The sequence below is a fragment of the Chiloscyllium punctatum genome, chromosome 8 (genome assembly GCF_047496795.1).
Source record: "Chiloscyllium punctatum isolate Juve2018m chromosome 8, sChiPun1.3, whole genome shotgun sequence".
Classification (NCBI taxonomy): Eukaryota; Metazoa; Chordata; class Chondrichthyes; order Orectolobiformes; family Hemiscylliidae; genus Chiloscyllium; species Chiloscyllium punctatum.
This window is the reverse complement of record NC_092746.1, coordinates 30,677,436-30,749,524: the sequence shown is the minus strand read 5'-3', so window position 1 is coordinate 30,749,524 and position 72,089 is coordinate 30,677,436. Positions and strand designations below refer to the sequence as shown.

The 72,089-nt window shown below is 40.9% G+C and overlaps 1 long non-coding RNA gene across 1 annotated transcript; it reads left to right on the top strand.

The window, feature by feature from the left end:
* The first annotated feature begins 14,649 nt into the window (after window positions 1-14,649).
* LOC140480452 (uncharacterized) lies at window positions 14,650-45,362 on the top strand. The gene is made up of 3 exons (XR_011961296.1): window positions 14,650-14,748; window positions 41,504-41,662; window positions 43,451-45,362. It is a non-coding gene; the product is annotated as an uncharacterized lncRNA (long non-coding RNA).
* The last annotated feature ends 26,727 nt before the right edge of the window (window positions 45,363-72,089 follow it).

The window sequence follows — 72,089 nt, the reverse complement described above, 5'->3', positions numbered from 1 at the left end:
ATAGACAGAGTCATACAAAAGATCTAAATAAGAATGAAGAAGGTGGACAAGTCAGTATTTTGTAACTATGAATTGACTGCTTTCCACTGATTGTCATGGCTGAGTGATTAAGGCGATGGATTAGGAAAACTCTAGCTCGGCATGCAGAATTCTGCTAACTATGTTTGTCTGCACTTCCACTGAGTTAAATCGAGTCTTGAGGTGATGTGGTAGTGTCCCTACCTCTAGGCTTGGAGGCCCGCGCTCAAGTCCCACCTGCCCTGAAGGTAAGTCATAACATTTCTGAACAGTTTGGTTAAAATAACCATAGGTTGACTACTGAAATACCATATTTGTAGAACAAATATGGACATTCAGGAGAGTAGGAACTTCCCCTTGGATGTTTGTATCAAATAAAGATTACAGTTGGTTCTGCTATAATGCACGTATCTTCAACGTGAATTGGCTGTAACATGATTGTATTTGTAGAATGTGGAACTTTCCTTACCTGTATTGGCTATAACATGATTCCAGCCCCATTGTTTTAAATGGTGTTGCTATTACATGATTTTCTTATAATGCGGGATCATATGGGAACAAAACTATTATGTTATATCAGAACAAACTGGATTCATGTTGAACAAAATCATCAGTACTGGGCAAGACTTCCTACGTATATACACCACTCTCACCTCAGTGTCACCCACCTGCTCTTCCTTTCTTATTGTGTTTCATGAATCTCATTTTCATTCTCTACCTTCCAGTTGCTTTTCTGTTTTTGAATTTATTCTGACTCTGTTTGGGACAAAACTAAACTAGATGCATACAGGAACAAACAGCAGAATCTGGAGCTGAGCGTGAATGAGTAAAGTCTGAGGTAAAGCAAATGATCTGGAGAATTGAATTCAGTCAAGAGGAAGACTGACCATGTGATTTTTGAGGTAACACCAGTCAAGTGTAAAATGGAAGTGGAAACTTTGCACAAAAGAATGGGTAGGGTGAAGGTCACATTGATGGCAAGAATGCAAGAACATTGTAGTACATTGTAAGCCAGCTCCAGTGCACCCACATTCAGGTTTAACAGAGGTGTGCTTTCATGTCAGTGAGTAACCTATTCACTTGTCTCAGTGCCACAATTGGCATAGGTGAGTTGACAATTAACACAGCATTTACACAATATGATAATTAGATTAGATTAGATTAGATTACTTACAGTGTGGAAACAGGCCCTTCGGCCCAACAAGTCCACACCGCCCCGCCGAAGCGCAACCCACCCATACCCCTACATCTACCCCTTACCTCACACTACGGGCAATTTAGCATGGCCAATTCACCTGGCCTGCACATCTTTGGACTGTGGGAGGAAACCGGAGCACCCGGAGGAAACCCACGCAGACACGGGGAGAACGTGCAAACTCCACACAGTCAGTCGCCTGAGGCGGAAATTGAACCCGGGTCTCTGGCGCTGTGAGGCAGCAGTGCTAACCACTGTGCCACCGTGCCGCCCAAATGGTGACCCTGCTGCCAGTGTCTTTTGGTGTAGAAAGGAGATGGATTTTCAATTCCTTTAATCATGCCTTCATATTTCTTGGTTCTGGCAAATCCTTTCTAGCATTTGGAAAGCTTGCCAGTGATAGAAAAACAATCTCAGATGCATTATATGGTATCCTTTAAACTTCAGTTTGCCGAAACTGGGTGTTCATGGCTGCTTTGTCAGGTCCCTCTGGCAAACATTTCACGGAGACCTCTTCTCAGCTTAGAAACCTCCTGAGAAGTTCAGAACATATCAAGTGTACACCAACAGCATGGTAAAAGATTCACCAAAACTCCTTGTTTTCTCATTGCTACCTGCTAGGTGTGCCTGCCACTCATCAGCAGTGGCTGTGAAAGTTCCCACTGCCATCAATCTGTTCTCCTTGCAGTGCACTACGAGAACTGGACTGAGAGTTTGACCTGGCATTTCAGAGATGCTCTCAGAGCTGGGAAGTTCGTTTGCAGTACTTTGCCATCATCATGTAATAAAGTTTTCACCAGCTATGACACTGCCACCTACCTCCACCCCTTTCGTTAAAACGTCCTTCAACCACACATCCGTGCGCGATATGTCCACCTGCCTATCAGGTGTCAACATTCAGCATTACCCACAGCACTCGATAATATGCAAAACCTGGAAGCATTACCAATCAATACATTTTCCATAGAGTTGGAAGGAAAGAGAACTGAAAATCACAACTCTTTGTCAAACACACATGCAATATCCTTGGTGAATTAAAATTTCTTTCACTTATCACTCTACATGGCTTCAGCTGAGCGATAGACAAGCAGCTCACATCCCTACTCTGACTGCTCACATATTCTTATCTCTGACCACGGGCATTTAGAGTCCATGAGGGTTTCACTAAAGACTGACTTACCCAAACATATACAGGGCAGATCTGGTCATTGGTCGGCATCCAGCTCACTGCTTGATGTAATAGAGAGCTGGTACAAAGTGGGGAGCATTCAGTGGAGTTCCTAACTCCATGTTTCCTTATTTGGCCCAGCATCACATTAGAGTGGATTACATTACAGCGTGGAAACAGGCCCTTCGGCCCAACAAGTCCACACCGACCCGCCGAAGCGCAACCCACCCATGCCCCTACATTTACCCCTTACCTAACACTACAGACAATTTAGCATGGCCAATTCACCTGACCTGCACATCTTTGGACTGTGGGAGGAAACCGGAGCACCTGGAGGAAACCCACGCAGACACGGGGAGAATGTGTAAACTCCACACAGTCAGTCGCCTGAGGCGGGAATTGAACCAGGGTCTCAGGCGCTGTGAGGCAGCAGTGCTAACCACTGTGTCACCATGCCACCCACATCACGCCTACTGTTCTGATGCACACCAGCTCGATGCAGACCAGTGGTATGCTGTTACTCTACAAATAAAGCACCCTAACCTGTTTAAAACAACTAAAGTTTGACATGTAAAGCCAGGGCCAAAATGGAATCGTTTGAGGGCCATATGCGAAGCACCACGCAGACAGGCACAGCCTGAATTGCAGACATTCTCACAATTATCTCCACCACGAAGCACTGGTGTTGCAGTTAGATTCCTCCGTCCTCTCTTTGCGAGCCATATGCATGGTACATGTGCCATTTCATTGCAAAGCTTCAAATGCATTTCTCACGTATTCCTCTGCAATGATTCCCAGAATTCAGCATTTGCTTCTGTATGTGCTGAGCCAATAGAGGATTTTACAACACAAACCCTGCCCTGCTGACCCTGCTGCCAGTGTCTTTTGGTGCTTATCCATAAGGTGTGACTCACCATTTAAAAACCATTTAACTGTCTGACTGAGCCCACTGATGTGGAAGTAGCTAGCCTGGTGTGTGCATGCCTGTAATAGGACAGCCTCAAAAGCAAACCTGCTCATGAACATATAGCAACACTGGTCATATATAAGAAATAGGAGCAGGAGTAGGCTGTTTAGCCTCCCCAGCCTGGTCTGCCACTCAATAGAATCATCATTGATCTGATATTCCTCACGTCCACTTTCCTGCACTTTGCCCATAACACTTGATTCTCCTACTGTTCAAGGATCTATCTTATCTTAAATATGTACAAGGTCTTTATTTCCATAGCTCGCTATGACAAGGAATTCCAAAGACTCACGATCCTCTTAGAGAAGAAAGTCTTCCTCATCTCAGTCTTAAAATGTATTCTGAGACTCGGCCCTCTGGTCCTAAACTCTCCCATGAGGGGGAACGTCCTTTCAGCATTTACATTATCAATCCCGATAAGAATCCTATATCTTTCAGTGATATCACCTCTCATTCTTCTAAACTCCAGTGAGGAGAGTCCCAATCTGTTTAACTTTTGCTCATAATTACAATCCTTCTGTACCAGGGATCTTCCTAGTGAACCTTCTCTGAACAGCCTCCATTGAAAGTATAATAGGGACCAAGATTGGTCATGGTACTCCAGATATGGTCTCACAATCTACAGTTGCAGTAATATTTCCCTTCTCTAATACTCTTACCTCTTTGAAATAGGGGCTAATATTCTATTAGCCTTCCTGATTACCTGCTGTAACTGTGTGCTAGCTTTCAGTGTTTCACACACAAAGAATCACAATGTTGTTCTGTTGCAGCTTTCTGCAATGTTTAACCATTTAAATATCCTTTCTGTTCTTTTCTTCTTCTTTCCAAATGCATATTTTCCACATAATACTCCAATTGTCCAGTTACTTATGGATATCTCTCTGTAAACTGCAGGAATGCCTCTCACAACTTACCTTACATCTGAAGAATGGTGCAAGACAGTTTGTGGATGGGTGTTCGTACATTAAAATGTGCCTCTTTTCCTGAGTTAATCAGGCTATTACATTGCTTCCTGAACTTTATCCAAGAATGGATAACAAGGGATTATGAGCAGCTCCAGGCTAAATTAAGAGGCGGGCCCACAAGAGTAATAATCTCCAGGTTACCATCTGAGCCAGATGCAAATTGATGTCGGTAAAAAGGATTAGAGAGGTAATTGTGTGAGTGAAGGATTGGTGTGGGAGAAAAGGGTTTCAATTCATAGTTCACTGGCACTAGCGCTGGAAAAAGAAATCACTTCTCTGTTGGGATAGGCTTCATTTGAACCATGCTGCTGGCATCATTGTCTTGTGGCATTATATAACTAGAACTGTAGAAAGGGCTTTAATCTCATTAGTTGCAATTGAAGGGAATCTTAAAAAATCAAAATGAAACAAAGGAGCAGAGATGTAAGTTGGAGAAGGGGGGAATGATACTCAAAGTGTGACAGGAAAGACAGAAGATATAAGTCAGAAGAGTGCTGCAGAAATTCAAACCAGAATAAGTAATAATGGCAAAAGGTCAAAGCTTAAGGCTATTTATCTTAATGTATGCAGCACTTGTAACAAGACAGATGAGCTGATGGCACAAATAGGAATAAATGAATATGGTTTGATAACTATTATGAAGATATGGTTGCAAAGTGACCAAGTTTGGGAACTTTCCTTTCAAGGGTATTTACCATTCCAGAAGACCAAGCAAAAGAAAAAGAAGGTGGGGTAGTTTTGTTAATAAAGGAAGATATCATGGCAGAAATAAGTTAGTATGCATATGCATTAGATCATGAAGTAGAATCAGCTCAGGTAGAAATAAGAAATAACAAGAGAAATAAGTCACTGATGGAAGTCATCTATAGGCCCCTGTGAGAACAAAGTATAAATTAAGAAACAAGAAGTTATATGAAAATAAACACTACAATTGTCATGGGTAATTTTAATCTGCACATTAACTAGAGAAATCAGGTGGGCAAGGATTACATGGAAGGTGAATTTCCAGAGACCATTAGGGCTTCTTTCTCTGAGTAGTATGTTTCAGAACCTATCCATGAACAGGTAGTGTTAGATCTAGTCATGTGAAATGAGCCAGCAATAACAAGAGATCTTATTGTAAAGGATCCTCTAGGGTAATTATCACTACAAAGTAGAGTTTCAAATTCAGTTTGAGAGAGAGCAACTTAGGTCTCAAGCCAGTGTCCTCAATATAAATAAGGGCAATTGCAGAGTATTAAGAAAGAATTGACTAAAGTGGGCTGGGAAAATTGACTAAGAAGGTCAGTGGATGACTGGTGGCAGACATTTGAGCAGATATTTTGTCATGCTTAGCAAAAAGATATACTGGTCAAAGATTTGATGAGAAGGATAAATGACCAATGATTAATAAAGGCAGTCAAGGAGAGTTTCCAATCAAAAACTAAGGCATGCAAAGTGGAGAGAACTTGAGGTAGGCCAGAAGATTGGGCATTTTTTTTAGAAGCTAGCTATGGATGACAAGCTAATAAGGAGGGAGGAAATTGATAATGAAAGTAAATTGGCAATAAATATAAAAACAAACAGCAAGAACTTCTATGGACATCTACGAAGGAAAAGAGTAACTAGAGGAAGTGTGGGGCCTATGGAGGATACACCTGGGGAACTGATTAATCAGAAAGAGGGAAGTGGCAGATATTAAACCAATATTTTGCATTGGTCTTCAGAGTGGAGGACACAATAACATTCCAAAGAAAACAGAAAAACAAGGTACTAAAGGGAGGAAAGATCTTGTAATAGTCTTTAACACAATGAACAAAGTAATTGACAAACTTATGTCAATAAAGGCATACATGTTCCCAGGATATGATACAAAATGGAGAGAACTACAGATGCTAGAAATCAGCAACAGGTCACCCAAAACGTTAACTCTGTTGACTCTCCACAGATGCTGCCAGACCTGCTGAGTTTTTATAGCAATTTCCATTTTTGCCATAAGATATGATGTTCTGCATCCAAAGGTCTTAAAGGTAGTGGATGCAGAAAAAGTGGAGGTATTTGGTCAAAATAGTCCAGAACTCATTGGATTCCTAATGCTAATGTAACACTCTTGTTCAAGAAGGGAGGGAGACAGGAAGCAGGGAACAATTAAGCAGCTAGTCTAACATCTGTCACTGGGAAAATGCTAAAGTCTATTATTAAGGAAGAAATTTTAAAAAGCTTAATGCAATCAAACAAAGTAAGCATGATTTTGTGAAAGGGAAAACATGTTTGCCAAAATTTCTGGAGTTCATTGAGGATGTAACTAGCAGAGTTGATTAAGGACAGCAGTAGTCATAGTGTATTTGGATTTTCAGAAGGTACTCAATAAGGTGCCAGGTAAGAAGGTTATCCCACTAAAGAGGAGCTCAAGGCATTGGAGACAATGTATCACCATGGATTCAAAATTGGTAAACACACACAAGATAGAGTCGGGATTAATGTAACGTTTCAGATTGGAAAGTGGAAGGCCATAAGGATCAGTCCTAGGGCCTCAATCATTTACTATCTAAATTAATGACTTGGAGGAGGGAACTGAGTGTTTCTTATTCAAATTTACTGACTACATAAAAATAAGAGGCAGTGCATCTTGTGACAAGTATATAAGGAATCTACAAGGTGATATGTACAATCAAGTGAGTGGGCAAAACTTGGCAGATGGACTTTAATGTAGGATGTGTAGAGTCAGGCACTTTTGTAGGAAGAATCAAAAGGCAGACTAATATTTAAATGGAGAAAACACCAAAAAAAGTGTAACATAGAATGATCTGGATGTTCTTGTGAATGAAATACAAAAGGTTAGCAAGCAGGTACGGCAAATAATTAAGAAAGCAAATATAATTTCAGCATTTATTGCTGGGGGAAGGGCTTGATCTTAAAATGGGTACATTTTGTTACAAATGTACCTGATGTTGGTGAGTACTATTGGTCCGCCTATTTAAAAAGAGGATATGCTGTTATTGAGATGGTTCAAAAAAGATTCACTAGGCTGATTCCTGGGATGAAAGAGTTGTCTTATCAAGAACAGCTAAACATAGTCAGGTTTGGGGTTTGGAAGAAAGAGGTGTGATCTAATTGAAACATAGATGATTCAGAGGAGGTTTGACAAGGTAGGTGTTGAGAAGATTTTTCCATCAGTGAAAGCATCTCGAACTAGGAGACATAGTTACAGAATAAGGGGATAGCTCATTTAAAACTGAGGAACAAAGGAATTACTGATCCCAGACGGTAGCAAATATTTGAAATTCTCTACTTCATAGAGTTGTGGAGGATGAATCATTGAAAGGATTTAAAGAAGAAGTAGATAAATCTTTGCAACATCAGAGAGTTGAGGAATATGGTGAGCTGGCTGGAAATAGGAGTTGAGGCCTAGTGCAGATCAGACATGATCTTGTTAAATAGTGGGGCAGGCAAGAGGCACTGAATGGCCTGAATCTATTTTTTATGTTTTTATGGTGCTTACCTCTTTAGCTACCACCACTAACCAAAACAGCTGGTTCAGAGCAGCAAGCTGCTTCCTCACATTGTCCTTTGTGTCTGTGCATCCATCCTAATGTCTCCTCGTTTCCCCATAATCCATTTCTGCATTGGCCCTTTAAATAGTGGACTTCGAATTGCACCATGTGAGTGTGTAAGCTGAAGATCCAAAGACATGGATGCTGGACAGATACACTTATAGCTTCAATCAAGCTGAAATTAGTGAACCTGACTGAATTTCCAGATTTCATTAATGTAATTCCTTCATCCAACTTTGAACCCAACTTTATATTAAGAAGTGGGATGGCTCTTGTAGCACTGTAGTAGTGGCCCTATCTCTGGCCGGGTAGGTCTGGGTTCAAGTACCACCTGCAGCAGAGGTATGCTATAACATGTCCAAACAAGTCGATTAAGTTTGTTAAGGGCAGAGGCAGGATGTTGGGGTTGGGGGACAGGGGATTGGGGATCGGGTGCAGGGGTGTGGGCATGGTACCAGACTGGGTGAGGCCTTACAGTGTCAGATGAATGTTGAGGAGGAGGACCATTGGATGGTTGTGGTACAAGGTAAAAAAAGGAAATGCAGAAGCAGCCATACCAAGCATGTCAAACAGGCTGTGAAAAATGACAACAAGGACCATTGAGTTCACACATGCTTCAAATAACAAAAGAGCCTGAGGGTTTGACAGAGCGGCTTGTGTGAACAAAAAGATCATTCAAGTTTTTTTGAAATATAGAATGTGGACAGACAAGGCTCTGACTTTATTTTTCCCCAGAATTGTATGAAATTGTTAATGTGCTTTGTCGCAACATATTTTTAGTGCGAGAGCAAAGCAAAACTCCCTTGGCTGCCCAAGCAGCCTGAAGAAACATACTTCCCATGATTGGGAGTTTGTTTCAAGGTGGAATTTACCTGTGAGATGCTGAAATGCGTGGTGTGCATATTCAAGTGATTGGTTGCTTTGTTAATGTTTAAGTTAATGAGCACCTGTCCAGTCCAGATTCCAGAAACAAAGCTTCCAATGAAATTTGGCCCAGAGCTTCCCATTTGAGATGGAAATGCAATTTCTAACTCTGATTAGATAAAAATGAACACCTATATTTTCACCAGTTCTGTTCCTGGAATTTCTCGGGTAGGATGTTTTGTTCTGAACCAGCAAAATAAAAATCACCGAATGCTTGCAGCCAGCAGCAGATTGGAATCAATGTGGATTGCATCACCTTTGTATCAGTATGTGTAGCATATTCTGTGCTAAGTGTCCCACAGCCATTTTGCCATCCACCAGAAAAGGTAGGTTCATAAGCTAAATGTGATGGCTCTTGTAGCACGAAAGTAATGCCTATACCTCTGGGCCAGGACGTCGGGTTTCAAATACCACCTATAGCAGAAATGTGCTATAACATGTCCAAACAGGTTGATTAAAGGTTGCTCACGGTGAGGGTGGGTGACACATGGGACCAGACTGGGTGAGGGGTTAAAGTGTCAGATGAAAGTTGAGGAGGGGGGCCATTAGATAACAAGTCATAGAGTCATAGAGACATAGAGATGTACAGCATGGAAACAGACCCTTTATCCAACCCGTTTATGCCGACCAGATATCCCAACCCAATCTAGTCCCAGTTGCCAGCACCCGGCCCATATCCCTCCAAACCCTTCCTATTCATATACCCATCCAAATGCCTTTTAAATGTTGCAATTGTACCAGCCTCCACCACTTCCTCTGGAAGCTCATTCCATACACGTACCACCCTCTGCGTGAAAAGGTTGCCTCTTGGGTCTTTTTATATCTTTCCCCTCTCACCCTAAACCTATGCCCCCTAGTTCTGGACTCCCCGATCCCAGGGAAAAGACTCTGTCTATTTATCCTATCCATGCCCCTCATAATTTTGTAAACCTCTATAAGGTCACTCCTCAGCCTCTGACGCTCCAGGGAAAATAGCCCCAGCCTGTTCAGCCTCTCCCTGTAGCTCAAATCCTCCAACACTGGCAACATCCTTGTAAATCTTTTCTGAACCCTTTCAAGTTTCACAACATCTTTCCGATAGGAAGGAGACCAGAATTGCACACAATATTCCAACAGTGGCCTAACCAATGTCCTGTACAGCCGCAACATGACCTCCCAACTCCTGTACTCAATATTCTGACCAATAAAGGAAAGCATACCAAACACCTTCTTCACTATTCTACCTACCTTCAACTCCACTTTCAAGGAGCTATGAATCTGCACTCCAAGGTCTCTTTGTTCAGCAACACTCCCTAGGATCTCACTATTAAGTGTATAAGGTCTTTAGGGTGTAAGTTTGCTCACTGAGCTGTAAGTTTGATATCCAGACGTTTCATTACCTGGCTAGGTAACATCATCAGTGGCGACCTCCAAGTGAAGCGAAGCTGTTGTCTCCTGCTTTCTATTTATATGTTTGTCCTGGATGGGGTTCCTGGGGTTTGTGGTGATGTCATTTCCTGTTCATTTTCTGAGGGGTTGATAGATGGTATCTAGATCTATGTGTTTGTTTATGGCGGTGTGGTTGGAGTGCCAGGCCTCTAGGAATTCTCTGACATGTCTTTGCTTAGCCTGTCCCAGGATAGATGTGTTGTCCCAGTCGAAATGGTGTTTTTTTATCCATGTGTAGGGCTACAAGGGAGAGAGGGTCATGTCTTTTTGTGGCTAGCTGGTGTTCATGTATCCTGGCGGCTAACTTTCTTCCTGTTTGTCCTACACAGTGTTTGTGGCAGTCCTTGCATGGAATTTTGTAGATGATGTTGGTTTTGTCCATAGGTTGTACTGTGTCTTTTAAGTTTGTTAGCTTTTGCTTGAGAGAGTTGGTGGGTTTGTGTGCTACTAGGATTCCGAGGGGTCTTAGTAGTCTGGCTGTCATTTCTGAAACTTCTTTGATGTATGGTAAGGTGGTTAGGGTTTCTGGCTGTGTTTGGTCTGCTTGTCGTGGTTTGTTCTTGAGGAATCTGCGGACTGTATTTTTTGAGTATCCATTCTTGTTAAATACGTTGTATAGGTGGTTCTCCTCTGTTTTCCGAAGTTCGCCTGTGCTGCAGTGTGTGGTGGCTTGTTAGAATAGTGTTCTGATACAGCTTTGTTTGTGTGTGTTGGGATGGTTGCTGGTGTAGTTAAGTATTTGGTCAGTGTTTGTCGGTTTTCTGTATACGCAGGTTTGTAGTTCTCTGTTGTCCTTTCTTTCGACTGTGACGTCCAGGAATGCGAGTTTGTTGTCGGTTTCTTCCTCCTTGGTGAACTTTATGCCTGTGAGGGTGTTGTTGATGACGTTAAATGTCTTTTCTATCTTGGTTCGTTTTGTGATGACAAAAGTGTCAACTACGTAGCGGATCCAGATAAGTTATGCTAAGATTTGCTTTCCCAAAATGCAGCACCTTGCATTTATCTGAATTAAACTCCATCTGCCACTTCTCAGCCCATTGGCCCATCTAGTCAAGATCCTGTTGTAATTTGAGGTAACCCTCTTCGCTGTCCACTACACCTCCAATTTTGGTGTCATCTGCAAACTTACTAACTGTACCTCTTATGCTTGCATCCAAATCATTTATGTAAATGACAAAAAGTAGAGGACCCAGCACTGATCCTTGTGACACTCCACTGGTCACAGGCCTCCAGTCTGAAAAACAACCCTCCATCACCACCCTCTGTCTTCTACCTTTGTGCCAGTTCTGAATCCAAATGGCTAGTTCTCCCTTTGTTCCATGAGATCTAACCTTGCTAATCAGTCTCCCATGGGGAACCTTGTCGAACGCCTTACTGAAGTCCATATAGATTACATCTACTGCTCTGCACTCATCAATCTTCTTTGTTACTTCTCAAAAATTCAATCAAGTTTGTGAGACATGATTTCTCACGCGCAAAGCCATGTTGACTATCCCTAATCAGTCCTTGCCTTTCCAAATACATTTACATCCTGTCCCTCAGGATTGCCTTCAACAACCTGCCCACCACTGAGATCAGGCTCACCAGTCTATAGTTCCCTGGCTTGTCCTTACCACCCTTCTTAAACAGTGGCACCACGGGTTTGCCAACCTCCAGTCGTCCGGCACCTCACCTGTGACTATCGATGATACAAATATCTCAGCTAGAGGCCCAGCAATCACTTCTCTAGTTTCCCACAGAGTTCTCTGGTACACTTGATCAGGTCCTGGGAATTTATCCACCTTTAACCATTTCAAGACATCCAGCACTTCCTCCTCTGTAATCTGGACATTTTGCAAGATGTCACCATCTATTTCCCTACAGTCTATATCTTCCATATCCTTTTCCACAGTAAATACTGATGCAAAATATTCATTTAGTATCTCCCCCATTTTCTGTGGCTCCACACAAAGGCCGCCTTGCTGATCTTTGAGGGGTCCTATTCTCTCCCTAGTTACCCTTTTGTCCTTAATATATTTGTAAAAACCCTTTTGATTCTCCTTAATTCTATTTGCCAAAGCTATCTCATGTCCTGATTTCCTTTTTAAGTATACTCCGACTTCCTTTATACTCTTCTAAGGATTCACTCGATCCATCCTGTCCATACCTGACATATGCTTCCTTCTTTTTCTTAACCAAACCCTCAATTTCTTTAGTCATCCAGCATTCCCTATACCTACCAGCCTTCCCTTTCACACTGACAGTGAATAAACAGGATAGAATGTCAAGTAAATGGAAGAATACTTAGGGTAGAAGTGGTTGGGGGATGTTGTCATCAAATCTAGGGCGACATGAGCCACAGAGGGAGGAATAGTCAAGCGATGAGTCAGGGTCTCAGTTTAATGGTTACCAAGGAGTTAGAGTAGGTTTTTTTAAAGATAGAAATCTCTGACTGTTATTTTGAGTTGGAGATCTTTTCAGAGGGTTCCAGATACTTGTAATTGTTTCGAGGAATTTTCAATTTCCCAATGAGTTCTTGTGGAGGTCAGCTAATCAGGACTTCCAAATGGACCTGGCACACAATTTCAATCTACCCTACAACAGCAACTCTCTGACCATCGGAACGTATGAGTCATTGATTAAATCAATATGAAACATTATAAGAATATATCTACTAAATCTTGTTAATGTTATTAAAATAAATGGAAACATTACATTCCTGAATACACCTCACTCACCTGGGATGAGTACAGCTCCAATATTCAAGAAGCTCAATTATATGCAGGACAAACTAACTCACGTAGTTGGTACCCCATTCACACAATAGTTTACTCTCTCCACCACTGACAGCAGATTGTATCATCTACAGGACACACAGCAGCATTTAAGCAAGGCCCCTTCAACATCATCTTTTAGGCTTGTGACTTCTGCCATTTAGAAAAACCCGTGTAACAAGCGAAAGGGACTACCAAGTCCTCTCTAAGGCACACGTTTTGACTTGGACCATATCGCCATTACTTCATTGGTGTTGGGTTAAAATCTTGGAATTCTCTACCAAACAGCTCTAATGGTATCCATGCAAACTGCAGCAATTCAAGAAGTGGTTAATCATCAGTTCCCAAGTGCAGTCAGGGTTGGGTAAAATTGCTGGCCATGGCCATGCCATGGTTACCCATATACCATGCAACAAATATGTAAAAACAAGAGACTCTATACAGGCGGAACACGGACCATCCTGGGTGTACCTGAATTAGATTACGCAGATCAGTAAAGGCTGCAGCTGTGGCTTCTTGGGTTAGATTTCTTTGATTAAGTTTCTATCTGCAGAAGTGCCTGATGTTGTTTCAGCAGTGTAGGGTTTTCACAGGATGTATTGAAATTGGGGGAACCATTTAAATTCCTGCCATGTGGTTTACTATGGCAACTGAAAGGAGGCAGGAGCTGCTGGCTCAAAAACGTGTGTCTTTTCCAGCATTCCTTGTGGGCTAAGAGGGGAAGGAGAGATACCTCTAGCCCTCAAAGAAGTCTTCAGTATCTCCATTATGAGTGCTGCCTTTTCTCTTGCCATGGCACAATTGCAGTTTAACCCCACGCTGAAGGTTGACTTTGATACATCACAACAATCCTGTAACAAAGTCCACAATCTACCTGTAATCTGTTGCTCTCATCCTCCATCCTGTCATTGGGACACTTCCTAAGGGAATCTGTCTATGGCCTGCCATTGCTGATTGCCACAAAACGTTTTTTCTAAAAGCTGTTCCTTTTCTCAAGGATACTGTGTCCTTGATTTTTTTCAGAGCGGTCATAATCAGCTCCCAGCTCCGAGGTGACTAGTTTGGTGCAGAGATGAAAAGGATTTTGAGAGGCCTTTTGTTTAATTGTAAACAGATGAGACTTCAGGCCAAAGTGGTTATGTTTTAGAAGTGACCTGTGTAATGAAAGAGGAGTGGTCAGCTCTCTAGCTGAGCACTTCAGTCCAGAACTAGTTGGGAGTTCAACAGTGAGCTGTGTGGAAATAGGTTCTCTTGCCCCGTCTGCCCTTCTAAATTCAACATGTAAGCATTTGTTCCATTTTTACTCTTTTTAAGGGGGTTTGCTTATTTGGACTGTTGTGTATATTCAGGACAGGATAATTAAATCTACTTTGCATAGACTAAGTTCTGTAGGTGTTCTTTATTCTGTTCTTTGTGTTTCATTGTCTAATTTTGTGAATAGATTTTTGTCTGTTTTAAAACCTGGTAGTCAACCTAGCTAACTTACTCCAGGTAATTTTCACTGTACACTTACCGAAACAAAGTACAAAGTTATCGTCTGGGTTGCCTGCTTAAGAATGTTTTGAGTGGTCTGGCATAGTCCATTAAATGGTTAAACTGGTGCACAATATTTAATTTGTTTCATTTATACATTTATAGAAAAACAAATTATACTGTTTTTGATTCTGTTTAGGGAACTTGATGGGCTGCTTGGATAGCCTGATGACAGAGATTCCAGGTTGGAAATCCAATGCCAGAGATGATATTCTCCACAGAGAGATTTTTAGATCACTCAGTGCAAATTATTCATGATCAATGGTGAGCAAACTTTGGCATTGGTTGCAAACTCCAGGTAATAGTATCATGCTGTAATAAATGCAAAATGCTGTGTATGTTGGATATCTGAAACAAACACAAAGAATGCTGGGGAAACTCAGCAGGTCTGGCAGTATTTGTGGAGAGAAACAAAATTCACATTTTGAGTCTTGTATGATTCTTTTAATGAAAAGGATCAAGAGAGATTCACTGGACAGTCTGTATCAGAATCTTGAGTAACAGATCACGTAGTGTTCTAGGCTTCAGGAAGTTATATAGGACACAAGTTAGACCTCAATAGAATAACATATACAATATTTACAGAGGATCTGAATGCATTGGAAAGAGTGCAGAAAAACTTTCCAAGAATGGTTCCAGGTATTTTAGTTATAAAGAATAATTGGAGAATTTGGAACTGATTTCATTTGAAGAGGAGAAGGCTAAAAGGAGATCTGATAGAAGTGTTCAAAGAGAGTGTGGACAGAATACAGGTTGTTCATCCAAAACCAATAGTTGCATTCCTGTGTAACCCTGCGGTTACAAAAACTGTGCAATATAAACAGCACTTAAAGATTTGGTGATCTAATTGTGTCGTAGCTAACGCACACTTTAGATGTTTGTACTTTGAAAACCATTCACCCTATTCACCCAATCGCATTACAGTCAATTCGCATTAATGAAAGACGAAGTATAGCAGAACCCTAGAAACTGTTTCCACTTTAAAGAGATTTTGAATTATACAGTGCCAATTTTCCCAAAAATGTAAATGCAAGATAAGGAAAGACACTTTTACACTGCAAGTGATTAGGGTCTGGAATACACTGCCAGAAGGGTGGGGGAGGCAAGTTCAATTCTGGCATTCAAGTGGGCATAGGATGTTTAGTTAAATACAAATGTGTAGGGTAATGGGCTGAAGTCAGAAGATTGGGATTAAAGCAAAATGTTCAGAGAATTGTTGCAGACAGGATGGGCTGAATGGCCTCTTGTTGTACCATAACAACTCTGTGATTCTATATTGAAAACATCCTCACAGCCAAGATATGAAGTTAAAATGAGCTAATTACTAGGGATATTGAAGACTGATGGGGTGATACAAATGTTTGAACATACCTTACCTCTTATAGCTGAAAAGTGGTCTCAAGTAGATTTTAATGTTCACATATTCATGTTAGTGTAGATAGTGAATATAAAAGCTTAATTTCTACAGGATGACATTTTTGAAAGTGAAATGTTACTGAAACTGTCTAACGGGTCAATAGAACTAGGGAAACTAAACAAATGTGTCTATGGTCTGGATTAAATGTAGTGACAATTTTCAGTGGGATTGATTTTTGTTGACAATATGTTCTATTCAATTAAAAGAGAATCCTTAAATGTTTTCTTCATATCAAAAATGAAAAATTTCAGTCATCTTGGTTTCTTATGAGATAGTACTTAGAAACTGAGAAATGTGCTATTAGTAAAATTAATGCTATAGTTAAAATTAGAAGTCAGGCTTCTGGTGCTGGTAAATTATGTTAGTTTAGATTAAGTTTTTATATTAAGCAGAGTAGCAGAATAACTTTAAACCAAGAAGTGTATTTAGGGTGAGTATCTCTCAGCCCAAATAATTGTGCTTTGTCCTCACAGAAAATTTATGTTATTTTTGAGGAAGAGACAAAGCAATTACAAAGCTTGATTATTGAGTTCAACTGCTTGGACTCTCAGACTAGAGCAGTGACTAGTTTTGACATGATTGAATTGAGGATTACGATGAAAGTGCACAAGAAGTTTCAGAATGTTTCAAAGGCAAATGAAATGTTTTAAATTTAAAATCTGAAGATGAACAAAATCCATAGTTGACCAAGAGAAGCTAGACACTTATAGTAATGCTTCAGAAATTAATCTTCCTGATGGTTATTGCAATGCACATATTCTCATGATATTTCTTGTGAGCAAAAATGGGAAATATTGGTTCTCCGCTTGGGAAGCTAAGAAAATAAATGTTGCCAGTAGTATTTTGGCTCCTGCAACATTGAGACTTATGAAAGCAGTGAATGTAGGATTCTATTTGTTGACTATTTGAAATGAGAAGCGAGTGTGAGCAGCATGTGGAATACAATACACCCAATAAATGTTATGTCGATTATCATTCACTGGTAGGTTAATGTTTATTTTACAAAATGTATGAGTGAAAAAGGTTACAGATTATCCTTGATGGCTTAAAACAAATGCTGTGGAGAAGGTAAATCCTGAAAATGAAATGAATGAATACAAATCATCAATAGTCTGATTATTTTCCAAAAGATTAGATTAGATTACATTACAGTGTGGAAACAGGCCCTTCGGCCCAACAAGTCCACACCGACCCGCCGAAGTGCAACCAACCCATGCCCCTACATTTACCCCTTATCTGACACTATGGGCAATTTAGCATGGCCAATTCACCTGGCCTGCGGGAGGAAACCGGAGCAGCCGGAGGCAACCCACGCAGACACGGGGAGAACGTGCAAACTCCACACAGTTATTCGCCTGAGGCGGGAATTGAACCTGGGTCTCAGGCACTGTAAGGCAGCAGTGCTAACCACTGTGCCACCGTGCTGCCCACAAGAAATGCATGTAGAAATGTTTAGGGGTCTTAGAAGTGGGTCATCTTCCAGTGTAATGCTTTGTACAGAGTATTTCAATTCTGATTTAATTCTATTTTGAAATTTGGATTGTGTCTATTAATTCAAAATTTATTTGAAGAGAAAATAATGTGCTATTATCATATAATTGGGTTTAACTGTAGAAGGATGGTAGTCCTGAACAGGGATCCACTTATTCCCCTGTAAATAAATATGTTCATACCGCGATTGTGATTGTTGGGTCAGTAGTTACTTGCATATTATCTGTCACGGCATAAACACATGCTTATGAAAGTGTACAAAGATTGGTGTCTGCTATGTACTTCATGAACTGGCTGTTTAGAATATAACATGTTGGGCTTTAAACTAATGCGTTAGATACATACATTTGATTGAGAGCAGAGATATATTAGTATGATAGAGGGGAGTGTGAGATTGAAGGCACGGGATTGTTAGAAAAGAAGTTTACCATTTAGTCTGAGTGCCTTCTCCCATGTCCTTAGCCCAATTCCCACACACCAGACCTTGTCATCACATGGGCTGCAACCATACATAACCCATTTTCAGCTGCTAATAGTCTGCATTAGTAGCTATTCATTCTCCCTGGCTGACCTTTACCCACTGTTTTGTCTGTCCAAGTGTATTTTTCTCTCTTTGGTCTCTATCTCCACCTATCATTTGCTCCCACGTGCAACCCCACTCCACCCAACCCCTCCCCTACCCCCAATCTTCTTTAAGTTTTTCCTATTTACAGTCAGTTCTGAGGAAGGATCACTATATTGAAAAGAATACAAGGCTAGTCAATGTAATCTGTCCTCACAATTATATTAATGCAATGGAGGGCAATGATTCACTAGGACAGTGGGAAATGGTGCTATACCAGTAAAGTGGAGAGCATCTTAATACTGTCTTCCTTTTTTTCTCACTTAAATAGCTATCTCTTATCTACTCTTCATAACAGCAATCAATGTTATTTATTCATTTAATTTAGAATAGAGCACTACAACTTTATTGATTAAAGGATCTTAACCTTTTAATCTCATCACGTTTTCAAAGAACTGTAAAAGTTTAATGTAATTGGAAGTGTGACTGAAGATCTTTGATACCATTACTTACCCAGTAAGTTTCAAAATCATTACAAATTTTAAAACAAAGAGGACACCAGGGAAATCAGCAAGAAAAAAATTGTTGCTGCCTGCAAAACACATTTGTGCCACTCAGATGTGAAAATCCTTTCCTTGACCATGTAGCAGCTCCCTTCCAATCATAAGTATGTCATTAACCGTAGACCATCTCTGTACAAATCAACTCATACAGTTCAATTCATCAAAACTACTACCACACCTTGCTAAAAAGCACAATAGATATGTAAGCTTCAAATACACAATAATGAATATGCAGACACAGTGCCTTGATTTCATGCTCCATTGATTGCAAAATTGGGTAATGTAAAAATAGGCTATTGGGTAATTAAAAATAGGCTGTCATTTTGCTACCTTCTGTTTTGAGCTTCAGTTGAAGACCAAATTGCCTTTCTTATTTGCATGTACAATTCTCATTTTCTTTGCAAGTCTTCATCCACTGTGTCGACTTCGAACCACTTTTTTCCAGTTTTGGCAATGTGACATTGAACTCTTAACACCAGCGAGGTGCTGTGACCTAAATACTACAATATCCAAATTGCTGTGTTTCAATTGAAGCTTTCTGGGACCGAATGGTCCTCCTGGTACTGCAATTTAGTTCCAAACATCAGGATCCTAACTGATGGTTGGAGTGAAATCTGAGTTGAAAGACCCTTTTTTCCTTTCGTTTTATTCACTGTGATATAGGTACACGTGGCTGCATATTTTCTATAACAGGAGAAAGTTTTTTTGCCTAAAAGAGAAATACAGTAACAAACCAAAGCAATTATAGATAGAAACCAGTTAGAATTATCTTAAAAATACAGCAAATCAAAGTTTCAACCTATTTCCTGACACTATCTTTACAGACACAATCCAGGAAAATTAGCTCAAGTGAGGGAAGAGATTATGTTTATCATGTACAATGGCATTAGTGAACTGAATCATAGTAGCGACCTATTGTGATGGTGCCAAGACCAAATGGGTCAGAAATGTTTTGTATTGATGATACAAAAGTCAATACACTAATAAAAGTGGACTCATGCCCTCTTCCAAGATTGGAAGATGGCATTGAACACAAATGATTTGTCAGTAAAATTGGCTTGTGAAAAGGATATTGGTAAGATCAAGCCAAAGAAGTACCAGCTCATGTAAGTTCAGATTAACTTTATCAATGCAAAGTCATGCCATTTTGAACAATGAATGCACTAGCAACTGTTTAACAATTAACTAATAAAGTCATTGAAGGACCATGCAATTGCCTTGTCTACATCAACAATTTGGTTGTGTTCAGCCAAACCTGAGAAGTACATTTACATCACTTGACTAAATTGTTTGATTGGTCACAAATAGCTAAGTTAGCTAAAAATCTAACTCAAAGTGTAGTTGACAATTTAAAAAGACCACACCATGGAACAAGACCGAGTAGCGGCTAGAGAAATGAAAATAAGGGTTATGTTGGATTTTCACATATCATACAACTCCTTAGAAACAGAAACAGTCTATGTCCAAATGGAGCAAGACCTGGACAATATTAAGGTTTGGGCTGATAAGTGGCAGCTAATATTTGCACCACAAAAGCACCAGGCAATGACTGTCTCAAACAAAAGAAAATATAACCATTGCCTCTTGACATTCAATGGCATGACCAGATCTGAATTTTATCGATGAATAGAAGTCAGCAAGTTATTAGAACTGATAAAATGTAGGCTCTCAGATTCTGAAAAGTTCATGTCAGCAGAGTTAGGAAGGATTCATTAAATTGTTTCCAAAGTCCATGAGAAAAAAAATTGTAAGGAGTTAACCAAGCAGGAAGTAAAGTAGTTAAAGTAGGGCTGTAATTTCTTCCAACTTGAGTCTCTGTAGCAGATAGTGTTGGGAAACACGTTGCCACTGGGTGTGCATTTTAATTTCATTCTTACTGTCTTCTATATTTAGATAGCTCGTGATTTTTAAAACTCTTTGTGTAAAAAACCTCTGTTCTGTTGTTAACAAAAGCTGCTACCTCACGGGAGTATAACATTATATCACCAAGCTAAACAAAAAAACAATCAATCAAGCCAGGCTTTATTTTGGGATCCTATTTGTCCAGCCATCAGCTGGGGTCAAACACTACACCTCTTGAGCTATTGCATATGCAGCTTCTCGGCAAGAAATCTGAGGGACCGATTAGGAAGGCGCACATACACAGCTGTCTTGAAGTAGAATATGAGCTCATTCCAGTCATATCACCAGCACTAGGGTGTTGTTTCTTTGCATTATCAAGGCTGACAATCCTTCTGATGAGACATTAAGCCAAAGCCCCACTTTCTCAGACAAATGTGAAAAATTTCATGGCTCTATTTTAAAGAAAAGTATCGAAACTATCCCCGGTACCCTGGCAAATATTTATCCCACAATCAACATCACAAAAACTGATCTTTATCAATTACTGTTTGTGGGAATTCGCTGTGTGTGCATTGGCTGTCACATTTCCTACAGCAGTGACTCAAAAACTACTTCAATGACTAGAAAGCGCCTTGAGACATCTGGTGGTCATAAAAGGCACTTTGTACAAGCAAGTCTTTCTTTCTTTTTCTTTTATTGTCAATGAATTGCAGGAAGAAAGACTTGATGGTACATATGATAGGGCCAGGATGTCAACTTGTGGTATCAAACAAGAGCTGTGTTGAGGCCTCAACTATTCCCAAGCTTTATTAAGGACTCAAATGATGGGCTGGAAAGCCAGGTAAATAGAATTGAGGTGGACATCAATAGTGATCTATTTGAGTGGCAGACCATACTTGAATGGCATCGTCCTGCTCCTGGATTTTCTTTCTAACCCGATATAATTAGAGGTGGAATAAGATGGCAAGTATGAGCAATTTTGTGATGTTATTGCAACTGATATCCATTCCCTACACCCTTGTAATGACTACCTCAGAACAAATTTCAGTGATTTCTTCTTGTATGGAGCAGCAGGGCTATATTTTAGGGATCTGCCCATTGTCACCAATTTCTTTCTCAAATTTTAAGTCTTAGAATCATAGAATCCTGACAGTTTGAAAAGAGGCCACTTAGCCCATCAAGTCTGTACTGACTCTCTTGAGAGCATCCCACCCAAACCTATCCTATCCCTGTACTTCCACATTCCCCATGACAATCGCATAAAGCCTGCACATCCCTGGACACGATGGGGTAACTTAGCATGGCCAATCCACCTAACCTGCACATCTTTGGACTGTGGGAGGAAACCAGAGCACCCAATGGAAACTGGGGGAACATATAAACTTCACACAGTCACCCAGGACTGGAAATCAACCCAGGTACCTGACGCTGTGAGGCAACAGTACTAACCACTGTGCCACCATGTTGCCCCTTCCTCTTTAATGCGACTTCATGCAATAAGAATAACTCCTAGTGGCATGGGATGCAGGCAAATTAGATAGTCCATGCTGAGGATGATAAAGATATATGCACAATGTAATTGGTCACCACATGAGGTACCTGGAAGATGCATTCATGGATGAACATAAGTGAAGGATTGCTGCTAAATAAAACCTTCAACCAAGTTAACTGAGTAAGTTGGCAGGGAAGTTCAGTACAGCACATTCTTGATGTGAGGTTTGGTCTCTCATACCTGACCTGGAAAAACCTTTATTTATTTTGCAACTCAAAGATGTTGTGTGCAGGACAATGGAGTTGACGTAACTGCATACTTTATCTCCATCTGAGCCACTTCGTTCCAATCAGGGTTTTAGCCATTGTTTCATTTTACTGAATTTACTTTGGTAAAGCAAAAGGTTCTATGCCTTCCTTTTGAACTAAGAAATGTTTCTTTTCTCCTCAAAGTTCTTAATGTCAGTTACCAAGCCAATATTCATCTGCTTAGCTCTTTAAGTTGCTGCATTCAATTAAATCCTGCTGGAGCACTTTATTTCCCAAACTGTGTGTTGCCAATGAAAGTGATTTACAACATCTCAAGCCCCCCCTCAGTGTTATAATTAACACAAAATGTACAATGGTAGAGGGGAGACAGAGCTGGTATAGCCAGGCAGACAGGCATACAGTTCTGCATGCTGCCAGGGTTTGTTGCACATCAGAAAAGTTTGGGTTAAATTTACAAAAAGTAAAGATTGGAGTTCAAACTGTTTCCCTTAAGTTGTCAGCTGTTTATTTAAGTGAGCCATTTTCAGTCAATTCTCAACCCAGCATACATAACATTGTTGTTTCCTGCCCATTTATCACTGTTTTTATCAGTGTTGTTGCATCTTTTCCTGCGATGATGCAACGGTTATTCAATAACTTTAATGAATAATTCAAACAAAGGGACATTGAATATTTAGTTTCTAAATTTGAAATGAAATCTCCAGTGGATGCATCTTGAAGAAAGATAGATAGTGAACTTGCCGATAGCAAATAACTTTCACCAACCTGTCATTACAGAACCCTCTTCCTTACAGCACAACTCCTGTTTACCACCATTCTGTCATAACAATGCCTTAAGGAGAAAAGCCATCCTCCCATCTTGTGATAACATCTGAAAGTTACTGTTTACCAAGCAGTGGAAGCTCCTTTTATCTAATCAAATGTTAGTTTTACCTCATTCTTTTTAATATGAACAGAACAAAGTTCTACAACAGGAAAGCTAAGTGGAGCTTTCATCAGAAGGTAGGCCATAAAATGGGTTGTGGTGGCATTATCGAACATCATAAACCTCACTCATTTTCCTTTCCAGTAACTACTACTGCCGACTTCATACACTCACCAGATTCGAAGCTTTGTTCAGTATTTACACCTATTCTAATTACGAGGAAAGTCTTGCTTTAAGGCGAAGCTGTATTTTCCAACTCAGCCTTCTCAATTCTGACCAATCTGAATTATCCATATGTTAGAATAATTCAGCTTTTCTGGTATAAATCACCTCTCCTGGGAGTGCTGTTTACCCTCATGAACTTCAAATCAATAAATAAGCTCTACTTTCCTATTTCCCCTGCCAGATGTCTTTTTCCCCCTGCTGTCAGACAGTTTCAAGGTTTTGTGAGTATTTGGGTTCAAGCACATGAGAGAAATATTCAATGGGAGGGCAACAGATGAATCCTGTGCCCTTCCTCCTAACTCTTCAGCAGACAGGTGTCTAGGGTTTATCACCCAGTCAGTGCTTATATGAATGTCTAAGGATGACTTAGCAAGCTGTTCAATATAACCAGTTCAGATTATAGTCATAAAGCATAGAAACAGGCCTCTCAGCCTAACATGTCTATGCCAACCAACAAACACCAAACTGCACTAATTCCATTTAACCTGCACTTGGTCCATAGCCTATTATACCCTGGCATTTTAAGTACTCATCCAGATGCTTCTTAAATGTTGCAAGGGTATCTGCCCACAATCCTCTCAGGCAGCATGTTTCATATTTTTACCAGCATCTAGGTAAAAACATTCTTTCTCAGCTCCCCTCTAAACCATTTGCTCCTCACCTTAAATTTTGCCCTCTGGTCTTAGATACATCTGCCATGTCTATGTCTGTCAGAATTTTCTTTACCTCAGTCGGACTCCCCCCGCCCCCCCCCACACCACACCATCTCCCAGCCTTCTCTGCTCCAAGGAAAACAATCCCAGCCTGTCCAGTCTCTCCTCATGACTGAGATTTTCCATGCTGGGGAATCTCCTCTGCACCCTCTCCAGAGCAATCACGTCCTACCGAAAGTGTGGCGACTAAAACTGTGCACAGTATTCCATTTGATGCCTAACCAATGCTTCATCAAGTTGTAACAAGACTTCCTTGCACCTATATTCTATGTCCCAGCTAATGAAGGCAAGCATCCCAATGCCTTCTTCACCACTGTGTCTAACTATGCTGACACCTTCAGGGATTTATTTATTTATACGCCAAGATCTCTTTGTTCCTCAGTATTCCTGAGGGATCTATCGTTCATACTGCATATCTTTCCCTTGCAATATCTCCCAAAATGCATGACCTTGCATTTATCAGGGTTAAATTCCATCTGCCATTGTTCTGTTCAATTTACCAGCTGATAATATCAGACTGTAATCTGAGACCATCCTCCTCAGTTTTAACAACACCCCCAATTTTCATGTTAGCTACAACCTTACTAATCATACCTTCTACGTTCACATCCGAGTCATTAATGTAAATAACAAACAGCAAGGATCCCAGTACCAATCCTTCTGATACACCATTGGTCACAGGCTTCCAATTTTAAAAAAAGTCCATTATCACTCTTTACCTCTAATTTAGAAGCTAATATTGAATCAAACTTGTCCAATGTGCCTTGAATCCCATGGACCCTTACCTTTTGGACCAGTCTGTCATGTGGAACCTTGTCAAAGGCCTTATTGAAGTCCACGTAAACCACATCAACTGCACTATCCTCATCAATATATTTAGTCACCTTCTCAAAACACTCAAAACACTCACCTTCTCAACAGTCAGACAGGCTCTCCCACTAATAAATTGTGCTGACTATCTCTGATCAATCCCTGCCTTTTGATTTTGATTCATCCTGTCCTTCAGAACTTTTTCCAATAATTTCCCTATCACTGATGTCAGACTCAGTGGTCTGTAATTACCTGGCCTATCCCTGCTGCCCTTCTTGAACAAAGAAACCATATTAACTAACCTTCAATCATCTGGCACTTCACCTGTGGCCAGCAAAGTATTAAATATCTCAAGTAGAGCCCCAATAATCTCTTCCTTCACCTTCCAGAGTAACCTAGGATACATCTCATCAAGCCTTTGGGATTTGTGCACCTTTATGCTCACTAAAACATCTAATACCTCCTCCTTATTAACGTTAATGTATTCTAGCGCCTCACCATCCCAATTCAAATCCCCAGCTACGTCTTCCTTCTCTGTGAATATAGATGAGAAGTATTCACTTAAGGCATCACCCACATTCACTGGCTCTATACACAGGTTACCCGTTTGGTCTCTGATAGGTCCATTCTTTCCCTGATAATCCTCTTACTCTTAATATACTTAAAGAATGCCTTGGGGTTTCCCTTGATCCCACCTGGCCCCTCATTACCTCCTAATTTCCTTTCTAAGCAACTTCCTACACTTTATTTTCCTTTGAAGGGCCACCCTTGTTTTTAATGCACTGCACCTGACATATACTTCTTTCTTTTTCTCTACCAATCTCTCAATGTACCTTGACATCCAGGCTTCCCTAGACTGGCTGCCTATGCCCTTCATTCCGAGAGAAACATGCTGGCCCTGAGTTCTCACTGTGCTACTTTTAAAAGACTCTCACTTTTTAAGTCTTGGCTTGCCTGCAAGGAGCTGCTTCTGCTCTATATTTGCCAGATTCTGTTTAATAACAGTGAAATCAGCTTTTTCTTACTTAAACATTTCATTTCTGCACTATCTTTGTCCCTTTCCATAGCGACTTTGAAACATACAGAGTTATGGTCACTATCCCCAAAATGTTCGCTTATTGAAACTTCAACCACCTGACCAACTTCATTTGTTAAGAATAGGGCTAGTACTGCCCCATCTCCAGTAAGACCATCTGCGTACTGGCGCAAACAGCTGTCTTAGATGCACTTTAAAAATTCCATCCCGTCTGATCCTTTCACACTAAGATGATGCCAGTTAATGTTAGCCAAGATGAAATCCCCTTCAACTATAACCCCTATTTTTGTCACACCCTTCTGTGATTTGCCTACATATCTGCTCCACCATCTCCCTCTGATTACTGGGAGACCTGTAGTGTAATCCCAGAAGAGTGATTTGCCCCTTTTTTATTTCCAAAATCTACCCCAATGCCTCATTTGAAGATCCGTCTAGGATGTCCTCCCTTATTGCTGCAGTAATGATTTCCTTTATCAATAATGCAATGTGGAGAAAATGAGGACTGCAGATGCTGAAGATCAGAGTTGAGGGTGTGTTGATGGAAAAGCACAACAGGTCAGGCAGCATCCGAGGAGCAGGAGAATCAACGTCTTGAGCATAAGCCCGCCTGATGAAGGGCTTATGCCCAAAACGTCGATTCTCCTGCTCCTTGGATGCTGCCTGACCTGCTATGCTTTTCCAGCACCACACTCTCAACAGTAATGCAATGTCCCCACCTCTCCACTTCCCCCACTATCCTATCCTTCCATCAACCATGTCTCAGTGGTCGCAACAATATTATATTCCCACATGCTGCTCAAATGTTTTAAGTTCATGTACCTTCCCAGTCAAATGCCTTGCATTAAAATAGATCAAACTTAGCTTTCCAGACCTCCCATGCTCTGAATACTGCTTGTCTTCTCCACCTTCTGTTCTAGTATTCCTTCTACATCTGATTGGGCCTTGCTCTTGTCTTTACATCTGCTGTCTACCCCAGCCCCCTGCAACTATATTTGTGACTACACTAACAGCCTCCCATGAGGATCTCAACAAGTCACAGAAGTAACGAGCCTTTGTTGTCAGTTGCTGAGAAAGCCATGCAATCGAGTGGTGAGCTAACAATTGTTCACTAAAGATAGCAGGGAGACTTGCTCAGGGGATTGTCTGCTTTCTCTCAGAAGTTGTACATCCAAGAGACAGAGGGACTAAGATTTCTCTGTAAATTTGGCCAAAGTTGTAGTGGTGAAGGGGATGCATTTCAGAAGAAATCCACAGCTTATTGCTAAATGTCTGTTTCTAGCTGTCATAGTTAGGCGGATTTTGTAACCCCTCTCCATCTCTGTTGCAGCAACATGTTCAGATTTTACAAAAATATCTTCCTACAAACAAAGTACTCCTATACTTCCTTTAATATATTAATTTAAAATATTAAAGAATTACTAAAATAGCTAGACCAAACTAAAAATTGAGAACTGAAGATTGCGTTGTGGACTGAATTTTCATGTCAAGTACACTCTCTTATCTATTCCAAATTTCCACGAATCTCCTCAAATCTATTGACCAATCTGAGTGGTGTATGTGAAGGGTTTCAACCTTTCTGGTATAAATTTCTGCTCACCAGCTTGGTATTACCCTTAATGACCTCCAAAACAACCGAACATTTCCTCTCAGATTGCTTTCTTCTATTATTGTGCCTTCTTTTATTTCTCCCCTCTCAGGTATTCTGAGATTCCTACCACAACTCCTCAATACCCCTCACCCTTCCACTGTCATTCTACTTTCCCAGATTCAACTTCCTCTTAGATTGGAGTGCAGCTTCCATCTGTGACACATATGACATCCTGCACATGGCCTGTCGGGCAGTCAGTGCTAACTCATATAGAGCAGCAACCTCACATAACTAACCACTCTTCCCCTGTTGCCAAACCTCCCACCCAGCACCCTCCCAAGGTCTCTAGCATGCCTCCTATGAGCTAATCCTACCAACCCCTTCCTGTCCAACCTGACTCTTCTCCTGAGTCTCTGCCAATACATCAGCCCTCACTGCCCAATCTTCCTGCCTAATTAACCAGGTTCTTGGAATTGTGTATTGCAGGCTGGTGAGAGAGCAACTTCAGACAAAAATTCATCCTGCCATTTTACCAATATGATCACAACTCCGTCTTGCTATCTTGGAGTAGGCTTCTGTCTTAAAGTGACAACATGCAGGTAGTGTCAGGAAGCCAATTTAACTTGTTCAATGTGCAATTAGCAGCCAATTTCAAAGGGTGATGCCATTTTGATGTGTTATGCAGTGTTGTATCAGAACCTTCTCTACCAAGGAAATGCAACTGTACAGCAGAAAGTTGAAGTGACAATCTGACTATTTAATGGTACAAAGGACAAGTCTGAGGACATCTTCACACAGAGGTTTGGCATTGCATTAGAAACTGTTGGAGACTACTCTGTCAGAGCACAGGGATAACTGTCACTTTCCTCAGCCTTTACTTTACTCATTCTTGATGTGTTTTCTTCAACACCACACTGACACTCCAGCCTTGGTGAAGATTGACGATGTGGTGATTGGCCCTTCATCTTCCCAAAGCAGCTTACCATCCTTAATGTTGATGAACCTGGAGGCAGCTTACTGGGAAATTGATCCAAATGGGATGTTGTTCTGAGGACCAGGTTACAGAGCTGAAAGGGGTCCGTATGGCTAAAAATAATCTGTGTCCAAAACATTCAGCAGCCCATCTCACTCTCGAACGCCTGCTCACTGTGAACAAGGACCTTGCAACTCATGAACTTCATGAATATTCCACTGGATTCTGGAAAATCTGAAATGCACACCTGACCATGTGTAATTCTACACACCATTTTTGTCATTTCACATTGGGCACATATTCATACTGCTGTGTGCAAGTTGCAAACCACTGAAAGAGGAATGTGGGAGAGGAGGCAGGCCAGTTAGAAGACAGTTCTTGGTTCTCCAACATAGTTTCTCAGCTCCCAACAATGATCACCTGTGCCATCCATGTCACTGCTATGCTCCCATGTATTCTTTATGCCCTTTCTCACTGTCCCATACCACCTCTATAGGAGAAAGTGAGGAGTGCAGATGTGAAGAGTTAGAGTTGAAAAGTGTGGCACTGGAAAAGCACAGCAGGTCAGGCAGCGTCCGGGTAGCAGGAGAGTCGACATTTCAGGCATAGACCTTCATCAGGAATGTGGAGGGGGAAGGGGACTGAGAGATAAATAGGGGGTGGGGGTGGGGCTGGGGGGGGGGGGCGTGAAGTTAGCTGGGACAGCGATAGGTGTTTGCCGGTGGGAGATATACCACCCTATATTCTATATATCCTCCAAAGCCACTCGGCCATACACATTATATATGGTTCTCAAATTCAATGTACCATCAACTGAAAATATTTTACATTAATTTTAGAGTCATACAGCAAGGAAACAGACCCTTCGGTCCAACTGGTCCATGCCGAGCCCGTTCCCAAGCTAAACAAGTCCTACTTGCCTGCACTTGGCCCATATACCTCCAAGATCAGAGTGGTGCTGGAAAAGCACATCAGTTCAGGCAGCATCCGAGGAGCAGGAAAATCGACATTTCGGGCAAAAGCCCTTTATCAGGAATAGAGCTATTCCTGATGAAGGGCTTTTGCCGGAAATGTTGATTTTCCTGTTCGTCGGATGCTGCCTGAACTGATGTGCTTTTCCAGCACCACTCTGATCTAGAATCTGGTTTCCAGCATCTGCAGTCCTTGTTTTTACCGTATACCTTCAAGCTTTTCCTATTCATGGAACTATCCAAATGCCTTTTAAACATTGTAACTGTATCTGCATCCATCACTTCCTCTGGCAGTTCATTTCACACACAATAACCACTCTGTGTAAAAAGGTTTCCCTCATGTTCTTTTTAAATCTTTTTCCTCTCATTTTAAAAATATGCGCCCTAGTTTTGAATTGCCCACCCTTGTCATTCACCTTATTAATTCTACTCATGCTTTTATGAATCTCTATAAGATCACCCCTCAACCTCCTCCACTCCAGTGAAAAACTCCCAGTCTTTCCCGTCTCTTTTTTATATCTTTAACCGTCTATTCCCGGCAACATCCTGGTTAATATTTTCTGAACTCTCTCCAGGTTAATAATATCCTTCCTAGAACAGGGTAACCCCAAAAAGATGCTCATAAAAACATCCAACAAAATTTTGATACTATTATCGATACTGAGAAAAAGAATGCATTCTGTCATGTGTGAAAAAGCAGTGGGGTATGTGAGTGAGTGGGCCAATCACCTCCCTTTCCAACTCACTCAATTGGAGGTCTGTGACCAGTGGAGTGCCACAAGGATCGGTGTTAGGTCCTCTACTTTTTGTCATTTACATAAATGATTTGGATGCGAGCATAAGAGGTACAGTTAGTAAGTTTGCAGATGACACCAAAATTGGAGGTGTAGTGGACAGCGAAGGGCGTTACTTCAGATTACAACAGGATCTGGACAAGATGGGCCAATGGGCTGAGAAGTGGCAGATGGAGTTTAATTCAGAGAAATGCAAGGTGCTGCATTTTGGGAAAGCAAATCTTAGCAGGACTTATACACTTAATGGTAAGATCCTAGAGAGTGTTGCTGAACAAAAAGACCTTGGAGTGCAGGTTCATAGCTCCTTGAAAGTGGAGTCGCAGGTATATAGGATAGTGAAGGAGGTATGCTTTCCTTTATTGGTCAGAGTACTGAGTACAGGGGTTGGGAGGTCATGTTGTGGCTGTACAGGACATTGGTTAGGCCACTGTTGGAATATTGCGTGCAATTCTGGTCTCCTTCCTATCGGAAAGATGTTGTGAAACTTGAAAGGGTTCAGAAAAGATTTACAAGGATGTTGCCAGGGTTGGAGGATCTGAGCTAGAGGGAGAGGCTGAACAGGCTGAGGCTGTTTTCCCTGGAGCGTCAGAGGCTGAGGGGTGACCTTATAGAGGTTTACAAAATTATGAGGGGCATGGATAGGATAAATAGACAAAGTCTTTTCCCTGGGGTCAGGGAGTCCAGAACTAGAGGGCATAGGTTTAGGGTGAGAGGGGAAAGATATAAAAGAGACCTAAGGGGCAACTTTTTCACGCAGAGGGTGGTATGTGTATGGAATGAGCTGCCAGAGGAAGTGGTGGAGGCTGGTACAATTGCAACATTTAAGAGGCATTTGGATGGGTATATGAATAGGAAGGGTTGGAGGGAAATGGGCCGGGTGCTGGCTGGTGGGACTAGATTGGGTTGGGATATCTGGTCGGCATGGACAGGTTGGACCGAAGGGTCTGTTTCCATGCTGTACATCTCTATGACTCTATAACAAACCAAGAGCACTTCAAAGGTGTAATGGGTTCTTACAACGTCTTGAATTGTCATTCATTATCGCGTGGTTGGAGTTTCTGCTTGTTGAAATCCATTAGCATTTTAGGTTAGATTACTTACAGTGTGGAAACAGGCCCTTCAGCCCAACAAGTCCACACCGACCCTACAAACAGCAACCCACCCAGACCCATTCCCCTACATTTATCCCTTCACCTAACACTATGGGCAATTTAGCATGGCCAATTCACCTCACCTGCACACCTTTGGACTGTGGGAGGAAACCGGAGCACCCAGAGGAAACCCACGAAGACATGGGGAGAATGTGCAAATTCCACACAGACAGTTGCCCGAGTCAGGAATTGAACCTGGGTCTCTGGCGCTGTGAGGAAGCAGTGCTAACCGCTGAGCCACCGTGCCCCCTACTATTTTAAACTCAGTGAAGCATTGATAATAGTCACAGCTGCCCAAACGTTAGACCACTCTCTGGGAATTAAAGAACAAAAGGTTCTTGGTTTCAATTTCAAAACAGTGTGCCTGACTATCATTGTAGGACAATGGTTAGATATCTTTTAAGTATCACAACAATCCTTTTTTTTTGTATTTTCATTTAAATCACTGTAGAAAAGATGACAGTAGGGGCTGAGAAGACATTTTGATACATTTTTCATGGCATTATGGTGCCTTTTTTCTATTGGAAAAGTACTGTAATGTGTGTGAACAAGCATACAAAACTGGTCATTGTGAGAGTCAATGTATTATGAAAGGACAGATCCCTGTGATGAAATATTCTATTTGAACACATCTACATTACAGTACAGCACCTAACAGTGACAGTTAAGTGAAGACACTTTGCACTTATGTTTCAGAATGTTCCAGACTCCTCTGTAATAGCTCCAGTTTCTTTGGGAAATCTCAATGTTGGCGTGCTTTTAAAAGCATCCAAAACACTGGGTAACCCGGAGAGAATGGAATGCAGGAGGAAATGTAATTTTCAATGGGAAACGTAACCCCAGTGAGGCAGGTACACCTTTCACACACGAGGCTTTCCCAACCCACAAAAAGGCCAGTGGAAAATAGCCTGGGTCCAGAAAGAGGATGAACATTGAGTTTCCTCCCAAAAAAATACGAGGCCTGAACAAAATCATTAATTATTCAAGGGTTATTTTTGAATGTTAAGATAAAACCCTTTACTGTAAACTAGCTTCTTAAACCCTTCTTCCTTGTTTGTTCCATCATCACCCCAACAGTAAGTGTGAGGAACTTAAGTGAAGTATTATCTTCAATGTCTTTTTACTCTTCACATTCCTTGAATGTATAGTTACCTCCCAAATCTATGTTCACCTTTCAGTAGCAGAGTAATCTTATTGGGCCAAATTGGCTACTCCTGTTCCTATGTTTCTATGGAATTGCATGTTACAATCCCTTCAGACAATGTTTGCCTCTGCCCCTGTCCCTGTACTGAGTTGTTATTTACAGCCAAGTTGCTTGTTTCCTGCTTAGCTTCTGAGGTCATGGCTCATAAAGATGCTGTACAAAAGCCTAGCCAGGCAGGACGTCTTCATTTTGCCTTAAAGAACCGGATTTGGACCCAATCCTTAGCTCCTTGGTTTTATAGGAGACAGAAGTATAGTGTAATGATTAATGTTTTTCATGGTAATATCAATATGCAGTGTAATTGCTCAAAGCACCAGGATGGTGCCTCACCAAGCCCCATAGCAAGAGCCTCCTGGGTTCCCACAAACTATATGGCATTGTCTTCAATGAGAGCAAAGGGCAGAAGGCTAGAAAAGTCTCACTGAGTGGCCTGTCTTGATGGACATTATCCCTCAGATAGATGAATATGTAAATGCAATGCTGGAAAGGAATTTGTAGTAAAGTGGGAGAGATGAAATGACAGATTTGGAAATGTGACAGTGCTAAAATTGATTTATGGGTTTTTGAAGTTTGTTGAGAAAGTGAGGACTGCAGATGCTGGAGATCAGAGCTGAAAATGTGTTGCTGGAAAAGCGCAGCAGGTCAGGCAGCATCCAAGGAACAGGAGAATTGACGTTTCGGGCATCAGCCCTTCTTCAGGAGTTTGTTGTGTTACATGAATGTTGCAGCCTTAGTGTAGGTGAGGAACGTGGAGACAGAGAGTGGTATGGAGGATTAGATGCTGAAAAGTTGCTTTAAGAGGCTGAACACCATGGTTTGGTGGGCAAGAAAAGTTAGGGAGCAATTTGCAGCAGATTGTCATACTTATCACTCTGGAACTTCTTAAAGTACTTATCTGCCATCCTAGGGAGTAAATTAATTTTTGCCACATCTCACCAGGTGACAAGGTTAATCATTCCCAAGGGCTTCTCATGACCTGCAGTCTCCTGCATTCAACACCATCCAGGTGGTTTGGTAATCTGAATAAAGGGCACTGCACATACTCTTCCTCTAGCAAGATGGCAGCAGCAGAGATAGCAGGGCTTGGCACCTGACCACAACACTTGCCCTTTTCTGGGCTCATACTGTGGGTCCACGCACATCCACACAGTTGTATCATTCTTTTTCCAGCTCGATAGCTCAGTTATGCTTTACGTTTTGTTTTGGTTGCTCTCGGGCCTCCTCCTGCATCCCATAAGTTCATAACTTCTTAAATCCTTAAGGTATAGGAGCAGAATTAGGCCATTTGGTCCATTGAGTCTGCTTTGGCGTTCAATCATGACGGATGTGCTCCTCGGCCCCATTCTCCTGCCTTCTCTCAATATCCCTTCAGCCCACTACCAGTTAAAAATCGGCCTAACTCTTCCTTAAATTTACTGACTCTTCCAGCATCCACTGCACTTTGGGGCAGCAAATTCCACAGGTTCACAACCTTTTGGGAGAAGTTGTTTCTCCTCAACTCTGTTTTAAACTTGCTATCCCTTATCCTAAAGCATGACCTAGAATGCACCACAAGAGGAAGCATTCGCTCCACGTCTATTTTATCCACACTTTTTATCATCTTGAGTATCTCAATTTGACCTCCCCTCATTCTTCTAAATTCCAGAGCACATAGGCCTAAACTGTCAATCTCTCTTCATATGACAAACCCCTTATCTCTGGAATCAATCTAGTGAACCTCCTCTGAACTGCCTCTAACGCCACTACATCTTTCCTCAAATAAGGGGACCGAACCACACAATACTCCAGGTGTGGCCTCACAAGTGCAAATCCTGCTCCATCTCAGGTGGTGGCATCAGAAGACAAGCCAGGACACAGTCGATCCACTTGAAGCCAGGTCCCATCAGTCGATGTCCAGCATTGGAGGAGGTATAGGACCTGTGCAGCATGACCAAATCCAGCTTGGAGGCAGCAGACATGGAAGCAACAATGCCAGTGGTGGCAGGAAAGGGACACATTGCCAGGACCCCGGGGACGATGTTAGATGGCAACGACTGAAGGAGTAGAGAGGGTAAAGTCTACAGAGAGGGAAATATGAACTTTTGAAGCTGTTTCAGTTTCAGTTATAGCAATTTAATATTAATTTATTCAGTATTTTACCATTTATACAATTTATTCAGTAATTTATTCTGTAATCTGAGACGGCACCTGAACATTACAGCGTTATATACCTTTCACTTCACCTAGGCACAACTAACAATATTAAACAAAGCTAAATCTAAATCTAGTTTGGTTGCATGCCCAGTGATCCTTTGCACACAATTTGTGTTTACACATGTTGGTCAGGTTCAACAGAAATATTGTGATAATGTGAAGAAAATACTGCGAGCGATAAACGGAAAAGCCAGGCAGTATTCCTGCCTTACCTTGTGTCATCCCATAAAGTTGCAGTGTTTTGCAGACTGGAAAGCATTTAAAGGTTATACAGAAGTTTCTTGCCAATTCACCTGTTCAAACTGATTCATGATCAAGCCAAGAAACATGCACATGAGCAGACCATCTGGCAAGTCTCCTGAAAGAAAAGCTGCCCAATATTTTCCATGAGGTGTCTGACTAGCCTAGCTAATAAATATCAATTATCATAAACATGTTGCATCATTATTTTTTATTTCCAAAATGCCCTTTCTTTTACATTATGCTTATGAGAAAGGCAGCAGCAATGTTGAGAGCTGACTGAGTAATCATCCAAGCTCCACATTTATAAGGTTTAATATTCATGAAATGTTGATAGCTATTATTATTGATATAGTCAGCCAAGTTATTGCAAATGGAAATGAAAATTATCTTACATGCAAATTAGTTTCAGTTATTTGTTTAATCTGATGATGTAATTAACTTTTAGTTTAAAAAACGTGAATGTGAAGTAAATGTTTACAAACACTTACAATTAGCATACTGTTGCTCTTCTTTGGAGTTGATATTTAAAGGTAGCTCCTACAAATTGGCAAAAAACAGCAAGAGATCCATAGTAGCACTAATAATCAATTTTATACCATTGAGTGCTCTCTTGAAACGTGGTTTTCTATCATGAACAGTAAATGCACATCAAACTTTTGAAACATCAGTGCAGTTTAATCCTTCTCTTAATACAGCAACATATGACTAATCTCAGATATGCTATCATAATTCAAACATTTAGCTGAAGAGATGATCAAATTGTATTTCTTATAGAATTTAGGTAAGTCCTCATCAGCATCAACTCAAAGTGGTAAAAGCTCAGTTGGCTCCACTGATGTCACAGATGTGCTTAGAATCAAATTGTACAAGCTGAGTACTAAATACCTGAGACTGTTTAGGACTGCATTTGAAATGTATCCTGGAGTTCTTTGCAGTAACCCCATGAGTATATAGTCAACACCTAAAAATGTAGCTTTATTCAGTGACTATATTTAGACCTGTATTATTTATCAAGGGAATGACTTTGAATGACAACACAGCAACACTGATTCAGTTGCTATAATTATTTTTTCCTATTTTCAAATAGACTCTTTTTACATGTCATTATGGAACAAGTAATATGATCAAGTTGTGAATGGAGGTTACATTTGAATAATTGTATCCATATAAAAAGAAAATTCTGTATTTTTTAATGTATTTCTATTCTGTAAAATACTTCTAAAAAAGTATGTTTAGAATTAGACCATTATGGCAGGATCCTGAAAAGATGTTTATCCTCTCACCATATTTTTACCTATGAGACTTCTTGTAAATTAATTGAAGACAATTTTTAATGTCATTTTTGAAGAATGTCTGAAGTGAAATGTTGCCTTGGTCACTGAATTTTAGTCAGGCCAGGCATCAGCTGTTTAAAAATCCTTCAGGAAATTACTCTGTTTTATGGATGAAAATTGGATTCTTAAGTCTTGCCAGACACAGTGTGAATTATACAGAACTATTAGTGTTTATTTGAAAGATCTGGCAGGATAATATTTTTGACACCTGCAGAAGTTTACAAAAAGTAAACGAAAGCTAATACAAATGGGGAAACCTTTTGGAACTCAGTGTTGATGGGGTAAATTCCAATCTGTTCATTAGGCAAAGCAATCGACAAAATTCCTGACAAGAAATATTTTACTCCGTAACTGACAATCCGTTCTGGTGCAGCATTCCTTCAAGTGCTATTGATAAAATAGGGAGAAATCTAATAAAATGCTATCACAAATTCAGAAGCTAGTCAGCAAATTGAAGATCAGGTTCTGGGTCAGCAAAATATCCAATGGGAATTATAGCAACAGCTCGCCGTCCTTCAGTGATAACACAAATTCTTTGCAAAATGCAGTCATGAAATCACAAAAACTGAGCTTCACAGTTTCCACAACTTTGCACACTTTCTCCTGAGAGATACAATTAGTTACTAAGTGAGGGGAGGGGTAAGGTAGTGAGGAGGGAAATCAGGCTACACATTTACAACTACACGGATTCAGTCATAATCAATAGCTATGTCAAACACAGACCAGCATGCATATGTCCCATGCAAATTTCTTCATTTAAAATGCCAGGTACACAGCCAGACACATTCACAGTATTCCATCTAATCTACAATGTACCGTCTTGAATGCTCTCAAGAACGCAGAACAGTTCTATCATAGTTACTGCTTGTTTCCCACAGGGGCAATTGTAGCATTTTAACCAGTGTTTGTACCTATCTATAAGTGACCTGAAATGTTTTTTTAATGAATTTGATAGATTGCGTTAAATGGTCAATACCTCATGATATCAAACTAAATATTTACTAAATCACTTAGTTCTCATAAGGGTATTTCTTTCTGAGAGATTGTAAGGAACTGGTCAAATATACTTTAAAATGTTCTTTCCCTACAAAAATCATAGTTGTATGAATTCAGAATCAAACTCATGACACTATAACAACACAGCAAAATTGCCCTCCAGTAATGAATGCCTCTGAAAAACCACTTTAAAAAGGAGATTTGGCTGAATAGTAACATATGAAGATAATGGGCAAGGAGTGACTAACTGGCACACCAGCAACAATAACTTGCATTTGTGTAACGGCTGTAATGCCGCAAAATGTCCCAATTCATTTTCACAAGTGGTGTCACTAAAAATATGTATCTTAACTGCTTAATGAGAGATGGCCAATAACTCAGCCAGAGAAGCATCTGAAATGAGAGAGCGGGAGACAGATGGAGGAATGGAATCCCTAGATTAGAGACAAGCATGGCCTCCTTTGGATGTGAGTAAAATTGGTATGTTCAATATACCAGAGTAGAAGCAGTACTAAATATGTAGAAGGCTTGCAGGCCTATAAGAGGTTACAGAGTTATGAAGGAGCTCGGCCATAGCCGAATTTTAAAAGAAGGATGTAAAACTGAGCTGTTGCTGGAATGGGAATCAGTCTAACTCACAATGCATGGGGCTGATGGCCTTACTGCAATTTAAGGTATGAACAATGAAAGTCTGGAAATCAAAAATTTACAAAGGGTAAAAGATGGGAGGCTGGACAGGAAGCCAGTGAATTCTAAAAGTTGCATAAGCCTCAATTCATCAGCAAAGACAGGGTCAAAGTTAGATGGAAGTCAAAGTGTGGAATTGGATATAGGTGGCCTTAATGACAGCATGGATGTGATTGGAAGCTCAATTCAGGGTCATATGTTGCACCAAGGTGTTGGATGATCTGACTTGACTTCAGACATTTGCCAGGGAGAGGGATGGAAGCTGTGCTCTGGGAATGGAAATTGTGGCAGAGAACAAATTCAAATGTTCTGTCTTCTTGATATATTATTGGAAAAACTTTCCAATCAGCTAATATCGGTTTTCAGACAGATGGCACGACAAATCAGAGATGCTGGAACAGTCAAGAAAGATGGAAAAAAGGGAATGGTGAATGCTGTCAATGTACATATGGAACCTTGAACTGTACTTTCAGAAGATATATCCAAGAGGCACCAACATGATGAGAAATAGGAGAGGGCAAAGGATAGGTTTTGGGGACTATCAGCAAAAAATAGTGCAGAAGCAGGAAGAGAATCCATTGAGGTAGAGAGATAAAATAAATGAAATGAAATGAAAACAGTATCCTAGCTGGACAATCGGAGAGAGAAATTGGAGGAAATTGGTGTGATCAACTGTGTCATGTAGTGTAGACAAGCCAATAAAGATGAAGAGTGATAGTTTATCCTTGCAACCGTTACATTAGATGTCATTTTCAACTTTGACGAGAGCCATTTGAGTTCTGTGATAGGAGTGGAAACCTAATTGGAGAGAATCAAACATGTCTTCCAGGGAAGATGGGCACAGATTTATGACACAATAATGCATTGAGGATCTTTGGGAGGAAATGGAAATTGGAGATGGTCAGTAGTTGTAAGGACAGAAGGCTCAGGGTAGCATCTCTTGAGGAGTGTTGATGGCAGATTTGAATGAAAATGTGACAGTTAACAACAGCTAACATGGGGACCAGCAACGAAAAGTGGGTTATCATCAGTTTACTGGGAATAGGGTGAGAGAAGGTAAATGTTATGAACAAAATGAACATCAAGAGAGAGCATAAAGGTCATAAAATAGAATCTAGAAAAAGGATTGAGTTCAAGGCTTGGACAGTGAGGAACATTCAGGAAAGTTTGCTTCAATTGGCTAAGGAAAAGGAGAGAAATGACCAAGGCAGTGAAATAGATTGTCTCAATCTTTGTGACAAAGAAGTCTGAGTTCAACGAACTTGTTATTGAAGGTGAGAATGGAAGAGATAAGTTGAAGAAACAAGATTACGGTGGAAAAGGGAAGCTAGTGTTAGGTTAGCATTCAAGGATGATATTGAATAGTGAGCACTTTTGACTTGGTAGAACAGGTTCTATTGTGTTTAATGAAGTCCAACTAGATTGAGAGGTGATTGCTTAAGTCAATTGTATACTGTAGATGTTCACATCTTGTTTTTTTGGAATTGAGGAGCATGTGGGGAGAAGGACAAGAGAGTTATAATGGTTATTAATGAGGAAAAGGTCATGAAGGTGGTGAAGAGACTGCAGTTGAGCAGATCAGCAGCTGCAGAAATGGAGAACTGAAAGCAAGATAGCTGAGAACTTGAAAGTAGAGTGGTACTTAACTTGAGGGGGAATTTTATGTAGGAGGGTCACAGATAGAAGTATGGCTGGGGAGAAGGAGCAGCAGGGTGCAGAACAATACAAGTCAGTGATCAGAGATGGCCTTATTTTGGGACAAACACGACACAAATCGTGAGACCGTGTGAGATGGCAAGGTCAAGGGGACAGTCATCAATATGGGGAGAGCAGTTTACGTAGTAGGAGACACTTAGAGACAAAAGGAGGGTCTTAAACCTACAGCAAAGAGAGCATTAAGTTGAATCATAGAATCATGAAGAATTGAAAAAGTCAAAGGAGGCCATTTGGCCCATTGTACCCATGGAGTTCAAAACAATGATAGCCAGCTATTTTCCAGCTTCCTGTATTTGGTTTGTAGCAGGTCATGAATTTTTAAGTAGACACCTAAGCATACTTTAAATTTGATGAGCGATTCTGCCTTTACTATCCCTTCAGGTGGTAAGGTCTAGGTTGGGAGAACCCCCGGGTGAAAACTTGGTTCCTCAATTTTTTTCTAATCCTTCTAACAATTTTTGTAAATTTACTGCCCTTGGTTTTTGACCCCTCTGTCAAAGTGAATGGATCTTATTCTATCTAGAAATCTCTTAATTTTATGTCAAAACTATATCACTCTTCAGTCTCTTGTGCCAAGGAATACAACCTCAGACTATCCAAGATTTCCTCACACTAATGGCAACATTGTCATTAATCTTCTTCCACCCTCTTTAAGCACTCACATCTTTTCTGGAACACAGTATCCAGAACTTTATGTATTGGACTAATATTGTGTATGGTCCTGGCGTAACCACCCTGCTCCTATATTTTCATGTTTCAAAGCATAAAGTGTGTCATAAGCTTTCACAACCAGTTTACCGATCTGTCCGGCTATCTTTAAGAATCTATGGAGATGCATTCTGAGAACCCTCCTTTCCTGAAAACTACTCAGTATCTTGCACTTATTATGTATTCTCTTGCCTTATTGCAACTCCCAAGATATACTTACGTGGATTGAATTCAATTTTCCAACTTTCTGTCCAACTAACCAAGCAACTACATCTTCCTGCATAATTTCCTTGTCACTATCAACCACACACACACTTTTTATATCATCTGAAGCTTCTTTATCAAACCCCTGTGTTCAGTATAACTCATTAACGTGAATTTCAAACAGCCCTGGGGAAATTGGGACGAAGGTTCTTAAGGAGGGAATGCTTTTCAGTTGTTCCTTTGAGGATTACAAGAGATGACAGAGAGAAACTGGAGAATCATTTAAAAGTGAGGCAGGCCTGGGATAATGGCAGGAGAGAAGGGGAGGTGAGAACAGAAAGTGAAAGGAGACAATGTCATATAGGGAACGAACACAGAGAACTCTATAGAAGAATTCTAGACTCAACATTAACTGTGTCTCTCTCTCCACAGATAAAGCCAGACTTGTTGAGTTTCTCCAGTATTCTCTGCTTGCTTTAGGTTTCCAGCACCTGCAGCATTTTTCTTTTATTTAACATGATAGAAGTACAGGAAGGAATAAACAGAAAATTACAACAGAAAAGAGAAAAGGAAAACTAGAAATGATGGACTTAGATCTGAAATGGCAACCAAAATACACGTCATGGTGACACAGGGAAATTAAGCCAATGGGCACGATGATGATAAATTACTTCTGAAATAAAGGTGTTCCTTCTCACTCTCACTGTTTTCATCATCTACAAACTTCTTTATCACACCCTTTAAATCATTAGTTTGAATTACACAACACACCAGTAAATAGTGAATTAAGAAAGAAGTGCTGCCTACTCCTTCTGTCTGAACACCTCACCACATTTACCCCCTCTCCACCAGCACCTATAGCTGTGTCACCCACCGTCAACTCAGTCAATCCCTCCCTTTCTCTCACTCCAGGAGAACGCAGCCCACAATAGGACAGAAAGGACCTGGACAAGTGGTAAGGTGTCCAATATCAGATTCCTCTGCTCCTATGAGGAGAGAATCCTGTCCCTTGCAGGAGAAGATTGAGAGTACTCCTCAAGGGATGTCAAGAAATCATGTCCAGCCAAATGAGTAAGTACCACTATTCATTCCACTGTATCTCTCACATCAACCCCACTGTTAATGTTATTTCTTTTTATCATTCCTGGGACATGAGCATCACAGGTTGGCCAGCATTTATTGCCCATCTTTATTTGCCCTTGAGAAGGTGATGGTGAGCTGCCTTCTTGAACTGTTGCAATCCACCTGCTGTAAATTGACCCACAATGCCATTAAGGAGGGAATTTCAAGGTTTTGACTCAGCAACAGTGAATGAACAGTGATATATTTCAAAGTCAGGAGGATGAGTGGCTTGGAGGGGAACTTGCATGTTGTGTTCCCATGTGTTTGCTGCCCTTGTCCTTCTAGATGGAAGTGGTCATGGGTGTGGAAAGTGCTGACAAAGGATTTTTGGTGAATTTTTGCTGTGCATCTTGTAGATATTATTGAGCGTTGATGGTAGAGGAAGTGGAGCATTATGGATGTGGTGCCAATCAAGTGAGCTGCAAGTAATCAAGTAACCTGTATGGTGTTAAGTTACTTGTCTGTGTTGGTGCTGCACACTTCCAGGCATGTGGGGCATATTCCATCTCATTCCTGCCTTGTGCCTTGTAGGTAGTGGACAGGCTTTGGGGAATCAAGAGGTGAGTTACTCACCACAATATTCCAAGCCTCTAACCTGCTCTTGTAACCACTGTGTTTATGTGGTGAGTCCATTTGAGCTTCTGGTTAATGATATCCCCCAGGAATTTGGAGTGGAGGCTTTAGTGATGGTAATACTATTGAATGTCAAGGAGCAGTGGTGAGACTGTCTCTAATTGGGGATGGTCATTACCTGGCATCTGTGTGGCACGAATGTTACTTACCACGTTAGCCCATGCCTGGTTATTGTCCAGATTTCGTTGCATTTGAATATGGACTGCTTCAGTATCTGAGGAGTCACAATGGTGCTGAATATTGTCCAATTATTGGTGAACATCCCCACTTCTGACACTATGATGGAGGGAAGGTCATTGATGAAGCAGCTAAGGCTGTGGAAACTACCCTGATGAACTCCTGCAGAGATGTCCTGGAACTGAGATGAATGATATCCAACAACTATGACCATCTTCCTATATGCCAGGTATAAATCCAATCAATAAAGAGTTTGTTCCCAATACCCATTGATTCCAGTTTTGCTAGGGATCGTTGATGCCACACTCGATCAATTGCTATCTTGATGTCAAGGCCTGTCACTCTCACCTCACCTCTGGAATTCAGTTCTTTTGTCCAAGTTTAAACCAAGACTGTAATGAGGTCCCAAACTGGACGTCATTGAGCAGGTTATTACTGGGCAGGTGCTGCTTGATAGCACTGTTGATGTCACCTTCCATCACTTTACTGATGGTTGAGAGTAAACTGATGGGCTGGTAATTGGCTGGGTTGGATTTGTCTTGCTTTTTGTGTACAGGACATACCTGGGTAATTTTCAACATTGCCAATTAGATGCTAGTGTTGTAACCACACTGGAACAGCTTGGCTAGGGAAAACGGTATGTTTTGGAGCATAAGCTTTCTGCATTATTGCTGGAATATTATCAGGGCTCATAGACTTTGCGATATGCTGTTCCTCCAACCCGTATCTTGATATTCATGTGGGGTGAATTGAATTAGCTGTAGATTGGTATATGTGATGCTGGGGACCACTGGAGGAGGTCAAGATAGATCACTAGCAGAAAATTACTACGAATGCTTCTGCCTTATTTTTTCCAGTTATTCATTCCACACCGTTTCTGACTACTGACTTCTTTTTGTGATGCCTTCTCTTTCTATTGTCTTGCAGATACCAGCAGGATTACCACCATCTCCATGAAGAAATGCCTGGCACTGCCAGAAGCTACCTCCTTCTCCTCAGAGGCTGAGACTATCAAGACGACAGAGGAAGCACCAACAAGGCTTGCTCCTGCACCCCCATCAACTCAGCTCCCAACACCTTGATGGCAGAACATTAGGGAGAACAAGCTGCTCTCAACAACAGCTCCACATTTGGCTGGAGATGAAGTGTCCCAAGCCTGCTGGCACACGGAGCACTGCCAGAGACCAGGCCCCTAATCAGGCCCAGGCTGGAGAAAGCCCTGTGCTGTTGGCAGTCAGAGATTCATCCACACACACATGGAGGAACAGGATCAGCGGATAGGGATGGTGGAGGGAATGGCCCTCATTGCCCAGTGGCTGTAGGAATGCAGTAACTATAGAAGCAAGTGTCTGACTGCCTCCATGGACAGATTGGCATGGAGAGCCAGGTCCCACAGATTCAGGGTGTGGTGGAGGGGTGCACAAACCTACACTCTATCGCTCAAGCCATTGGTCCTTGGGATCAAACATATGGGGACAGGGGGATTGGGGATCCTGACACACATTCCAGGTGTCCCTGCCTCACAAGGAGACAGGGTAATGCCAGGGGACACCCAGCCTGAGGAGGAACCATACACAGAAGCCTCCTTTCATTCCACACCAGAGCTGGCTGGGCCCTCTACCTCCAACCGCCTGTATCCCCTGCCAATCCTTGGAAGTTCAAGCCAAGGTGGGTCTACTTGCCCCTTGGAAGACCACCATGTCTGGGCTATCCAGATGCCACTCTGGTCACCCAACCAAACTGCTCCTGCTTTCTCAGCTGTGGAACGAGTGACTACACTGAGTAGCAAACATAGGGAACCAAAGCATTAGGATGGCTGGGGTAGGGGGGACCCTGCTGGTTTGTGTCTTGTACAGTGCATGGGTCTGTGTGTAATACACTTTCTCTTTAAAGGTCCTCCATTCAGCCACCTCCCTCACAAGTCCAGTCACTTACCCTGCCCAGTTCAGGTTCCCTTGAACTTCCCCAGTTCAAACCTCCCCACTACTGGAATCATCAATATCTATCCTGTCACGTCCCCTCAGAATGTTTCAATAAGCTCACCCCTCATTCTTCTAAATAAAGGCCTAACCTGTTTAGCCATTCTTGGTGAGTCAACGCCTTCAACCCAGATGTCAACCTAGTCAAACCATTTTGAACAGCCTACAATGCCAGTATATCCTTTATGGAATACAGGGATCAAAGCCTAACACAGTACTGTATTTGTGACCTCACCAATTCCAGCTATAACAAGACTTCCCTATTTTTAAGTTCCAAATCCCTTGCAATAAGAGCCAAAATTTCATTTACCATCTTAATTACTGGCTGTAATTATATTTTATGTTTCATGCACAGGAGTGCACACATCCTCTGTGCTGCACTTTTATGAACTACCTCACCAGTTAAATAATAGTCTTATTGGTTCTTCCTATCAATGAGCATGACCTCACATTTTCTTAAATTAAATTCCATCTGTCCAGATTTTGCCCATTCACTCAAGCAAGCCTTCTCTCCTAGCAGGTAGACATGTCTCAAAGTTGTAGGAGAATAGTCCTCACCAATATCTAAGGAGGCTTCAGTCATGGGTGTTGGCACAGCAGGTCAAACTCAGTCTCTAATACCAGTCCAGAGGATTGGCCACAGAATCACTCTGGTAAACCTTCTCTGGATCTCCTCCATTGCCAGCATGACCTTCCCAGACATGGCATCCAAACTGCTCATAACATTCCAAATGCAGTCTGACCAGAGCATTATACACATTCAACAAAACATCTCTAATTTTGTTTTCCACCTCTCTATAAATTAATACCAATCACTGTAAATGTGCTAGTACAATAAAACGGTATCTTATATTCTTAAATTGTAATGCTGTCATTCCAAATGCTTTTACACATTAATATCTCATTTTTACAAAACATTTAAATTATACTTTATTTTTAGGTTGCATGTGGTCTCATCAGCTGTGGTTAAAGATGTTTCCTCTTCCTCCTGAACCATCTGCCCCACACTCCAATCCACCTGTAGAGTATGCATCACCCACACTTCACTCTCTAAGTCTTCCCAGTGTAAGTATGTAATGAGAAAATGCTTTCTGATTTTGGTCCTAAATAGCCCAGCTCACATTGTAATAGTATATCCCCTTTTTTTTCTTGATTTCTCCACCAAAGGAAGTAGGTTCACCATAGACCCCAACCATTACAAATTACTTACCAATTTTAAACACTTCAATCAGATCATCCTCTGGTACTCAAGGAAATAGTTTATGCAACATGGCCTGACATTTTATCTCAATAAGCCCCAGTTTTATTCTGATTCTGCATGCACCCTTCTAAGGCCAATATATCCTTCATGAGATGCAGGGAATCCAGCAGTCCAGAAAATGGCTGCAAAGTCGGTCAGTTTGTTTATGGGACAAGCTTGTTCTATCAGCTCACCTTTGACCCCACTGCTAAATTTTTAGGGTCCATTTAAAATATATTCCCAGCAGGTACCATACGGTGGTGGTGGTGATGGTGGTGGTGGTTGAAGTGGGGGGCAGGGGTGGTGCGGTGGAAATATGAGTTATAAGAACAGTATAATGGAGGCTTTTTGAAGGATTGTTGTACAAATGTTCTTGTTGAGTATCAGGCACGGTCAGGATTCTTCAGAGGATCTCTGGCCATCAACTGCTGATACATTTTTAAAGAACAACTTTCTAATGGAGACAGGAGACACTGGGTGTCCTGATTGACTCCATGGTCCTGACAATTAGCCCCACTCCCCTCATTCAAACCAAACACTAAGTTTACCTTCAGCCATCTGTTGATGATCCAGAATTTGTTTTTCTCATGACTGTGGAGGTACAATAGGAACTAGTTACTCACCTTAACATTGGATAAGAAGTCCAAGAGTGAATTTTGGGAATGACTGAATTTTGGGCACTTACTGCTAATGAAGCATCCAGACGTCACATTAATATGAGAGGCACCCATCACGGCCTAAATGCAGAAGTTCATTTTGAAACAGCCTTTTCCAATCAAGTTCCTGAAAGTGACACTGAAATTCAGTGTGCTGCTTACCCTCAAATCCATCAACAATTCTTTTGCTGATATTATCCACAAATTATCTTGAATCAGATGCCACAACATTTTATTTGCCTATTTTTACAAATCTTATGTGAAAGTGCTCACAGGCATCATGATAGATCTACTCTGCTCAAGTGCTCATTTTTATGGTTTTCTCTGTCTGCTCCTCCTCAATGTCAAAGCTGATCTTTGGTACAAAATGTGTCCTACTGTCACCATGATGGCAAGAAAATAAAATTCCCAATAGGTTCCAAATCCTCAGCCCAATGTTTTAAATGCACTCCCTTTCATAAGAAAAACTGATCTAAGGTGTATATTAAGGACCAAACTCTTTTTGTCCTGAAAAATTCTATGATTATTTTAACATTTAATTATCTACAGTATGAATGAACTACTTCACAATGAAGCTTCATTAACTTAAGTGTGTTGTTGCTTGATTTACCAAAATTGTCTCTAACAAGTTCATGTCACCCTATCTTTACTTTGGTAGCAGAGCTATATTTCACATATTACACAGCTTTTTGCAATTCCTCTGATTGTGCCAAAGATAAAGGCTCACCCAAAATAAATGAATGAATGGTGAGGGCATAGTTCAGGCACATAGAGCCGTAACATTACATGGCATCACTTATTAAAGTGTCCAACTTTATGCAAGTCAGTGTTTTTTTTACAATATATTGCAAATGTAGGCAATATCAATTTACTTGCCTGACTACATGATTTACAGTATGTGAAACTCCTGCAGAATTTTACCACATATATGTTTTATTATACTGTCAGGGTCTGTTTCTTTTCTGCAAAGGCAATATTATACAGCGTCTTATGCACTTCTCATTCAGCTCCAGACTGATCAGGGTTGGTCTGCTTTTACAGCAGAAGCATCTGTTGAAGATGACTCAGGAGTCATGTGTGAAGGGAAGGCGTATGCTACAAGATTGCAGCAGGGGATTCAGAGAGCATCTTTTGTAAGCAAGAGCAGGAGATCTAGATGGTTTGTTGGCTGACTTGGCACACCACAGACCAACTGGAAAGGATATTGGTGAGAAGGGGGAGGATCCAGTTGTTGTGGTCCAATTACACAGCAAAGATTCAGCAAGAGAACCTGCCCAGAGAGGGCCAGGATCTTGGAGCTAAAATGAAGAACAATATCTGAAGAGTATTTATTTCTGGATATTAGCTGAATCATATGCCAATTAGTATAAGGGAAAACCAAGTGGGGCAGGTGAACAGTTGACCAAAAGCCTATTTGTGAACAGGTTTAATTTCATGGGTCATGAGTACTGTAACAGCAAGGAACTGTACTACTGGGACAGCCCTTGCTTGAGCCTGGCTTAGACCAGAATCCTAGATAAATAAGACAGCCACAAGAATGTGTGGTCTTCTATGAGGGAATATTGAATAGACTGGGTCTATATTTGCCCAAAGGTAGATAATGAGAAGTGATCATATTCAAACATGCAAAAATGCAAAATTCTGACAAGGTTTGACAGGGTCAATACAGGAAGGAAACTATCTCCTGGATAGGGGACACAGTCTCAGAATATGAGACCCAGCCATTTTACACTGAGATGAGGAGGAACATCTTCTCTCAGTAATTTGAGCATTGTAGATATCCTGTTTGTCATTTTCAGAAGTTTTCATGATATAGAAAATATTCCTTTAGCTTGGAAAATTGCGTGCTCTTTTGACAAACCATGGAGCTATTGACCAGCTAGCCTAATGTCCAGTATTACAAATTATTAGTCTGTAATTGAAGATGGATGTTGTGAAATTCAGAATCCATAGCAAACCCTAGAGATACTACCCTGGTGAGGTAAACTGGGGGAGGCACTTTGCCTCCGGCTGCTCTGGCATTGCCTGATGATGGGTGAATCTGCTTGTCACTCACCAAAGAATAAGCCAGGGACAGGGAAGAATGTCAATTAGGGCATTGTGCAATGTGTTTAAGTGATGTGCCTCCTATAGCTAAATGGCTGGAGATATGTGGATGCAGTGCATTCCAGGCATGCCTTGGCATCGTGCTCATGTGTCTGAAGGGGAGGTGGAATACCTGGACGACCAATATAAATCCCATTAGCACTGCTGGGTGAGTAATGGAGGAGACATAGAATTTGGTGAAACGATGGGTGCAAGATGTCATACTTTCACTGAACATGACCAACTGTTTGAGGTCATTAGATTTCTTATGGCATTAATGCCAGGGCTTCTGGTTAAGCCTCCCCAAGTTTACCTCCCTGGCCACCTACTCCCACTCTTGGTTGATGGTAATCCTTGAGAACCTTTTGGTATTCCCACAGTTTCATACCATCCTTATTCTATCCATCTCCACCACTAATGCCTCCAACAAAAGTGAATCTGGGGTGATGATGTTCCCATAATATACTAACAACTTAAATGACAACATAGAGAGCCATGTCTTCAGGTTTGGCAACGTATGTGCTAATAACATGTGATACTCCAGTCTGTCCCTCTTAAAGGGAGGCTACAATGAATGATAAAGTCCCTGAAGGCCATTCAGCCCATTGAGCGTACACTTATCCTCTGAAGAGCACCCTAGCCAGACCCTGTCCCTCCATCCTCTCCCTCTATCCATCATAGCTGGTTCTCCTAAGCTGCACAATGTTTGGACTGTGGGATGAAATTGAAGCACCCAGCAGAAACCCACACAGACACAGTGAGAATGTGCAAACTCCAAACAGACTGTCACCCGAGGCTGAAATCGAACCCGAGTCCTGGTGCTATAAGGCAGCACTGTCACTGTGCTACAGAATAAGATTCCTAAAATTGCGAACAAAGAAATTGGGGCATCATCATTTTCTTACATTAGCATACATTGCTCAGCTCTCTATGAGAACTGAGGTCACTATCAGCACAAAACATATTCAACTGAAAGGAGGTGACTGCACCAAATTTGCATGCTGCATGCCTCTACTCAAATTCCAAAAATTAGTTAAATTCTCGCTTGGGATGACTGAATACTTTTAGTAATTTCAACAGAGCTAGCTTGGCCCTGTGAAAGATAGATCATGTATCATGATTCTTTTTGAATTCTTTTAAAAAGTGGCAAAGATACTTGACAGAAGCATGTCTATGAATTTATGTATTGAACTTACAGGAGATATTTGAGTCTGTCACAAACGACTGTTAAGTTAAAGCTCACTGAACTGAGGGTATTTATTGACCTGGTTAGAAGTATGGCAGAATTCCAGCAGGCAGAGAGTAGGAAAATAGGCAGCTTTTCCAACTGACAGGATGAAACTTGTGTTGTTGCCTTGACTAATTAGTGTACCTGTATTTATTAACACCTTAAATGATGACACGGAGGACAGTGACTTCAAGATTAGCAATTAGACATTCAACCATTACAAACAGTGTAAATTGAAGATTAACATTATGAAGAGATATTAACAGATGAAGTAAATGGAAAAAAAAATTAACAAATGGATTTCAATAAATTGAATGCACCACACTCCTTCATACACCCAATGCTGGTACTCAGCATTTAAACTTTATGTTGAGACACATCTCTTAATCTATTTTCTACCTAAAAGGGATAAATCAGAGAACTGTCTAAAAGGTGAAAAGCTAGAAGTAGTGGAGAAGAGAAGTAAGAATCAATGTGCATAGATCATTAAAAAATGTAATGGACTGGTAGAAAAGTAGAAAAGGCAAAAGGAATATCTAACAGACTAAACATTAAAAGGTTCTTAATCAGGTTACAACTACACAACACCTATATACCTGGACGGCTATAAACATTTCTGGATGTTACACCTTAAGAAGGATATATTGGTCCCTGAGGAAGTACAGATTTACTTTTAAGATACAGGTTACATCATAAAGAAAGATAATTTAATTGGTATTTCCTGAAATTTAGTTTGATTAAAGGATGATTTTAAAATGTTTTCAAGATACCAATAGGAAACAGATAAGGTAAATGGAGATAAACTGTCTTTGCTGATTGGGAAATCTCAGATCAGGGAACGTGATTGAAGAAACTCAGAACGGAGTAAAACTTGGAAATATTTCTGCAGGCAAAGGGAGATAAGCATTTAATGTTGAAACTATAGAACTCTCTCTTTCAACCAACAACTAGCAATTGTTGCTGGGTTGGTCATTAATTTTAAATCTGAAATTGACAGATTTCTGTTAACTCAAGCAATTTATAAATAAGGGCCAAAGATGGGGAAATAGAGACAGGTCACAGATCAGGAGAAAGTGAGGACTGCAGATGCTGGAGATCAGAGCTGAAAAATGTGTTGCTGGAAAAGCGCAGCAGGTCAGGCAGCATCCAAGGAGCAGGATTCTTCAGGAATCCTGAAGAAGGGCTTATGCCCGAAACATCAATTCTCCTGCTCCTTGGATGCTGCCTGACCTGCTGCGCTTTTCCAGCAACACATTTTTCAGCATAGGTCACAGATCAGTTGTGGTCTCATCAAATGGTGAAACAAATAGTGTATTTCAGTTCCTGTACTCTAACGTTCCCACAGTCTGACAACAAAATTAAAACATTTAAAGTTAATCTACTGGCTGCAGGAAATGGATACTCAAACACACTCTATTTAATCCTTGCAACATAAAGCAATTTTTAATAACCGAGGGTTTCAACCCGATCACATGGTTTGAGATCCTGCACGCACAACATTTATGCTACAAGTGAAGTAAATTAAAATGTCACATGAACTGTAACGATTAGGTCACAGGAACAGAAAACCCAGGGGAGGTCTCCTTTTGAATCACCTTCATTAAGTTAACTGCTTCAGTCCCATTCAGGTAAGTATAAAAACTATCTTCAAGACCAGATAACTTGCTTGTATTAATTAAGGTGCAGTTCCATTGTTGAGTGTTTCCAACATGTTCATCTCCTTAACACCACATATCTATCATCCTTTCCTTAAATGGGAAGAGGGCAAGCTAGGTGTAATAACAGTAAAATGGTACTAGTTCCAAACTTGTTGCTGACATGTCTGCCACGTGATTATTTTACCCAAATATTGAAAGAGCGAAGTTCAGCTGATGGAGTCATGGACAAATTAGGTGGCTCCCAAGCCTACATTGCATTATTCTCATACATATCATTAAAATTAATCCTTCTTTTCACTTTTTATTTATTTGTTTGTTCATGAGATGTGGGAGCTGCTGGCTAGGTCAGCATATATTGCCCATCCCAAATTGACCTTGAGAAGGTCAGGTGCTGAGCCATCTTCTCGAACTGCTATAGTCCATGTGACAGTGGGCACACCCACAATGCCAGTGATATTTACTGCCAGATATATTCACAGCCGATAGAGAAGCAGATATAATCCAAAATTTGGCTTTATGAATTCTCAAAATCATGTAGAAGAGAGTAACAATCCAACTCAAATTCACGAGTTAATGAATACACATTAACATTTTAAAACTTGAGATTTAATTATCAAATTTGATGTTGATTATAATGTACACAAATCCTAATTGTATAATTCACTTTTATCTAAGTATATATTTTTCCCTGAATTATATTCGAATTATTGGAAGTAACTAGCAGTTACAGCTGCTTTTCTGCAATACAGTCCCCCATCGAATGAAGGTTTTAGACTGTATCTTTCTATATTCAGGGGAGATTGCAGGACACAAACAAACCCGGATGTGAATTCCTGCCAGTCTATCCAGCAACCTGGCAGCTGATTGGTGGCTGGCAGGCTCTCTACCGGTATTAGCACCTAGAATACGGAGTTCCTAAATGCCAAGAGTTGCCTGACAAGCAAAAGTGGCAGGTCCTGAACCCAGCAACACAATGGAGGAGGACCTGACTGTCGGCAATAGGATACCCCTACCAGTTCTTCCAGTAACAAGAGAAAAAGGAAACTGCTGTCCGGAGGGGTCCTGTGGGTTATGGTTGTGAGGAGACGGTACCATAGGGTAGCAAGCAAGAGTGCAGGGGGCAGGAGGGTGGGTCTCATCTCTACCATGCGTACAATTTTTTGAACATACTCTGACTGGTGTGGATCATAGGATCAACCAGCACTCCCCTCAACTGACAGACATTTGGCACTGAGTTACCAGTAAAATGGGCTGGCCTGTTCCTATCCCTCCATGGAGTTGAAATAATTGCTGTTTGGGCAAGAATATGCCCTTAAATTGACATTAATTGACCACCTAAGACCTCAATTGACAGTAGAGCAGAAGGTAGAGCATGGGCCTTTGCATCCAACCCTGAACTGGGGTGGAGGGAGGATGATTGCTGAGAAAACTCCAGTATCTCCTCACCAAGTTACGCCCTATTTACACATTGAAATTCTTTGACACTGATCCAGCTCCCTCAAGCCAGCTCTCAGAGTGAACAGAATCTCTGACACCCCTGTTTATATCTGTCAGCTAGGTCTTCTTGATTGGTTCAGATTAACAGCCCCAATCAGGGAACTCATATTCTATGAGATCCCCTGTCTGACCTCATTACTATCACTGGATGCCTCCCCCTCTGAGTCCAAAGACATAGATTGGTTCTTTTATTTGTAGCTCCTCCTGGGGTGTTTCAGCACGGGGTCAGACTCCTCTAGCTCTGCCTCTGATGCGGGCAGTATTAGCTCATCTCCTGTGCCCAGAGCACCTCGGAAGATATTCATTCTCCTAAACAGGCTGCAAGGGTATCAAGGTGGTGATAGCTATCATAAACAGGTGAGGTTCCAAAGTCTCTTCAATATTTGATGCAGAGGGAGAACCCACGAGTTCCAGAAAAGTCAGAAAGGCTTTCGAGGAGCAGGGCATGTTTTGTTTCCGCACCGTTTGCAAGTTTGGAGCTTGCATGCAGTCCATGTGCTTGTTCAAGACTGTCACATCCACCTGAGGTTTATACATCACTGGACCTGACCTCACGTTGACCATGCCTCTTCCCTTTGCAAGGCCATTCCTGTGGCTCCTACACAAAACGTTGTCCCCTGAAATGACCGATCTCTCTCACTTTGAGCTTTGTGACCTGGCATTGGCATTCCTAATGCCGTTTCAGCTTTCCCACCCAGGTGCAGGTTTAACCTGATGCAGAATCTTCCCTCCATTAGCAACTCTGCTGGAATTTCTTCAGGAGTGTGCTTGACTCTTGGCACCAACGATATATTTCCACAGAGGCCGGTAAACCACCACCACATCACTCTTCATTTACAATTGGAGAGTCTTTGACACTGATCCAGCTCCCTCAGAGCCGGCTCTCAGAGTGAGCAGGATGTCTGACACTTCTGTTTTTATCTGTCAGCCAGGGCTCAGGCCCCAATCCGGCAACTCATATTCCATGAGGTTCGTGAGGCTGACCACGTTACAATCACTCCAGTTCTGGGATTGTGCACCTCTACAATCCCACCTAATTTAGCCCCTTCCCACCTTCTGGCCTGCCACATCTAGAAGGTTCGGCATGTTGAAAAATAGCCTTATTATTCACAGCAAATAAGATTATAAAGAAAGTAACTTTTGGATTAGTTCAATGATTCACCCAGTGTCCTAACACCACTGTTTTCTTAAATATTTGGCAGCTGCAAGAGATTTAGAATAACAAGCGCAGTGGCCAGTATTTATATTGGTTTGGAACCTTATAGATCATGTGGTCTTCCTGCAAACCCCATAGGCATCAAAAGATGCATGAACTCTCATTTATACTGCAATCACTACCATCCCCAGTGCACAATAAAAAATGATTAACCTATTTTTCACAGCTATCTTTGGCATCCCCTGTGTATCTTTGCTATGATTAGCTTGTTTCCAGTAACACCCTTCAGGACCAGTAAATGCAACTCCTGATGACCCTAATCTCAGGCTAGGCATCTTATCAGCCGCAGAGTTGATCAAATTTCTGAACCTGTGACTCTACATATTCATTTAGAATTGAGGATCACGATTAGAATCAACATGCTGTGCAGCATAACTTACAAAAATAATTCTAATGTGTTCAATGTTACAGTTCTTAATTAATTATCTTAAAATTAAGCAGGGTTAGATGTGGATAAAAAGGCATATGAAACCAGGATTTTATAAATCTCAAGAGGCAGACATTCAGTATAATGCATGATGAGCCATTATACAACATTGATTCTGTCTCCACTGGAGTATCGGATCTAATTCTAGGCAGCACACTTTAGGAGGCATGGTAAGACTTCATACAGGATGCATAAAAGGTTTATGAGAATAGATCCATTAATCAGACATTAGTTTTGAGGATAAATTGGTGAAGCTGAAGGAGAAGAGAATGTTGAACAAACATTCAATGGAGGTGTTCGAATCAGGAGGAGTCCCAACAGTTCAGAGAGCAAAACTGTTCACTTTGCTGGAAGGATCACCAACTAATGGATTTAAGATGTTGGCAAAAGAAAGAAAAGCAACAAGGTAAGGTTTCTCTTCAAGTAAGCCATGAGGATCTGCAAAGCACTGCCTGGGGGTATGGTGTTGGCAGCTTCAATGATGGCTTTCAAAAGAGAATTAGATTAGCACCTGTGGGAAAAGAAGTTGCTGGGTTATGGCGATGAATCAGTGGGATTTCCAGAGATTTCCTTGCAAACAGCCAGCATTGGCCCAACCGGCTGAATAGCCTCCCTCTGTGTGGTAATCATTCCATAATCACCATGATTGCAATAATGTTCACAAATCCTATCTGGTCTTTTTCTTTTAATTATGTTTGAAATTAATAGAAGTACTAGTTAGAAAACATTCACCACCTCTTTAAAGGGATGTGAACATGTGAGGTATAATTTCAACAAGTTGTGGGAAAGGTAGAAGCAAAGGCTTGGGGGATGAAATGGATAATAATCCATTAGCTGTTCTACTTGGTGTATGAAGCCCAGATTATTTTAGCTCACTCAAAAAATAACTCCTCCATGAAGCTGGTGACAATGACCATCTACAGGCAAAAATAAGAACACCTGAAGAATAAGGGGCCAATGGTATAGGTGACCAATGGTAAGCCTGAAGTGGGACTGTATCAAGAAAGGCTGTGGTTGGGAAGTGGGCATTTCAAAAGCAAGACGTCCAAGGCATCCTATGGTGGTACAGGCAACCTCTAAAAAGAGGAAAAAGAAACACAATCTGACCTGAGGCACCGATGCTCAAGATCCTCCGTGCCACCAGCTTTCACTGGATGCTTCAAGATTGTGCAGGTCTTAGTCAGTCCACAGCTGTTGATTTCTTAATGATATAATCAGAGTGCAGTTTTACTCAGTAAATTCCTCTCTTGCTCCGAACTTTACTCATGAAATTTTTTGGTTAACTCTGAACTGTCCTTTAATTTGCATCCCATTAAAAGTTGAGAGCATAACTTATACTTGAATACCAACACATTTTGGGTAGTTAAAGATATATTCTCATGCAATGCCTCAATTATCCAGGAGTCTTGTCCAGGCACAGAATTAAGGTGCAATTTGCATGATATATAGAAACATCTACTAACTCGCCAGCTGTAGCAACATAGATGGGTTTGCAAAGTACAACTAACACCAGAGTCAGTTTATCCTCATCAGTTCCAGGTAAACCTTCAAACATTAACAGCGAAATAAAAACAATTTACATTGGGAGGTATTGTCCATGCCTGATGTTTTTAGTACTTGTAAAATACTGTTATTTTCAAAAGAATACAAGCTGCATGTGCACTTTATCAAGCTGTCAATTTGTGACAAATTTCATAAGAAAGTAGCAGGAACTCATTAAAATTTTATAGTAGTGCTCCAACTTCAGAACAAATCTTAAAACCAACTGCAGCACTGTGTTTAATGATGCTGAGTGTGTTCCTGCTTATAGTGTGCATTACACTCTGTGATCACAGCTAGCAAGCAGATTCCTGATTCTTTTTCATTTCAAAAATAGATTTCATCCAAAAAACTACCAGATATAAATATGACTATCTACTCTGTTCAGATAAAGCAGCCTCAGATCCCAAGTACTTTGTTTTATACATTCATTTAAAAAAAGGAAACTTTGCAGAGGTATAGAATGAATACAGGAGATTAGGCTGAATTCAAAGAACTGGCACAAATAGGGCAAATCGAATGGTTGCCTTCTGGGTTGTAGAATTCTTTAATTCTATCTCTGAGGGTAATGTCATTTCATACTAACGATTCCTCATAAACCTTTATAAATTCAGTCCGTCAGACGAAATATATTGTAACAAGGAAATTTTAGGTACCATGTTTGCTCTAAAACATTTACATCTAAAACCTATTGAGACACTGTACTGTACATGTGCTGCTGTGCAGAGTTTGTATTATTTTTCTGTTACATAAATAATCATACAAACAATGGCTCCAACTGCTGAAATAAATGCCATGCAGAATAACCACAATAAGGTCAGATGATTTGAAAGATTACATGCCATGATGCTACCTCTGAAAATTGGACTGAAAATTAAAGCCCATTAAAGGATTGACAGAAACGAGCTTGTTTTCTTTGACCATTCTCCAGACCATCCAACAGAGGGAGCTATTATATTACACAACACATTGTATACTGTTCTATTTGTCGAAGAAAAATGCAATTTTTCCAGTTTCTAGACCTAACTTGCAACCAAATAAACTGATCAAATCAAAGTTATTTCTCTCCATTAGCCATAGAGGTCTGTACAACAGTGATTGTGAAAGTTTAAGGTAGGCCTAAGCTCACACCATAACACTGGTTATAATTTGTACACTTAAATGGTCAACCTTATTTAGAAAGATTGTAACATTAGAGGAAAAATAGAGAATTTAGACTACTGCAACGGAGTTAAATTATATATTGTGGTTCCCAGAAGTTAAAACGAATCATATGTAAGCAGTTTTGTGAGCTTCAATGGAATAATTTCTCATTCTTCTAAACTCTAGTCAATGGAGATAGAGTTCCCACAAACTCTCCTCATAAAATAATCTTAACGGCCATGGGATTAATCGTGGGGAACCTCCCTCCACAACGTCTGGCACAGTAAGTCAAGTCACAGTGTTGTCAATGTCAGTCCAAGGTCTTGAGCGTAACTTGTTGGTCATTGGGGCTGTTACAGGATCTTCTTCTCAGTGGAGGTGAGGAGCCAACTGTTAGGTAGCCCACAACCTGTCTTGGCTCTTCCTTCCCTATCATGGGTTGTTCTTTTTCTGCAATGGGAGAAAGTGAGGAATTGAGTCAGATGAAAGCTGCTGGCCCAACTGTTGGTGCTGCCGGATAGGAAAAAGTGATGAGGTGATCTGAGTGTGTGAGGGCTAGCTACCTGAGTGGGAGAGTGCAAGTGTGGGAAAATGTTGCATGCAACAGTGAGAGTGGTGGAGCATAAGTCTTGGTGGGAGGTGTGTGGAGTAGCAGAGAGCAAGTGTGAGGTGGCAGAATGAAGATGGTTGCACTTATTGTGGCAGAGCAGAGAAAATCATTGACCTTCTTGTCGCACTGCTGGGCATTCCACCAGATGGATGAGACTGCACTGATCTGGCAACCCAAGTGTAATGGGCCCCTCCACCAGTCCTAGGGGAAGAGAGTGGCCTTCCTTGACACCACTTCCAATTACTAGTGCTTCCAGGTCCCTATCTACAAAGTAGGATGCCCAATTCCCTTTAGTTCAGAAGAAGGTCCCGAAATATTAACCCTGAGTTTTCTCCATGGATGTTACCAGATCTGCTGAGTTTTTCCAGCAATTTCTGGTTTTGTTTCTGATTTCCAGTAATTGCAGTTATTTCGGCTTTTTGCCAATTTCCTTTGTTTGCCATACCCTGGACATATGGCACAAACCGTGCAAGGGCAGTTGGTATCTCAGCAGGTGAACAATGGCCTTTTAAATGTGGCACCAGGGATCGTGCCATGGCCTGACAGTATTACTACCTGTGGTGAATGAGAAAATTGGGCTGGCATTCGGTAAGCAGAGCACCAGAGGGGCATACTACATAGTCAATGTGGTGAGTTAGGGATAGCAATGCAAGAAGACATGCTAGGCTTTGCTAAAAGAGACCCTCCATGAAACGAAACAATGTGACACTTTGCCAATTTTGATAAGATCACTTTTGTTTGTCTTTCCACGGATACTATCAAGCCTCCTGAGATTCTTCGGCACTTTATTTTTATTTCAGGTTTTGTAATGCTTAGATCAATAGGTTCAGGTTTATCTTTTCTTATTATCATTTTTTATTTAATTGATCGATATGCTGTATATATGGAAAATTATGCTTTCCATTTCTTTTAAATATGTTGACATTGTCCTTTGGAGAAATCAGAACCAACGCGGATATGGCAGGAAGATTCGGAGCATGAGGTGGGTAAGAACTCTTGAGTGGACATGTTGCATGTGATACTAAGGCTTTAGTTGATCTCCCTTGGGGAGATGTTTGTGTAGTTTGAGGGTTAGAGTGACAGTCTTTTAAGTGTGAAAAAAAGCAGTGAAGGTTCTTGATATTCTTACAGTTCTGTTGGATGTCCTAATTCATGTCAGGCCTTGCACTGACTTATTCCACTGTATCAATCCAGCTGACTCTGTCTTGTCGTGTGCCCTTCTGAAGTTATCACCTGGGAACCCAACTGACATGCTTTCCACTGTCTCATTCACCACCACTTCCAAATCGCTGTTTGTGAAGCCAAGAATAAGTTTGCCTTTCTTCTGGGCCACTTCCTGCCTTGCAGCATCTGGGGTGGTGTGTAGCTGGGATTTTAAACATGGCGTTAGGAGCTGGAATCCCCGGCAACGCTAAGAACTTTGATTTTGCTCGTCACAAGATTCCCCACGAAACGCTCCCAACATCTCAATCGCATAATTAACAAAGTAGAAAACAGAAAATCACTTGAGAAAATTCACTGCAGGCCATGGCAGGGGGGAATACCCTGAAATCACATTTTAACTACAAATGGGAAAATTCAGCTCATTGATTCTATTTCTATCTCTACAAATATTACAAGACCTGCTGAGCATTTTATTTTTGTTACTTTTAATTTGTGCTACACTTACATTGATATCAAAAAGTGAAAGGCCAAGTGTTCATTGAAAGCCACACGATTTAATTTGATTACCAACATGCATATTGTGGTACCCAATTCTGATTGATAATATTACTAGAATTTTGATCATCTGATTACTGCCTGGTACCAGTAGTTCTATAGATAAAGGTATAGCTTCCTTAACTGATGAGGACTCTGAGGTGAGGACCTTCCTTTGTAATTTCAAGCACGCTGTTGTTGCAGTAAGTTCTAATTTTACACAGAGTCATCGAGTCATAGGGATGTACAACATGGAAACAGACCCTTCGGTCCAACATGTCCATGCCAACCAGATATGCCAACCTAATCTAGTCCTACTTGCCAGCACCTGGCCCATATCCTTCCATATTCAGCTATCCGACAGTAATCTCAGTTTTTCATTATAACACTATTCACATATCTTGTTATCTCTTGTTACTCATTTCTTCTACCACCACCCCCCCCCCTTCATTATTGTTACTACTGTGTTGTACTGAATAGCATTTCAGACATAACACTGGAATTTTAATTACCCCGACTTCGTATATTAGGGCAGAATCAGTACTGCATTGCAGACTGAGTGGAAGCTTGGGATTGTGATGCAACACTGGCTTTAACTGACTTTGGTTCATTTTCAAAGCCAGTCTTTTATAAACACAAGATGTTGCAGTTTACAATATTGGCCAGATATACAGAAACAGGCAAAATAAAAACTAAGTTAGCTAGCACTAAGCTTAGTGGAGGGAGAAGAAACATGGGAAAGCAAGGAAAGACTGTTCCAGTGCAGGATATTGAAATTGAGAGTTCAGAAAGAATAAAACCAACACTGACAAAAAGAACAATACACATGGAAGAAAAGAAGGACAACATGAATTCAAAGCCAAAAAGAAGGAGAAACAGTGCCACCATGAGGCCAAGGAGAAGCAGAGAGAACACTGCTATTCTATTCTAGAGGCTGAGAAATGTGCATCAACTGTGAGCTCAGTAGTTTCTGAGGTCCTGGGCTACAGGCCCGAAAGAATAAATGAAACCAAATTTAAATATTTATTTTATAGAAAGGTACTTGTGTTTTTCTTTCCATGTCAATCCTAGTAATGTTGTAATCTAGTGTGTTATAGGATGCAAAAGCTAAAGCATATTGATCTGCTCAGTACAAAGAAATGGTTGTCAAGTCAAGAGGTGCACATGCTTGGAAAGCAGAAGTTAAACAACATAATCGTTTATGGTAAGGGACTGATGTGTTATAGAGTCATAGAATGATAGAGATGTACAGCATGGAAACAGACCCTTCGGTCCAACCTGTCCATGCTGACCAGATATCCCAACCCAATCTAGTCCCACCTGCCAGCACTTGGCCCATATCCCTCCAAACCCTTCCTATTCATATATCCATCCAAATGTCTCTTAAATGTTGCAATTGTACCAGCCTCCACCACATCCTCAGGCAGCTCATTCCATACATATACCACCCTCTGTGTGAAAAAGTTGCCCCTTAGGTCTCTTTTATATCTTTCCCCTCTCACCCTAAACCTATGCCCTCTAGTTCTGGACATCCCGACCCCAGGGAAAAGACTTTGTCTATTTATCCTATTCATGCCCCTCATAATGTTGCAAACCTCTTTGAATAGTTCTAGATTATTTAAGAAACTCGTGATTTGGTCAGAAGTGTAAAAGTTTCCAGAAGTTAGACAGAAGTAGTTAATTTAATGGTCTGGTTAGCTTTTGCACAGTTAGGACATCAGATCTTTTTGTCAGATGGACACAGTGCTCAATCAGTCCATTCTTCAAGTCAAAATGGTTGTGTCTGGATCAAAGTAGCATGATGCAACCTGTATACCTGAAGACAATGAAATCAGACTTTTCAGTTAAAAAGTAGTGCAATGTGCAGCACTTTGTTTTGATCTTTGAGATCGTGCCAATCAATATCACCCGTGGGGACAGCAATAGGACAAGAGAACCATCCCAGAAGGAAGCCTTCGCCTCAGTGGGCAAGAGGTACCAGAAGAGCATTGCGGACAAGAAGAAAGTAAAAGCTAGCCACACTAGCAAGAGAAGAAAGCTCTCTGGGGGAATTTGGGAGCTCTGGGAGCAACATTAGAGGCTGCTGATAACAGAGGAAAGGCACAATACAATAATGCACAAAAGACCAGCTAGGAAGAATAAAAGGGAAAGTGCAGATTTCCACTTCAGAATGAGTATTGCCAATTATTATGACAAGTCTCCCTGATGCACCACTACTGTGGACAAAGTGAGGGTCAGAAAATGAACATATACCAAAGCCATGGTTTTGAAAAAGTTGCAGAATTTGGTAAAGGGGAAAAAAGACAATTCTTTTTGTAAATTGTAAGAGCCTAACAGACGAACAAAGTTAGAAGAAACTTAATTTCTTAAGATTAGGGCATTCATGTTTTAAACTGCTCTGCAATGAAAAGATTTACTAAGGTTAAATTTGTAGAAGTTTATTTAAAGAAAAGAGGTTATGCATTGTGTTTTGGACCTCGTAACGCCGGAAAACATCTATTTTATCCATGATTAAACATGCTCACCTAACATAACTGCAGAAGGAGAGAAAATCACCAGTTCAACCATTTAAAAAGTGGGAAAACCTCAGTAAGTAGTATAGAGATACAGTATTCAAATTTAAAACTTGAAAGAAGCAACACAACACCATTTTGCTCGCTATCTGAAGTTATAGCTTTATTGAAAGAATTTCATACAACATGAGCATATTGTAAATTTTAAGAACTTGCAACAATGCTATAATGCAGAGGTTAACGATCTGAAGGGTTTTTAAGACAATAGAAACTAAACAATATTCATTCAATGCAAGAATATAAGCTTGAATATGACAAATTATGAACAGTATTAAAATGCATCAGCTTTATAACAGTCTAAAAGGAATAAGAATAAACACAGAAAGAAAAATACTTTCAAAAGACTCAATGTCAGATGAGAGCAGCAGAATGCAGTGTTTAAGATTTTGGATAAAACTACTATTTAGACACAGAATTCCTTCAAAATTAAGTACAAAATCTGAAACTCAACATGTCTATCTAATCAGCAGACCAAATCACAGATACTAAGATAGATACTAATACTAAGCCAAGCATAGCTTGAGAGAATTCAGATGGTCCAAGTGGAACATTTCCAAAGATGGAAGGTACATCACAGGTAATGCAGCAACATTAACAGTGTAAAAGAATTGAAATGTGTTTGTGTCCCACAACCAATATTTCTCCCTTTTGACCCTGAATGCAAGCTTTGGTCTCAACATCCTTGCAAGAGTGGAAAGAGTTAAATTAACTCCAAGAGAACAACCTGTTCAAGTACAAAAGCATGGTTGATCAAACGGTCAACACGGTTTACACTGGTTGTGGGACATAAATACATTCCAATTCTTTTACACTGTTTCTTCATTTGGTTTCCATCAAATGTCTAGGAAATCCAGTCATGTCTTCTGCTGGTTATCCAGCAAGAAAAAAATGTTTCAGATGGCCATGAAACAGTGGGCAGGAAGCCCAGAGAGGGTCAAGCAGATTTTTCAAAAATAAATCAGTGACCATGAATATGCCATCACTCATGCTTTTTTGTAAGATAGCAAGACCAAAAGTCTAGCACATTTCCCAAGTATGTTTTGAGCAGCAACAGCATTTCAGCATCATAAATGACTTACATATGACCAGAGACTAATTATTTCAGCTTCCCTCTGAGAAGTCGTATTGGAAAAGATGCACAGGGAACACTTGAGCATTGACAGATATATAGCTAGGATGAAGTCAATGATGTGATGGCAAGAGATCTCAAAGAAATTGAAGACCTCAGAACTCATGTATAAAATGTGATTTATACAAGATTGTCAGGTTTGGAAAATACATATTGTCACTGTAAATGGATCAGGTGACTGAAATAAACAACGTTTGGCAGTAAAAGCAAATGCTGAGAATAAGAAGCAGCAGGATAATCCATTTGTGATTATTGAGAAATTACCAAGCAAAGTTGTTTAGACAACAAGATGGTATGGTGTGCAAATCATAAAGCAAATTTAAGTTTATCTCAGATGATGAAATGAGTTCAAGAGCAACATTTCAATCTTTTGTCTTTCAAAACAGAATTATCATTCAAACTTATGTACATAGATATTAGGAGCACAAAAAGACCCTGGCTGAACTGTTTACTTTACATTCAAGCCTACCCTGATCTGACCTTTTTAACCTCTTGCTTATCTCGCTTTAAATATTCAAAGGTCCTGCTTTGAAGGCCTTTTGTAAAACCGCGTTCCAAAGACTCAAAGTACCCTGAGAAAAGATTCTATTTATTTCTGCTTTAAATAGATGACCACTTATTTTGAAATAGTAACCCCAATCCTAGATTCTCCCATGGGAGGAAGCAGCCTTTCCACAGCCATATGGAGATGCCGATGTTGGACAGGGGTGTACAAAGTTAAAAATCACACAATACCACCTTATACTCCAACAGATTTAATTGGAAGCACTAGCTTTCGGAGCGCTACTCTACAACCACCTGATGAAAAAGCAGCGCTCTGAAAGCTAGTGCTTCCAAATAAACCTGTTGGACTGTAACGTGGTGTTGCGTGATTTTTAACTTTCCACAGCCAGTCTGTCAAGATCCTCCAGAACCTTATGTTTCAGTCAAGTCAGCTTTGACTCTTCTAAACTTCAGTCGATAATCCTAAACTGTCCAATATTTCCTCATAAAACACCGCCATCTTTCCAAGTATTAGTCAGGTAAATCATTCCCTAAATTCCCATTCTATTTACATTCTTCGCTTTGAATGGCAGAGATAATGCCGAGTATGCAACAATCCTGTATTAACATAATTGATAATTTTGAAACATCTAGTTTACCAGAAAGATAACCATAGAAAGTAAAAGAAGACCTATTCAACAGGTCGAAGCAGAGAGTAAATATACTTCGTCTCAGATGTATCAACCGATTTGAGAGTAAATACTTGCTTGAACAGAATTGAGTTGAGATGCATACATCTCCATAGGCACCAGACTAACATCCATCGATTCAAGACACCATCAAAAAGAAGAAGCTGTTTGGTCTGTCAATCCAGGATACTGCAAAATAGAAAATATCTATTCAAATCAAAAAGCAATGCCCACTCCAGAAATGCAGGTGACTAAAAGAAGAAAAGTACTTGTTTTAATAATTATTTTATCGGACAACTATCTGAGTCAGTGGGGTAGAGTTGTGGAGGGAAATCAAGAGATTAAGATTCCCTCAGTCAAAGTGATTGACAAACTACCATGTTTAACAGCAATAACATAATCTGTAAAGGATGACAAAGAGATAAAATAACCCCCAGGAAAGAAATGATTCACTGACTAATCAAGGTCACGGTCACACTCAAGGTCAACAGACCTCAAGCTAAAGTCTTAACAATTTCCCAAGTCAGAACAGGTGCATTCTGGAAGAATTGTTTCACAACCAGACCACCTACGTTTGTCATGTCAGACACCTTGAAAATGGAGTTGCAGGTCGTTAGGATAGTGAAGAAGGTGTTTGGTGTGCTTTCCTTTATTGGTCAGAGTATTGAGTACAGGAGTTGGGAGGTCATGTTGTGGCTGTACAGGACATTGGTTAGGCCACTGTTGGAATATTGCGTGCAATTCTGGTCTCCTTCCTATCGGAAAGATGTTGTGAAACTTGAAAGGGTTCAGAAAAGACTTACAAGGATGTTGCCAGCATTGGAGGATTTGAGCTATAGGGAGAGGCTGAACAGGCTGGGGCTGTTTCCCCTGGAGCATCGGAGGCTGAGGGGTGACCTTATAGAGGTTTACAAAATTATGAGGGTCATGGATAGGATAAATAGACAAAATCTTTTCCCTGTGGTCGGGGAGTCCAGAACTAGAGGGCATAGGTTTAGGGTGGGAGGGGAAAGATATAAAAGAGACCTAAGGGGCAACTTTTTCACGCAGAGGGTGGTACATGTGTGGAATGAGCTGCCAGAGGAAGTGGTGGAAGCTGGTACAATTGCAACATTTAAGAGGTATTTGAATGGGTATATAAATAGCAAGGGTTTGGAGGGATATGGGCCGGGTGCTGGCAACTGGGACTAGATTGGGTTGGGATATCTGGTCGGCATGGACAGGTTGGACCAAAGGGTCTGTTTCCATGCTGTACATCTCTATGACTCTATGACTTGGGAGAGATGGGGTAGTAGTAAGTGCAGAAGAAGTTATAAGCATAATGTATAAATGTTAACTGTTGAATATAAAGACTGAGGGAAATGTTATATAGGGTAGTGGTCTGAAAGAATTTTGTTAAAGTTGTACTAAGCTCAATGTAATCTGATAGTGTCACACTGATGAGAATCAGGCAGTCTCCAATGGGCTCCTGATGGAGATACACATATCATCTCCGTCTCTTGATAGACTTAAATAATTATACCCAATTAGTCAATGTAACTTGTACCTGTTGCTATTATGCAATAAAGTGCCTCTTAGAAAGGAAACAGGTCCTTCAGCCCAACTTGTCCATGCAGCCCAGTTTTCACAATAATCTAGTCCCATTTGCCTGCATTTGGTCCAAATCCCTCCATACCTATTCCATCCATCTACTTGACAAATGTTTCTTCAATATCAAAAGTGTACTTGCCTCCATCACTACATCTGGCAGCTTGTTCCAGACACTCACCACCATCTGAGTGAAATAATTGTCCCTCTGGACCCTTTTGTATCGCTTCCCTCTTACCATTAATGTATCTCTAGTTTTAGATTCGCCCTACTTTAGGGAAAAGTTGTTGGCTATCTAGCTTATCTATGCCCCTCACAATTTTATAGACCTCTGTAAGGTCACCCCCCAGTCTCCTACACTGCAGAGAAAAAAGTCCCAAGCTATCCAGCCTCTCCTTATAACTCAAACCTTTCAGTCCAGGTAACATCCTAGTAAATATTTCCAGTACTCTTTCTAGTGTAATAATATCCTTTCTATAGTAGGGTGACCTGAATTGCACACAGTACTCCAATGTAGCCTTACCAATGTTTTGTATGGCTGCAACAAGGTGTCCTAACTCCTATACTCAATGCTCTGACTGATGAAAGCAAGCATGCCAAGTGTCTTCTTCACCAGCCTGTCAACCTGTGACTCCACATTCAAGGAGTTATGAACCTGTACCCCTAGATCTCTTTGTTCTATAATACGTCCCAGGGACTTAATATTAACTGTGCAAGTGCTGCCCTAGTTTGACCCACCAAAATGCAAAACCTTGCATTTATCTAAATTAAACTCCACCCGCCATTTCTCAGCCCACTGGCCGAGTTGATCAAGATCTCACTGTATTCCCAGATAGCTTTGTGCACTGTCCACTATCCCACCAATCTTGGTGTCATCTGCAGATTTACTAACCATACCTTCTAAATTCTCATCCAAATTATTTATATAAATGACAAATAATAGTGGACCCAGCACCGATCCCTCTGGCACACTACTGGTTTCAGGCCTCCATCTGAAAAAACAACTCTCTACCACCACTTTCTGTCTTCTACCTTTAAGCCAATTTTGGATCCAATTAGCTAGGTCTCCCTTGATCCCAAAAGATTTAACCTTACTCAACAATCCACCAGGTGGTACCTTGTCAAAGACCTTACTAAAGTCCATGTAGATAATGTCTAACACATTGATCTTATCTACTTTCTTGGTCACCCCTTCAAAAAACTGAATTAAATTCGAGAGACACAATTTTCCACACACAAAGCCATTCTATCTCAAATGAATCCTTGCCTCTCCAAATGTCTGTAGAACTTGTCTCTCAGAATTCCTCCTCACAAATTATCCACCACAGGTGTAAGGCTCACCAGTCTATAGTTCCCAGGCATTTCCCTGCAGCCTCTCTTAAAAAGTAGCCCAACATTAACCACCTCCCAGTCTTCAGGCACTTCACCCATGGCTGTCACTGTTACAGATATCTCTTCTGGGGCCCAGTAATTTTCTCCCTAGCCTCCTACACAATCGTGGTACATACTTCATCAGATCCTAGGGATTTATCTACCTTCATGCTTTTAAAGGCTTCCAGCACCTCCTTTTCTGTAATGTGGACTCTCTTCAAGACATCACTATTTATTTCCCCAAGTTCCCCAGCATCCATGCCTTTCTCAACAGTAAATACTGACAAGAAATATTGATTTAGGATCTAACCCACCTCTTGTGGCTTCACACATAGGTGAGCTTATCGATTTTTAAAAGGCCTATTCTCTCCTTAGTTTCATTTTTGCTCTTCTTGTACCTGTAGAATCCTTTTGGATTTTCCTTTACCTTATCGCCAAAGCTATCTCATGTCCCCTTTCAACCTTCCTGATTTCTCTCTAAAGTGTACTCCAACACCCTCTATATTCCTCAAGGAATTCACTTGATCCCAGTTGCCTATACATGTCATATGGCTCCTTCTTTTTCTTGACCAGGGCGTCAATAATTCTAGTCATCCAGGGTTCCCTACTCCTGTCAATCTTACCCTTCACTCAAACAGAAACATATTGGCCTGAACCCTCATTAACTCAGTTTTGAAAGCCTCTCATTCACCAGATGTCCCTTTGCCTGCTAACAACCTCTCCCAATCAACTTTTGAAAGTTCCTGTCTAAGACCATCAAAATTGGTCTTGTCCCAATTTAGAACATTAACCTGTGGCCAGACTTGTCCTTTTCCATAGCCATTTTAAAATTCATGAGATTATGGTCATTGGTCCCAAAGTACTCTCTCTGCAACACTCCGCCACTTCCTCTGCCTTATTTTCCAAGATAAGGTCAAATTTTTCCCCTTCTCGAGTCGGGCCACTTACATATGGCATAAGAAATTCTTCCTGAATACACTTAAAAATTTCTCTCCGTCCAACTTCTTAATAGTATGGGAGTTCCAGTCAATGTTAGGAAACTATTATTCTTGTAGTTATTTGTGATCTCCTTGCATATTTACCACTCAATTTCCTGCTGACTGTTGGTGGGAGGGGAGGGTCTATAGTACAATGATATCAAAGTGATCTCCCCCTTTTTATTTCTAAGTTTTACTCATATAGACTCTTTGGACGAACCCCCAAGAATGTCTTCTCTCAGTACTGCCGTGATGTTCTCCCTAATCAGAGATGCAACTCCCCCAACTCTCTTGCCTCCCCTTTTATCGTTCTTATAGTATCTGTACATTGAGCTGCAAGTCCTGTCCGTCTCTCAGCCATGCTTCTGTAAAATAGCTACAATATCCCTGTCCAATGTACCCATCCATGTCCTGGAGTTAATTTGCCTTACTTGTCAGGCCTTTTGCATTGTATGAATGCAGCTTAACTCAGATTTTCTTTGCTTCCTGCCATACTCTTGCCTGCCTGTCAAGTACTCAGATTACTAACACTGCCTTTACTATTTAACTTGCTGTCATTAACTTTTGTACTGTCCTCAACCTTCTTTTTCATCTCCCCACCCCCCCCTCCCCATCCCGCTTTGGATCCCAACAATTGCCACACTAGTTTACAACCTCCCAAGTGGCTCTAGTAAATCTCCCTACCAGGATATTGGTTCCCCTTCCAGGTCAGGTGCAACCGCTCCCACTTGCATAGGTCACCTCTACTGCAGATAAGATCCCAATGATCTGAGAATCTGAATCCCTGCTCCCTGCACCAGCTCTCAAGCCAAGCATCCATCTGCCAAATCCTCCTGTTCCTACTCTCACATATAGCACTAGAAGTAGTCCAGAAATTACTAACCTTGAGATCCTGCATTTCAACTTTCTCCCCGTGTCTGCGTGGGTTTCCTCCAGGTGCTCTGGTTTCCTCCCACAGTCCAAAGATGTGCAGGTCAGGTGAATTGGCCATGCTAAATTGCCCGTAGTGTTAGGTAAACGTAGAGGTATGGGTGGGTTACGCTTCGGCGGGTCGGTGTGGACTTGTTGGGCCGAAGGGCCTGTTTCCACACTGTAAAGTAATCTAAAGTAATCTAATCTAATCTTAACTCCCTACATTACTTTTTAGAAGCTCACTCCTCTTCCTACATATGTCATTGGTAGCAATGTGTACAATGACATCTGGCTGCTCACGCACTCCCTTAGGAATTTCATGCAACTGCTCAAAGACTTCTTCAACCCTAGCACCAGGGAAGTAACACATGATCCTGGAGTCCCGAGCATGGCCACAGAAATGTTTGTCTATGCCCCTGACTAGTGAGTCCCCTACCTCTTGTTAAGATTTAGACAATGTCCCTCTTGTTAACTCTGAGCTTTATCCTCTACCTGTAATAATTAGACTGGCTACTGAGTTCAGCTTAAAAAGGAGGAGGACTTTACCTCAAGTACCCAGAGTCCAAAAATGTGCAGGTTAGGGGAATTGGCCATGCTAAATTGCCTGTTGTGTTAGGTGAAGGGGTAAATGTAGGGGAATGGGTGTGGGTTGGTTGCTGTTCGGAGGGTTTGTGTAGACTTGTTGGACTGAAGGGCCTGTTTCCACACTGTAAGTAATCTAATCTAATATAATTCCAATATGACACAAGGATTTCCTTAAAAAGAAGAGCTCAAGGTTAGTACTATGACAGTGAACATTCATTTGCATATGTTTGAGCAAGTGGACACCATAATTGTACTATGGGCAACACGGTGGCTCAGTGGTTAGCACTGCTACCTCACAGCACCAGGGATCCAGATTCAATTCCAGCCTTGGGCGACTGTGTAAAGTTTGCACATTCTCCTCGTGACTGTGTGGATTTCCTCCGGGTGCTCCGGTTTCCTCCCAAAGTCCAAAGATGTGCAAGTTAAGTGAATTGGCCATGCTAAATTGCCCATAGTGTTAGGTGCATTAGTCAAAGGGAAATGCATCTGAGTCAGGTACTTTTCGGAGGGCTGGTGTGGACTTGTTGGGCCGAAGGGCCTGTTTCCACACTGTAGGGGAATCTAATCTAAAATGTAGGATAGATAAATGTGTAATAATGGCAACTTTCCACAAGGTACGTCATAGAAGGTAATGTGACAAAAGTAATCCAAAGGGAACACAAAGTCCACTTAGCAATAATCAGTTGAATTGAAAGAAAGCACATCAGAGATCACAGTATAGAGTCATCTTAAATGGTGTTCACTTTTAATATACACATAGTCCTTGTTTTTACTCAATACATGTGAAGGGGCATACTGATTAATCTAATATTGCATTTAAATATACATTTAAACACTCTCCCTTTTTGCCTTCTGAAAATGCACAATAATTATGCATGTCTTTCTAGCATCACAGTTGACTTGGAGCATGCAGAAGGAATAATCACAGAGTAATAACTAAAATTTGAATGCATACAGTTCAGGAGAGAATGACAAACTGGGTCTCTTCTCTCATGAAAGGAAAGTTAGGGCATGACCAAATAGGATTCCTTTAAAATTATGAAACATTCTGGTAGTGGATGATAATACTGGAGAACTCAAATTCCAGAGTGAAACTTAGCTACTTAGATCATATGTTTATTTTTTTTCAATTTGGTTGTCTTGGTCAATAGTCATTGAACATATTGAAATAAAGCTGTCAATGTTCTTGACCAAAAGAACAGAAGTTTATTGCACAAAGGAATAAAAAAGGGCTAGATACATATTACAATTTAGAAACGTTTGTATATAAACATCCAAACAAACTTTTCCACTTTGTTTCCCAGCATCCTAATGCCATCCCGGGTAATGGCTATTGTGATAGTCAATCCCAGTGAAGCGTCATTGCTACCTTAACTCTTTAATTTCTTATTTATCTGATTCTTTCTAGGTTTGATGGCTAAGAGACCTCTTTCTAGTTCTGATGGCCTAAGCCTCTCAAGATCTGACAATTTTTAAATGTCTATACAAACACCCAAAGCTTATAGATGCAGTAAACCAAAACCTTTCTCCTAGGGTGAGACGATACTCCAGAACTGGAACCTGAATCTGCACTGAGCTCAAATCATTGCTAGCCCCAACCTGCTTTTTCCATCGGTCATAAAAATTCAATTTTGCAAACACTTTACCAATCAACACCACAGATACCCTGCTAGGCACTTACCGGAAGTCATATACTTTCTTGGAATTTATGTAGTTGGTTCACTATTTCAAATGATTTTGCAATCTCTCAGAAAGTAATCTTCGCAGAACTGAAACTACTACATTAAAAATCCAAATTCCCACAATGAAAATAATATATTATGCACCTGTATCATGATAAAGGTAAAGTTGCTATTGTCCTACCAGACCACAGGGCTGCTTTTTCATTGGAGAGAATCAACTGGTGGTGCTTTAACCTGAGGGACACCATGCCTCAGGTGAAGGGAGTGGTTGAGAAGGCCATCAATGCAAGCTATTCACCAAGAAATCCAGAAAGTAATTCAGAAGAAATTTCACTCAAATAAGGATAAGAACAAAGAACTCAGCTGTCACAGGGAATGGTAGGAAAGATGGGAAGCAATCGGAATAGAGTATGAATACTGGAATGAATGTGTTGGGCCAAATGATTCTGATTCTGTTCTGTACATTCTATGTGATTCAACATTCCACCAAATTGTAGTGAACTAACCACAGCTCCATTGGAGTACTGGATTAGGAGAAATCTTGAACTAACACTTACTGCAGAACAAAATGTGTCAGATTTCTGCAGGTATTCCCCAATCTT